The sequence below is a fragment of the Morus notabilis genome, unplaced genomic scaffold (genome assembly GCF_000414095.1).
Source record: "Morus notabilis unplaced genomic scaffold, ASM41409v2 Scaffold89, whole genome shotgun sequence".
Taxonomy (NCBI): Eukaryota; Viridiplantae; Streptophyta; class Magnoliopsida; order Rosales; family Moraceae; genus Morus; species Morus notabilis.
This window is the reverse complement of record NW_010357100.1, coordinates 312,365-382,921: the sequence shown is the minus strand read 5'-3', so window position 1 is coordinate 382,921 and position 70,557 is coordinate 312,365. Positions and strand designations below refer to the sequence as shown.

Genomic DNA, 70,557 nt, shown 5'->3' with positions numbered 1-70,557 from the left:
AAACTAAAATTCAAAAAGCTCATTAATTGGCTGCTCTCTTCATTAATTGGCTACGACTTTCGAATGTTAGGTGAAAGGTACCGACACAAAGATATGACTGTAATTTAGACTTACCCTTTATGGATGAAGGTAAAGAAATATAGGACCATTCTTAAGAAGACTCATATAGTGACTATGCAATAATTTCTAGAACAATCTATCATGTGGCGTCCTATTTTCATTATTTATTTATTTTTGGGTAGATTTTTCATTACTTTAGTTAAATGTCGGTGGAGCCGGGTACTACGTCATATGACAAATATTCTAGAACCCTAGTTTCCAAGGGAGCTCTACTTTTGAAAAACTACAACATGGAGACGCACGTAGCTCTCTCAGACAACATTTTAAAATTTTAAAATTTATTTAATTCGTTAATTTAAATTGAGATATAATTTTATATAAAAAAAATTTATTATAATAAAAAAAATTAAATATAACTATTTATAAAAATTTTTTACTGTAATAAAATTTAAATTTTAAAATAAAATGAATGAAGCCTTAATAAAAGCTGCTGACTTTACGGATCCCCCTTCAAGATGGAGGCTAGCTGGAGTGTCACTGCTTAGGTAATTTCAATGCTGTATACTTTTAACGCTTTGATCAGAATTTAATATTCCCTTTTAAAGATAAAAGTAATAAAATATGAGATTTTTTTTTTTTGCGATAAACCTCCCTATCCATAGCATTAGTTTTCCAATTAAAATTATATTAAATTAAAAAAATATGCAGCATAATATATAAATTTAACAGTTAAAAAATAAATAATTACAGTTAATTTATTTTTTTTATTTTACGAGAGAAATTTCCATAAAATATATTAATAGTTTTTTTTTTTGGGTTTTCTTTCCATTTTTTTAAAAACATTCTGCCAAAAAAGCTTTAAACATTTTTTACTGTTGGACTCGGCTTTTATTTTGTTTTTCATTAATTAAGCATGTATGATGTATACACCAAGAAACCCGTACGTAGAGACTTTTATTTATTTAGGGCTTATTTTGTTTTTTATTTTATTTTCACCAATAAAGCATGAATACATGAAAGAACCATTCCAAGAATTTTTTTTATTAATTGGAATTTATTTTTTATTTTCTTAACTATTTTATACACCCCTATCATTCCAAAAAAAAACCCCCCCTTAACTTAAAGCATGAATACATAAAAGAACCATTCCAATAATTTATTTTCTTAATTGGAATTTATTTTTTATTTTCTTAACTATATTTTTTTTTAGTATATAGGACTCATTTGAATAAATACATACTACTTCAATAAGGTTAAATTAGAGAAACTGTGTTTGTGAGAAAATAATAATTGAGAGGGTTGTTTGAAAAAAAAAAATCTTAATTAGGGACAAATTTGAGAAAAAAGATTTTAATCAGTCACTTTTGACATAGCTTTGATTATATTCAAAAAAGGGACTAATTTGAAAGAAAAATTATTTTCACAAGAATAAAAATAATTAGAGAAAAAAATTAATTAGGTATATTTAAAAGTACAACATTTAATAGGAAAATATCAAAATAATAAGAGAAAAAGAGACAAATACTCTTTAATAGTGCATTGGTTAAAATTTCTACACCTTTATTCTTGATAATAACCTTTTTAATTAAATAACTATACCAATAAAAGAGTATTAATTTAGAATGAAGAGTAAACATATAGATCTATGTACTTTTAAGGATAAATTTTGTAATTTTCTTTAAAAAAAATAATAAGAAAAAAGTAATTTGAGATTGAATTTAGTGGGGATATATTTAAAGAAAGTGATGGTCCAAAATAAGACAGAGCGAACATGTGATGCAAAACCGGTTGGATAGTCATAGAACCTTTGTAATACCATTAGTTCCGTGGTGTACTCGGATACTTCGAATTTGTTTTCTAGTTTTCAGCTTGTTTAACAAGGAAGAGAAGTGACACCTCGGACATCATCTTTCTGGATGCTAATTTGAATGGAATGTATTAGGCCCTGTTGATTGGAGTTTAGAATTTGAGTTTTGTTATAATAAAAAACTCTAAAAAATAATCACATTTAACTTTTTTATTACAGTAAAAAATTCTCAGATAAAATCACATATCAACTTAAATCACATTAAATTAAAAAATATATATAAAATATTTAATTTTTAATAAAAATTTAACAACTAAAAAATAAAAAACTATCAACCCGTTCATTTTTTAAAAAACTTGCCGACCAGCTTATTTCTCACGAGCATGACAGAATGTTAGCGTAATCCATGCTGACGTTGTGGATCCTCGTAAGAAATGACGTCGATAAGTGTTACGTAATCATCACAATATTTAAACAAAAAAACCTATATTAATTTTTGCAATTAAGACTTTCCTACTGTGCATTACTCAACTCATGAAAAGCTATAGTACGCATTAGAAAAATATGCGATAGAAATTTTCTCAAGGCAGAAGAAAAGTTTTGTAATCTGTCAAAAAAGAATGAAGGTTACTGTTCACCAACGATGATTATCCACCAAGCAGAATGTCTCGTTTATTTCAGTTGTTTAAATTAAGAATTTGAATTAAGAAATAAATTTATCTAAAAAAAAATGTTGTAGTAGACAAAATTAAATTTAAATTTATATGAGAGTAAATACTACAATAAAAATTTGAGTAGTAATTTAATAGTTTAGCAGACTATGATTCATAGTTTGTCAAGTTACGACGATTAATGAATCTTCAATTCTTAATTGATCATAATCTGTTAGATTATGACTCATAATTTAATAAGAAATCTGCCGACCGATCATAATTTGTTAGGCTATAATTTATGGTCCTAGTCTATGATAAGATAATTTTCAGTGATGATTAAATGCAGGGATATACCAACGAAAAATAACTGCAATTAAAGTACTACATGGAATTAATTAGCAGCGGTGCTGAGCAGTTATGTTACGTTGGTCCAATAATAGATTAGCTATATAATAATATCCATTACTACTAAAGATTCTTTTTTTGTTTGGGATCGATTTAATTTGTCATTACTTATGTAGTCAATACAACTCACATGGTTTTTAAAAACGAATCTTTATAATTTCGACCTTCCCACGCGTGAGGGGTTCACAGAAAGACGGCGGCCGTGGGCCATATTGGGCTCCAATTTTCAAACTCCTGACCATAAATACACGAGCAACGATTATTATCCATACCCATTTTGGTGTTAATAATCTCCTCCAATGGCAGTCATGATCTTTCAGAAGTCGTTAAAGAAGACGGATGTTGCGAGCAGATTATCATTCCCATCCAAGAGCATCAAGAATTTGCCGGGCTTTGAGGGACGAAATGTCGTTCATCTACGGGTCATGGACAAAAGGGGTTCCCCTTGGAGGTTTTCTTGCTATATTCGGAAGAAAGGCGGCTTCAGAAAACCTGTTCTCTCCGGAGATTGGCACAGATTTGTTGTGAGTAAAGGGCTAAGCATTGGTGATGAAGTCAGGTTGTTTAAGGAGATTGACCAGGCAACTGGAGCACTACTACACTACAGGGTTGAGGTGACCAAGTTTAATCAGATGAGGCTTTTTGGGGTTTCTATTGAACATGCACCAACTATTGTGCGCATGTAGTCAATTAAGTTGGTGGATTATTCTCATCGGCGGCGTTACATATTTTGAGATCATGCTCAGTTTGACTTTTAAATTTTAAAAATTTTAATTTTATCTTTTAAATTTTGAATTAGTCTCACTTAACTTCTTTTTATTACAATTTTTTATAAACTTTCGGAAAAAAATGTGACAGTGTGATCACGTGGTCTTGTTGTTAAAACTTTTGTTAAAAACAAATGGAAAATACATAATTAATCTCATCTTTTCTGTCTGATTTTAACATAAAGTCTAATAAAATGAGTTAAGTGAGACAAATTTAAAATTTAAAAATAGAGTGAGTTCTTAAAATTTATGGGGCAAACTAACCTCAAAATTCAGAGGTGCCGATGAGATTAACCCCGAAATTGGTTTAGGTTGAAGTGAAAGCACTAGGCTTCAAATTCAACTACTTTATAAAAAGTGGTGCATATTATGGATTAATATTTAGTTAAGAAAGAGTCTACATACATCCCAAATTTTTACACCAATATATGGCATACGTGGACTTGTTATCATGATAAAATAACAAGTCAACTGCTCTATACTTGGTTAAAATATTTGTGGTAAACTTTAGAGATCCCCACTAAAATTACTTATTTCTTAATTTTCACTTTTTTTTTTTTTTACTCAATCTACGTACGTAAGATCTTGTGCTGTTTGTATATTTGTTTCAATAAATAGATGTTTTTTTGTGGGGTTAAAAGGCATGTCTGAGTTATTTATCATATGCATGATATAATGTGAACCATCATTAGAATTACTACATATGTTATATGCTCTACCTTTATATATATATATATATATATGTCAATAAATACACATGCATCCTATATTCTAGAACCCAGTCTATTATCATTCCCAATTGATCTACAATAATACACTACCTTGGACAAGTTGGCATATATTTGGATTGCATTTCTTCAAAGGTCAGTCCAAAAAGAGAGAGACTGAAAAAGTACGTGAATTATCCAAAAAAAGAAAAAGAAAAGTACATGGTCAAATTGATTTGATAACATACGTGGAATTTCAAGTTAATGGATATACTGTATATATTCCAACCATCATTTATAATTAAACTTTGAATAAGTTTGACTTTTATGATATAAAAAGTGTTACGCCCACTAGTTCACTAATTTATACGAGTCTTCAGTACATAATCCAAAAACGAACTTATGGTAACATTTTACGTAGGTTAATATTTGTCCACAATCAAAGAGCGAATTATAATATATTGTTAGAACTCAATGCTCATCAAAATCGCAACAGGAAAAAAAAAAAAAAAAAACTCTTTTTTTAATTTTTTTATTAAAAAATAAAATTGTGTAAAAAAAAAAAAAAGTCCCAGGTTCGGTGGCTGCAGATTAGTGCAATGGCCAAGGCCACTTCTCTATCCATAGTCAGTAGAGGCTGAGCTCCAGCAAATATCTAGCTTAAGGAAAAAAAAAATACTACTAATTAATTGAATGTTCCTTTCACACGGAAAGATAGTGGTTTTTATTTTAATTTTTTTTTTATTTTGCTAATCGGAAAAATCATTGGTTAATACAAGGATATATAGTCAAAGTGGAGGACAAATTGCTAAAAGCGGTCGGCCTGGTTTGCTCTGACTGCTGTTGAATGATGTGTGGCTCATTACTGACCAGAAGAAGTATACTAGTTACTCAAAAATTAAAAAAAAAAGGAGGTAAACAAAAATCTAGTTTTGGACCAATAGGATTCGAAAAACACATTTATAATTTTTTGATACAAAAAACACATAATTTATTGGTACCTGGTTCTTATCAGAATTATGTACACATTATTTTATGTGTGGCTCAAAAAACAAAAAAACACAGCGGGTTGGTTTAATAACGTTTTCAAAATGATTTTATTTTTCAATATAAAGGTAAAAATGAGATAATTTTGAGAATTATTCTAAGATTAATTTTAAAATTGTGTTTGGTTAGTTTTTTAAGAGATTATTTTAAGTATAATAAAAAAAATAAAATCGTGTTTAGTTATAATTATTAATTAATATATTATACCTTTATTGATAAGTATTAAGAAATGAAAACAAAAAAAAGAAAATAATTTTCAACCGTTTTTTAATTGTTTTATAAAAATTATTCTCATTATTTTTTATTTTTATCTTTATTTTTAAAATATTTACTAAATAAATATTTTACATACCGTTATTATTTTTATATCTCAAAAGACATAAAAATATTCTAAAAACATAAACCGAACCGACTATATTCGGTTTCCGGTGAGGCCGTTTTTTTTCAGATTTTGTTTAGTCTATTTTCCAGTACTAATAGAAGGCATTAAATAGGATTTGTCAAATTTTCTGACAAGCCAATGAGGTGGGAGACATATGATTCATATGCTAAGACAATTCAGGATCTGGTGGTTTTATTCCGTCAGAATTCTGAAATTGACTGCATGTTTCTCTCTGGCGTCCGCGTTTCTGTGATGCTCATCAATTTTCAATGATTTCTTCTTAATTTGTTGCGGTCGGAAATATAATAAGGAGACTTTTAGTTTATAGATTAAAATTATTTTTAATTTATGTGTATTTTTTATAAAAAAAAATATTATAATAAATTATTAATTTAAATTTAAATTATCTAACCAAATATTCTCTTAATTTGTATAGCCGCCTTTATTTCAAGGGTAGATTCAGCTACAATTAATGTCATGCACTCTTTTTGCTTTTTGGATTTATTTCTTTCTACTAGCTGGGTTTTATCTTTTGTAATTTATAAGGTTTTAACAAGGCCTCTCCCTGGAGTGAAATTTAGCGTTTTTACTAAATTTATTAGAGTCAATTAAGTTGGTGGATTATTCTCATTGGTGTCGTTATATTTTGGGATCATGTTCAGTTTAACTTCTGAATTTTAAATTTTGAAAAGAAGGTTCCCGAGATACATTATTACTATTTTTAATCTACACGAGACAATAGCAAAAGTACAAATATTTATGACATCTTTGATTAAATTATTATGGTTTTTTCTTTACTTCTTTAGTGAAGTTAATAATTAATGGGTGAGTTTTATCTTTCTATTTAACAGAATGTACACAAAAGTAGAAACAAATTCTTCCGGTTCAAATGTTTAGGACTATGTTTAAGTTTTTGTCGTTGATAAATTGTGTATAAGTTTTCTAGCTGTCGACTTTTACCTGTTTGGTGTTTTTAAATTCCGATGTCGTAATTTATATGATTAACCTTTGGTTGTAACTTGTCTTCGTTTTTTCAGTTGTAGTAGTCTCAAATGTTGTTTTCGTTCTTAAATTTTATTGTCGTTTTCTCATTTTCATGTTGGGGTAGCGTCGTTCTATCAAATGCTTAAACAAAGGAAATAAATAAATAAATAACGATGCTGACATTTTTTTTTTTTTGAGGGGAAGTAAATCAGATGCTATGTGTTCATCAAGATGGATGTTATCTTTATGCAACTAGTCCTCTATATGTTTTGGTCTGTTTTGATAATATGTAATGAGACTTGTTTTCAATCGTTTTCATTCGTAATTATTATTAAATATAAAAATTTAATAATATAGTGTGATAAAAATATAATTTCATTAATTATCATTAATTAAGGATACAACTAGCATAAAAACGACATATAAGATGCGTTTACTAAACCGTAAAAGAATGTAATAGAAAAAATAATGAGATTGAAAAGGAAAGTAAAGTAATAAGATTGATGATCATTCATTCCCTTTCATATGTTTACTTGACTATTAGATAGTATAATGAGAAAAAACCCCATCATCTTTCTTATGTTTACTAAAATTAGGAATAACAATTTTATGAAGGTAATCAATAAAATATTTTTTTACACAATTAAATAACCATTGATTGTATAATAATTCATTAAGGGTAAATAAATAAATTTAGTATTCATTTTCTTTGACCGAGAATCAATACTAAGGATTGCAAGGATTAGTATTGCCTTTCCTCAATCCCTATATTATTGTGTTTGACCAATTAAATTTCTATTATTAATTTTACAAGTAAACACATTATCAAGTAACTCCAACCATGCTAACCAATTCACGTTTTTAACTAAAATAGCTAATGATTTAACTTTTTTTGTTTAAAAACTTTTTTCCACTCCAACCATTAGCTAAATGATTAGCTATTTGGCTAAAGTATTTTTCACTAGTTACATATAGCTAGCATGAAGTAACTAGCAATTTATTTATTTTTATTATTTTATTATTATTTTTACATAAAATAAAAGTTAAAAAAGGTTATTTATATTTTAAACTCAAAAAATATTAAATAATATATGTTTAGCTAAAATAGAGAGAATGATTAGAGTAACTCACTAAAAATTAATTAAAATAACTTTTTAGCAATTATAGCTAGAATTTAACTAAAATTTAAAGAGCACCCTTTACGATGCTCTTAAATGAAAAGGAGAATCACTCTTTGCTTTCCCTTTCCCTTTGATGCAAAGTAAACACGCTTTTAGTGTTCCTAAGATTATTCATCCAAAGATAAGGAAGTTGTCACCTTCACCTTGTAGTCATTTTAGTTAGAATAAATTTTGGAAAAAAGAAAGGTAAAAAAAAATTAGTAAAACAGAATATATACAACAACAAAAAAAAATGTTATAAGCGTATTCAAAACTAAAGCCATACTTGTCAGGAAGCATAACGCAATATTATGGCAGTAGTCACCCAGAGTTGGAAAAGACTAAAAGTTAAGAAAAGCATCTAAAACAACCCCCAAGAGATCACAGAGAATGAATATCTCAAAAATAAACCAGAATCCTAAAAAAAAAGGAGGTCCAAGTACTTGAAGTAAAGAATGAAGGGGAAAAAAGATTCATCACCAAAAATAGCTAATCAGCAGACGGAGTTGGGCAGTGTCAAGTCTAGGCCTGGGTGCCGGTCATAGACTTCAGCTGAATATGGTTATGGTCGTGGACAGTAGTGGGCAAGGCTTCATAAGACCCCAATCTCCAAACTCCGACGCTCTTGGAAACAACAATGTAGGTGACCAGCAGAATGAGGAAAGCAAAGAGGACGTGCAGCAAGAAGGCCAAATCCAGAATGGCCACAGCTCTGAGGCTGGACTCCTGCAAGTCACACTTGGTAGAACCTTCAATGCCGCCGACAACATCAAGAAGGCGGTGGCAGCCTTCAGGTATGAAGGCATCCACGTAAAGGGAGAGCCCAGTCTGCAGCTTCCAGAGGCCCTGGAGGCAAAGGGAAGCACCGAGGCCAAGGTCAGCAAGGAAGAGCCTCGGGTGGCAGGCAAGGGCGACAGAGGAGAGGGCGGCGATGGCTGAGACTCGGGCAGAGAGGGAGTCACACTTGGCTTGGAGGTCGGAGGTCTGGAGGGAGGCGGCAGAGGAGGAAATATAGGAGAGGAGGAAGAAGAAAGCAGCACCCAAGGCGAAAAAGAGATCGTTCGGGAGGGGGAGGAGTGAGGGGAAGGAATCGGAAAGAAGGAGGGCAAGTGCGAGCAAGATGAATAGGAAGCACACAGTGGCTGATTGTAAGGAGGTGAATTGGTGGACAGGGGTACGGCCCTTGAGGAGCGGATCGGAGTAGAAAGAGGATAGGCAGTAATGGGCCAGGGCAACGAGGAGGCCAGCAAGGAGGAGATAGAGCTGCAGGTGCTTAAGGCGGGAAGAAGAAGAAGACGAGGAAAAAGGGAAAGGGTGGAATGGTTTAGCAGAGTAGGACTGAGGGAACTTCAGGTAGAGGCGAGTCGACCCTGCCATGTGGTACACTCCTAGGGACACCAATGCTGACGACGAGAATAACTGGTAAACCAGAGCTGCTGCCATTTCTTTTACTTTGTTTGTTTTTACATAAAGGTATCCCGAAGTAAGAAACACTCCTTTTCTATACTATACCCTCTAAATCTCTTAAGGGAAAGCAACAGTCCCAAATCCTGATGGAGAAAATGATTAACCAAGACCTCTGCCGGTGAAGCTCTCACCAGACTGCTTTCTCACAACTGAAGATCTAAAAGTTGAGTTTCTGTAATGTTAACATACTAGGTGTCGACACATGCTCTGCAAGTGCATTGTACGATATGAGCTGATCATAGGAACAATTTCCAATCTCAACCTGCATATGCATAGAGTCTTTTTTAGAACAAATTAACAAAATGCAACTTGAATGTACACTATGGCAGAGGATGAACAAGCTATATGATTATATCCACATGAAGTAGCAAAAGTAAGCCCATAAATAACTCAAATGTCTAATCCTGTTTTCTATTAAGTCGCAAATAATTGAACATGAGATAAAAACATCAAAATAAATTTCCCGAACATACAGCTTGGTGAAATTCTTAGCTCAAGTTACTTTGTTCAGTATATTCAAATAGTTAAATAAATAGAACAGAATACTTCTCACAAAAAACCCACCAAGTTCAATAGTAAGAGAAAGTATGATTCAAATACATAGAGAGGGAAACAAATAAGAAAACTCGAAGCACTCTACATCTAAGTATGTCATCTCAGAGAACTAGAGGTAAGATGAAATTTCATAAGTACTTTCGAGCATCCGAACTTACACAAACAAATAAAACAAGAATCTTGACAATGTTAATAAATCATGGTCTGTCCTTCAATGCAGCAATAGAAAACCAAAATACAAGAACCGTTACTTCAATGTGATTTGATAACAAAGCCTGAAACAAAATTGCCAATGCAAGAACCAAAACGCAACAACAGATGATAGGAACACAACATGAGAATCATCTTCGATAACGCGGAATCCAACACAGCAAAATGACATGACCATGCTTTGCAGTAGGAGTAAATCCAGAGCAATAATGACGAAAATGAGCAAGTACAATGATATACTACAATGTAAAAAATAAAATAACATAAAAAAAAAAAAAAAACTCTAAAAGAAACAGAACATAAATGAATAACTCATTTTCTTTCATTTATGACCGAAGTTGAGTAATCAATATTCAGACTTTACTTCTTTAATCCTTGGTTAATTTCGATTTCGCCATTTCTCATTCATCTTCTTCAGCGGATTTGAATTGAAAAATCAAAGCGTCTAAGAAACTAAAATTTACTACACAAGTGAAGTGATTCATTCACAACAATTAAATTACATGATAATTTCTTCCCTTGAAGATAGTGGTTAAGGCATATGGATCTGATGACACAGATTCATCAACATTCTTCCGAAGTTGCAATCGAGCTCAAACAGAAATGATAAAAAGTCAACCTTGTAGAAGATGATTAAGAATAAAGAAGAAAATCAAGTAAAAAATATGAGTTTAGACCTAGAAATTAAAAATCCCCAAAACAATAGCTATCAGAAGGCGTAGAAGAGAAAAAAGGACAGAAAGAAGAGAGAGAAGCAAACCTCTAGGTCTGAGCAGGAAAATGGCGTCTTGAACAAACCAAAAATCTCCCGAGAAACAATCAACCGGCAAAAAGAGAAAAGAGAGGAATAAAATGCAGAGAAAAAGAGTAGGGGAGAACGTCAACGGTGATGGGGAGCAAATTAAAAAAGAAAAAGAAAAAGAGGCAGGTCACCAAAACGCGCGTTTTGGTGGTAAGAACGCAATACTTTTCAAGGACTTTTTGTAGTAGGTTAACGTATCAAAGTTTTTTATTTATTAAATATAAAATCACGTAAAAATTAAAAAATATACATATTTAATAATTAAAAAAATATAATTTATCGATACACTTTCTTATTTTTATTTTTATTTTTTTAATAATTTTCATATACTTCTCTCTCTTATTTTTTTCGGACTTTTTTTGTTTGAAAAAAAAAAAGAAAAAAGAAGCTGATATGGTATAGATCACGCAAGATACTTAAAAATCAAATTAGCAAGAAGAGAAAAATCTGCAGCTACATTTTGTTGATTTTGCTTCCTCCCTAATTTATCTTCTCCTCTATTTAAGTTCATTTTTGTATACATTTGGCTTATTCTCATAAATGCTGTCCTAAAACAAAATTAACTTTTTTTTTTCTTCATAATAACCATCTGTTGCGGTTTGTACTTTTCAAATTAAAATATTAATATATCATGCAACTGCTCGGTAATGGGTTGCTTACATAGACCATAAATCAATTTTATTAACTTGTTTTCTTCACTCCTAGCCAAAAATAGTGTTACGTTACTTATATTCACTTCTGCTAGCAAGTCAATTCGGCATTATCATATTTTTTTTTTTTAAAGTCAATTAGGCAGTGGAAAATGTGCACTTCCATTAATCGCAAGTACTTTTTTTCTTTTGTTTTGTCTATTCAATAACCAGCTACTGCAGCGCTACTAATTTTGGCATTACATAAAATTCAAATCCCTTTGGTACACTTTTAAGTAGTACTATTCATTAGCATATTATACACATTATATTGGCTAATTAATTAAAATTGCACTCATTTTACGTTCATGCTGAATTAACAACCCTGCAGTTCTTCCGAATCTCTCCAGCAGAGCCAGTAAGGGGACTAATATTTCCCATCTTACGCATAGAATTCACAAAGTCTTCAAGAAAAAGATCCGGATTAGTACTATAGCTCTCGACCAGACTTTTGGTGGTATTAACAGCTGCTGCGCTAGAAAACAGAATTTGGTCGGAGCTTAGAAGACCCTTTCCCACCAGCAAGTTCGTGAAGTAATGGTTGTCAAAGAGATCGGTGGAGTTCCGGTCGAGGGCGGTAGTCTTGTTGCCGTCTTCGTTGAGAGGGCACAAGCTTTGCAAATCATTTAACATGGTCGTCTCCAGCGTAGGGTCCCCGGCGCCTGTCCCGCTGAAGTTGAACAATCTGTTGTTGAAAAATGCACACTTTGCCTGTCCAATTGTATGAGCCCCTGCGTGCATGCAGGCATACACATAACCCGTACAATTAATTCAAGTACTAGGGCTTTTTTTTTTTTTTTTTTTTTTAAAGACACGTGAATGTGTGTATATTATTTTTAAAGGAATTTAAAGGGACAGAAATGTTAGAATAGAGTTTATAATATTTTATAATTTTGATATAAATTGTTAGTTTTTCAGATTCTTTTTAAGAAGTTCTATTTTGTGGCTTGAACTAAAAACTTTTGAAAGAGTAGGCTTTCCAAACACTTTTATAATTAGTTTTCTGGATTTGGAAAGCCATTTAGTTGCTTCTAAATGAAAAGCTACGTCAGAAGGGCCCCCAAAATATGCACCTGATAAAGCCACAACATCTGTGATGTTTAGGCCTGGGTTGAGGAACTTGGTGATAATGGTTTCTAGGCTGTCAAATGGAGAAGGAAGCAAAATATTGGCTCCTGTCTTGTTTGCCACCAGTCCATCTCTTCTTCCCAGTAAAACCCTCCATGAACGTCCTCCACTCTGTCAATATTTTTAAGCAAAACTATTAATAATTATCTCCTTGATTAATTAGTACTATATAATATATATCTGAATATATATATGTATGTATATATATTTAACTTAAGATTCAATATACAATATGTGATAGTATTAAGGCAAATTAACTTACTAAAAGGACAGAGTCTCTAGCAGCCAAGGCCAGTATATCAGCACAAGATACAACTCCACTGCACTCGCTTTCCACAGCGCTTTTGATTGTATCAATTACTTCGAAGCCTCTTGCTGAATTCAGATTTGGACCGGCTAATTTCTCGCTATCTTCTCCGTCCAACAAAAGCGATGCATCGCAACCCTAAATCATATGATCAAAGAGAGACTTATAAATGATTATTTTGTGATAAACTAACGTGATTATAAACAGTGACGTAAAAAAAATAAAAATAAAAATAAAAACTCACATTTACAAAGCAGTCGTGGAAGTGAAGGCGAATCAAAGAGGCAGCCATACGCATTTCGGTCTTGAGTGCGTTAAAGAGGCCTTTCCGGACGATCATGCCTAGTTTTGGGCAGGTTTTGTAGTAGAAATCTGTGGTTAGTTGGGATCTTGCAGTAACAGAACACATCCCAATGATAATGATTATAACTACCAAAGAAGAAAAGTTGTTATTATAAACAAAGCTCTTCTTCATCGTTACTTCGATAGAAATTAATTGCACTCTCTCTCTTTCTCTCTTTATTTAGTCTAATCAAAAGAATGAAACAAGCTTTGATTTGGTATATGAAAACATGAAGAGGGATAACATATTTATAGCCAAACCAAATATACTTTACAGGTTTAGTGCTGGTCATGACGTACGGCGGCTGCCGCCAATAGTGGTGGTGACTTCCTGAGATAAGAAATTAAGATTAAATAGACTCATAGATTGATTAATTATAAAGTCAAAAACATAGATTAGTGCTTTTAATTAATAGTAAAAGATTACGATTAAATATTGATTGACCAAGAGCAATGGTGCGTTCATGGTTATCAGATTTGGGATTGTTGTGATTTTAATTAAAAGAAGCAGAACTACTACTACTTATTAGCAAAAATAGAAAGAAAAGTTAAAAGCTAAAATGTCAGCTTCTTAACCTAATTAACGTAAAAACTGCATTGATATATAGATTTTTATACAGTTTGCAAACACTTTTTTTTTTTTTTTTTTTTGGGTGCAAAATGCTTTTGTGGGGTTCCAAGAAAAATCCTAAATTGGGCCAAAGACGGGTACATATATTAGAGCTTTTCTATTGCAGCTGGTACTCAAGTTCATGAATCAAAACGTATAGAGTTAAATATATCATATTGGTTCTTGCATGTATACATACATCTAAAAGCTAAAATACTTTACTGTATCCACTTGCATGCGTTAATTTTATAAAAAAAAATGGTGAAGGTTATATATTATAATTCCAAAAGCTTTAGGATTAGTGGCCATACATATTATTTATATACAGATGGATGGACGGCTACGGAAGCAATTAAACAGCTTGCAATTTGTTGTGATATTGCTAATCAGTCTGAAACAATTTGTTGTGATATTGTTTAATTTGCTTTACTAAACGTGGTAAAAGTTTTATAGTAGTGCGCAATTAACAGAGTTCTTTGATATAGTACGTGTTGAGATATATATATAAAAAAAAAAAAGGTTTATTTATTTCTTTGATTTGGACAGAAGTTTGAAATTCTTTCCGTTTCTTGTTAGTGATAATCTTTCTTATTGAAGAAGTTTTAAATTTTGATGAAGTGCGATGCATGCATTCATGCATTATGCCCCTAGTTGTTTAAAACAAAAATCATGTTTTCAAGTGGCCATTTACACAAATCAGAATGCCAATTAAGTTCAGAATACAACTTCGTTATAATCAGTTGATATTCACAGTAAATCCCTATAGTTTACTTCTCATATCATAGATTTAGCAAATCAAGACAAATTTATGAAAATGAGTGCAAGTGAAAACAAACAAGAAATATACTTAGGAAACCTCTTCCTCCAAAGAAAACGTCATATCGTTTTTCGTATGTCTATTATCATTACTAGAGTTTTTTCATCATAAAAGCAAGATGTCGTTTCTTCAGGATAAAAATAAAACGACATAGAACCGAAAATGACACCTTGGAAAGGGGTAAGACGTAGGAGGACGATGATAGCAATTCAAGAAACAATATAAGGTAAAAGGAACAACACTAGAAAACGACAACAGAATAATAATATTGTTGTGTCGTCTTCTTAACGTCCAAAGATTGTGCCTTTTTAATCTTTTGAGGGCAACGACAAGTAATTGCAAACTGTTGTTCTTACCAATATAAACAAGTCATTTTATATTGTAAATCTTTTTCCTGAAAGAGACTTGCCATTCTCAACTTCAGACAAACGACAAGTTTTGGTTTTTAGTCGTTTCATCTCTGTGAATAACATGTTTCTTCATTCATATCATATCGCCACATTTTCTTAAACTTCGTATCGTTTAATTCTTATGATTTCACGACATTTATTGTGTAGACATTTTTGTCCTCATACAAATCAAACCCTTTATTTTCCAAACCACATGCTATGCCTCATCTTTTTCTATTTTAAGCAATAAACCACAAATTGTTTTACTTTTGAGCAGAAACTACGTATCGTTTTATTGTGTAAATAGATATGATACGTTTAAAAAAAACTGACGTGTTGTTACTAAAAAAATACAAAAGAAAAACAAAGTGCCAAATATATATATTCACACACACACACACATTTTTTTAAAAAAAAAAACCATTTAAGAGAGAAAAATCCTTGACGATAACACCACTTTCATTATTTTTTTTATTATTCCAATTCTTTTCTTTTTGTACAAAATCAGTTTATATTGAATTAAAAAAGACAAGGAAAAGAAATGACCTCCAAAATGTTATATTTGGATAAACTACAAAGAAAAAAAAAAGAATCCAACATGGTGCCAAGAATTACAATAATAAACTACACCAAAAAAAAAAAAAAAAAAAAGAAAAAACGATTTAATAGATAACAAAGCGTATCTGAATGTGAATTGTGGAGCACCCAAGTGTCACACACACAAATCGCCCTCGCTCACACCAATCACCAATACAATCCACAAGAACAATATTAACATACAACCTCCTCTCTCTCTCTCTCTCCCTCTCTCTCTCTCTCTACTTGTGATTTCTTCAAATTCATCAAGTAATGGCTCTCAGAGTCCACGCCGTCGCAGCTTCAGCTCCCTCCGCCGCCCCCAAGTCGACATTCCTATGTCTCAAGAGACCTTCATTTCTGATGCTCCGACGGCCGAGCAAGCTTCTGACGCGTCGGTGCGCTCTCTTGGACGAGCAACAAGGGCAGGTCTCGTTCACGGAGGAAGAGAATTCGCTCATCGAAGCACTCGTCGGCATCCAAGGCCGAGGCCGCTCCGCTCCCCCTCAGCAACTCACTGTGACTTCTTTAATTTGCTTTTCGAAAATTCATTCATTTTTTTTTCCTTAAAAAAATCTTTTTTTTTTTTTTTTAGTGATGTAAGAAACGCTTTCTTACTTTGATTACAGGATGTTGAACAAGCAGTTCAGGCTCTAGAAGGTTTACAAGGTGTGCCTGATCCGGTGCGTTTATCTTATATATCATCTCTACACAACATGTACTTTTACCATACGATAGTTGTACTAGGAGTCTTACTTAACTTTTTAACCAAGTAAATTGCAATTTAGTTTCAAAAAATAATAATAATAATAATTGCAATTTCTCATTCTAAGTTAGTATTAAAAAGTTACATTTATTTTACATATTAAATACAAACTCATCTATCACGCGAGTTGACGTCAAAAATATTTTAAGTACAATTAGCACTACACCTTAAATATTTTTACACATTAAGTAACTAAAAAATATTTTCAGTGGACAAAGGTTAAAAAACTTTGTAGTGTGTATATACATATATATTTATATATTTTCTCCAAAGTCTTTATGAGTTTTAATGGCGTCTTTAGCGTTATTTTAACTAATTGAGAATAGTTAGTGGAAGTACATTCATAATTTCTTTTACTGAGGAAGGGTACAACTATCAACTTTTTCATAGAGTGGGGCACAATTTTAATTTTACAAAAATGTTACACATAAAAATCAAAATTTTGAAATCTCATTGTATTATACATAGCTCCACCACCAATGCATTCAAATATACAAATAGATAGAGGTAATTGAAGTCTTTACATATATGTCCGTTTTATGTTGAGCAATTGCAGACGAGCTCTAGTTTAATTGAAGGACGCTGGCAATTGATGTTCACCACTAGACCCGGATCAGCGTCTCCAATACAAGTAAGACCTGGAATCATGAATGTCTCATGAATATCATTTTTCACTTCCTTAGAATGGACATTTCAGAAGAAAATGTTATCATGGAAGATATACATATGTATATATATCTATATTTTTCTTTTCTCCAATTAGTGCTAAATGTTTATATGGCAATTTTGTAGAGAACGTTTGTGGGGGTAGACAACTTCAGCGTATTTCAAGAGGTATACCTTAGAACAAATGACCCCCGTGTAACCAATATTGTAAAGTTCTCTGAAGCAATCGGTGAGCTCAAAGTTGAGGTATGTTGTCTTTCTCTCCCAACTGTTAGCAAATACTTGTTTTTATCACCTTATATAATATATCTATATGTCTAACAATGTCATTACTTTGCATAAGGAAAGTAATGAGAGGATGTACTAAAACAGACAGTATAGTCTAACAATGTCATTACTTTGCATAAGGAAAAGATTAAAAGATGACTCACTAAAAAGGAAGAACACTTGCGGTAGCTCTTAAGTTTATTGAGTATGATGGTATTTCCTATATTCATATTGGACAAGATCACAAAGCCAACGGTCTTCCCATACCAAACTCCTCAAGTTTTAGGAATTCAAAAGGTGATGATTAGCGGGTGAATGTTTCCAAAAATTTTGTTAAGTGCTCGTTAACTTCTTTCAACCGTAAAAGTTGCCATTTTCCCCCCACTTAATCTGGTTTTTCTCTCTCAATGTGGTCTTTGGTTCAAAACAGGCTGCAGCATTGATCAAAGATGGAAAACGGATACTTTTTCAGTTTGACAGAGCAGCCTTTTCTTTTAAGTTTTTGCCGTTTAAGGTTCCGTATCCTGTCCCATTCAGACTTCTAGGAGATGAGGCAAAGGGTTGGTTGGATACCACATATTTGTCCCAGTCTGGAAACCTCCGAATCTCAAGAGGAAACAAGGTGAACAGACGCTTTATTCTCTCCGAGCAGATTAACTAACCTCTTATTCTAATGATTTACTTGTGGCTCAAACTCCAGCAAAATCTCTGTAGTGCAGGGAACCACATTTGTTCTACAAAAGAAAACAGAACCCAGGCAAAAACTGCTCTCAGCAATATCAACAGATACAGGAGTTCTAGAGGTAAATAGTGCCGTCATAAATTGCTTTCCGAATAATGGAAGGAAGATAATTTTATTAGTTTCTTTCTCTCTGCCAATCATCATGTGAATGATTTCTACTTTTGAAGGCAATCGAAGAGTTTCTCTCCTCGTATCAGAAAAAAGGGAAAGGAGAAGCAGAACTTGAGGAGGGGGAATGGCAAATGTTATGGAGTTCACAGGTAATCACCGGATGATAAATAGCAACTAATTTGTATCTCCATCCTTTAAGATAGAGAATACTAGTGGCTTCATTGGTGAGTTTTGTGAAATACGCTGAAACAGTCCTGGTGCCTTGTGAGAGAGAAGCCAAGGATTTCTGGATCTGATAGATTGTTGGTGCATTTTTTTTGTGAGAATTGGTCTTTGAAATCTTCCCAAACTTGACGGGCAGTCTTGGTATGAACGACTCCTTTGGCTAGATCGGGCTGTACCGAGTGAGTGAGCCATGATAAAATCATGCTGTTGCATTGATTCCAAAGAGCAAATTCTGTTGGTTGTTCTGTTTCAGAAGGTGGCGCAATAGATCCGTCAACGAAGCTGATTTTGTTCTTGGCTGTAAGAGCATGAATCACGGATTTACTCCATGATGGATAATTGGCGCCATTCAATTTTGTTGGGACGAGCATGTGACCGGCATGATCTGAATGATGAATAAAGTTGGGGTTTGATGGATCCATAATGGAATTGTCGTTGTTGGTGTTTGAATGTTTTGAATGGGATTTTTCTGATGGAGTTTGGTTTGCATCTGTCATAGTGTTTGCAGACGTGTTATGGCTTTGAAAAGATAAAGTAATCAAGCACTAGGAAGGCTCTGATACCATCTAAAATAATAAAAGGCTTAGAGAATGAACAATGGAGAATTTGGTGAAATCTGTTTTCTTATCAATTTCATTAACAGTGCACGATATATATACAAAAATAATCAATTCTACCTATTTCTACGACTTAGAAGCCGTGATCTCCTTTTAGTGTGATTTTGATTTACACTTAACTTAGGAAAGTAAATATACAGAGAATATGGTAATATATTACAACGATATTTTTTAATATGCTAGTACGATGAAAAAGTACACTTGAGGCGGTCAATTTTTGTGTCGTTTCACCAAAATTAATCGCTTTGCATAATGCAGACAGAGACCGATAGTTGGTTGGAGAATGCTGCCAATGGTCTTATGGGCAAGCAGGTATATTAACTACAGATGGCACTTCTATCTCCCACATATCATAATACTAGTTCGTGCACTTAAAGAAATTTTCTTAAATGCCTAATTTGCCTCTAAATCTTTTGTTGCAACGATTAGATTGTGAAGAATGGTCAGATCAAGTATGTGGTTGACATCTTGCTTGGGCTCAAGTTTTCCATGGTTGGCACATTTGTGTAAGTTTCCTTTTATTTACGTAATCAGTAGATCTTACTTCTAGATCCTCTATTTAAGGATTTGTTTTTGCTTGACTATGGTACATTGTGTAATGTGTTGGTTGGCTCTGATTTTCATGTTTTCATTTTTTTTTTTTTGTCAACAGGAAATCAAGCGCAAACACATACGACGTCACTATGGATGATGCTGCCATAATTGGCGGAGGATTTGGCTATCCTTTGGAGCTTGAAAGCAAGTTCAATCTCGAACTGCTGTGAGAGCCCCTCGATCTTAAATTACCATTTTTCATGATATTTACTAATTTTTGTTTATTTTTCTAATCGTGTTGACATATTATTTGTTGCAGATATAGCGATGACAAGATCAGAATTACCAGAGGGTACAATAAAATCGTTTTTGTTCATTTAAGGACCGATGGATCGAAGAAGAAATGAGGTAAAATGATAAAGAAACATATTGAGCTGAAGATTTAGTATCATTGAAACCTACATTATACTTAAATAAGTGTACATGGAGAGAAATTCGTGTAGTAATAGGCTTGTATCAACTTGTAATATTCAAACGTTTTTTTTTTTTTTTTTCCAGTACACCTTATTCGAAAAGATCTAGACTAGTCTTGGGGAAGTGATCATCACAAACACAAAACCCTCACCAATTAGTTGTTATATCATTGCCACTTAATGCTAGGTCAAGTGGTAACGATGGTTTCATTTTTAAGTAAAATAGAGTCATAAACCCTCACCCTGTATATATAATATATTAATATATAATAAAAATAAAAATAAAAAAGTTGTTTATATGACTTTGAAGTCCAAGGAGTCATTGGGGGTGCTAAGGTTTCTTTTCATGATCTTGCGTAAGGCCAAGACGAGACAAGGTAATATTTCTCATTCGGACATTGACTAGACTACCGCTAATAGCAGAATGCAAATAGCATAGTCTACAGTTGCAAAAAGAGGTCAACTTTTCGCCCTAAAGATCTGTCCTTTCTTTTTGGCGGATGCGATTTTATCTTTTTGAGGAGAAGCCCTTATTTAAAATTAAAAAAAAAAAAAAAAAGAAAGAAAGTTGGAAGGAATTTGATTATGCTTCTGGCATGCGGACCAGAACGCATACCTGGAACATTTTTCATTTTTATCCTAAAAGAAGGTATTCAGAGATGAAGAAGTTGATGAGATTCTGATCAATGAGTGACTCAACGTCTGCTGTTAAGGTCAATATGTTCTAATTTTTAGTTCTCTAGCCCCACTCCTTCTGCTACTTGCACACATGGCCAGTTTGTTATTGCTTTAAATTCGGTAAATATATTAATAATACACGCATTCACAATTATTTTACGAAGCTGAATTATTTTCTGACTAATTACTTATTCGACTTTTATTCTTGTTATTTCTTCTAAAAGTGATTGGATATAGAGTAAGCCGTCCATCGAATATAAACAATCTCGCCTAAAGCAAAAGATGACTCGTTCAATTTGCGATAAATACTATAATGAATCATGAAGTAATTGACACAGATAAGGGTAAACCCAACCCTGAACGCGACAACTCACCAAAGAATAACTTAAATCAGAATCTAATCTTCATTTTTACAAGCTTCGTCTGTACATGGCGATTGATGGGTCCACAGTAAGCAAATGACGGTTGAAAATGGATGAATTCCTCCATCAGCCTTCCAACTTTTCAACCACTACCTACTTTTGTTGTTTTCAGCTATCACCATCAAAACCAAATTAACTTTAGTCTGGTGTAAAGAAATAAAAGTCCTCTGCAATGGCAGGTGATCTAGAAATCTAAAAAAATAACATTTTTCACTAGGGCGTTTCCTGCGGCTGTTTCCTTTGGAATTTTGGTTAGTCGTCGTGGTTTCACAACAATTGAGCATAAAATGAAGCTCATGATGCCTACGAACACCCATCCCATGAGAAGGAAAATACAAGTTACACTTGTTCCTTTTCTTCAACCTTCTTACCCGAATTTCTCAACAGCTCCATCAGCTAACGATCTAGTACTTCCCATGGTAGCCACCCATAGAAACCTTATTGCTTCCATATGTTCAATTTTCCACTCCAAGGCGCTGATCACCAACACTTGGGCATGAGTACAAAGCACGCACTTAGTGATGGAAATCTCGAGCACCACGCTTAAAACCGTCCTCAGATGATGAGAGACAAGGATATCCCCAAAGTAGACGCCGAGATCCCGCATACAGCTAAAAATACAAATGAAAATTACGAGGGAACATTTCTAAATCGTGTGTTAAACTCAAATTCAAAATGGGCGACTAAAATTCATAAGGCAATATCAAAACGGTCCAACATACTTTAGTTCGTGTAATCCTCAATCCTCATCTTATCCAAAGAGTCGACTCTACCAACTCTATCCATATTGCCATGTTATCCAAGTAGCAACAAGAGTATCTCTCACCAAGTTACTAGCAAGGGCCAAAATTTTATTTTAGCTCAGCTAGACTCTGTCAACAACGCCAGAAAAAAACAAAAAAAAACAAAACAAAACAATTGCATACTTACCCGTCTTACCTAGATCTTCAAAAGAGCTTCTCTTCTTGCTCAGACCATCAATCACACTAGGGGAAAAAAAAAAACGACACAAGAAAGATTAAGATATTACGTAAATTGATGCATGGTAGATAAAGCCAAACCAATAGAAGAGTACATTTATCGGATCAGGGTTATCGCACCTGTAAAATTCAAAACATAAATATTAAATACAGTGTTCAAATGCAGATCAAGTACTTGGCCTCAATTACAATAATACATAATGAAAAAGTGCAAATTGTTAACAAGGAAACACATTAAAAAGAAGTTAGACTGACATTAGGCAAAAAAGGGAGAAATCCGTACATCATGGCTATTAGATATACATTACAATTTTCACAGGTTCGTTAGAAGTTCATAGCAAGAAAATGAACACCACATACAGATATATGAACCTTAACAATAGCCATACCCAACCCCACAAAAAAAAAAAGACCCTAATACAAAATAAAACCTAGAATGTTTATTCCCCTAGCATTATTGTCATAGCAGAGCGAGGCTAACGAGTGATGAACAAGGCCAGTTCAGTTCTTCAACTAGTTTCCCAAACGGACAAGGGGACATAAAGAGAAAAACAGAAAGAAAATGTGATCCTCATCTAGCTAAAAGGCATATGTCCAGTTCGAAACGAAAATATTCCCAAGGGTTATCTGTTCAGTGAAGCGACTTACGCTAATGTGGGAAATCTTAATCATTGTCACCAATGCTCTTTTCTGACCAAGAAATCCTCATTTCCTCATTCTTCTCTTCACCCACTTCCCACTTTTAAGAGCTTGTTCTCGGTTCTTCACTATTGGAAGAATCCTCATTGCCCGTTATTACTTCATCTGCTTTCTTCTCGATCTTTACTTCCTCCTCTTTGATCTCATCTTTCACAACATTCATCTCATTCCTCAATTCCTCACCCTTAACGTCCTCCTTTTCCTGAGCATTCACTTCATGGTGTTCCAAATTAATGTCCTCCTTTTCCTGAGCATTCACTTCATAATGTTTCAAATTGAAATCCTCCTTTTCCTGACCATTCACTTCATGGTGTTCCAAATAAATGTCCTCCTTTTGCTGAGCATTCACTTCATGATGTTCCAAATCTTCCATACAAACGTCCCCTGTGCATTCAATCTCCGGCGCACCGTTATCATCCTGCTCCTTCTTAGACTCCACCTCAGCATCCTTACTTCCTTCTTGTCCAGACATACACTCAACCACCTCCTCATGGTTCTTACCACTCAGACACATATCAGGAGCACCTGATCCACCCTCACTGTCGTTTTCAGACTCATTCTCTACCACCTCCTCATGAACATCTCCCACCATGTGGTTCTGCCTCTCAAGAAACTGCAACCTCCTCCTTAAATCCCCCAACTCCCTCTCCATCAAGAAAAGCCTCTCCTTCAAAGTTAAGTTTTCCTCCTCCAATTGAGCTATATGGGTGTCCTGATCATCCACTCTATTCTCCAAAACATTGTTGTATTCCATCCCGCTGTAATTTGGGTATATCATCTCAAAGCGGCTCAAATCATGGTCCAACCTCCTCTCCACCTCAACATGCTCTTCCACATCACTTTCACTCGAACCGCCACCGCCTTCCTCTTCCTCCTCGTCCTCATTCCCTGGCGAACGCAGCCTAATCAACCCTTTCATCGACCCGTAGCCATCGACACCCCACTCCTCTTTTGCCATATCTCCCAACACCTCCCTAGAGGGAGAGAATATGGGCGTAGGAAGCACTGCCGGTGTCACAGGGCAAGGCGAAACCAGAGAAGCAATACCGCCTGATTTCTTCGCCCGGATTATAAACGACGTTGTGTTCCTAGGCGCATAAGGCGCAAACCTATTGTTAAACTTCTTCTTGGGGTAAAATTTACGCGCTTTTAATCGGTTTTGTGACTGCAATTCGTGAAGAGTCGGGGGTATATACCCTCCTCCACTACTGGTCGTACCGCTCATGGATGGATTAGGAGCGAGATTTTCAATCCTCCTAAGGTCTTGTCGCTTGTCGGTACCCTTTTTCCCCTTCCAATTGTTCCTTCCGGGCTTGGAGGCCGCAAAGTTAGGCTTCATCGAGCCCTGGAACTTCTTGTTAGGGTCCATGGAAGGCTGTTGCGGCTGCAACCACGCTTTGTAGCCCCTGTTCATCATCGGCGGCTGAGACTGGCTCGTCATCATCATCAACTGAGGCTGCTGCGGCTGAGGCGCCATGGCCTGCGACTGGCTCATCATCATCTGCGGCTGAGACGACTGAGCAATCGAGCCAATCATCTGAGGCTGGCTCATAATCTGCGGCGGCTGGCTCATCATCGGCGGCTGATTCATCATCGGCGGCTGGCTCATCACCTGAGCATTGCTCATCCCCATCATCTGCGCTTGATTCATCATCTGCGACTGATCGTTCATGGTTTCCCCCAAATCCAAACCCTAAAACCTAAAATTTCGACGCGTCTCTATCTCTAAAATCAGAATCAAAAGTCGCACGCGAGATCAAGAATCGTAATCTTAGATCCTAAATTAACCCTAATTCGAACAACTAAAAGATCAGAACCCCCAACTTTCGTTTATCCAGGGTTAATCTTAAACCTCCGTGATTATAACTTCTCGAATTTTCTAGGAAAACAGCAAAGAAAACCTGACTTCTCTCTCTAGAAATCTGGAAAGCGCGAATCGAAAACGAATCTTGATTTTTTCCTTGTTGCCGTTAAAATGGTGCGCAGATGTCCTTACGGATCGTTTTATAGGAGCCGAGGGATTCGATAGGCGGTTGGATTTACAACCGAGTAATGGACGGCTCGGATTAAAGATGCCTATCTTGTCTAGGGATCCGAGTCGGACTTGAAAAGCATATTGGGGAGCTTTTCACTTTTGACCTTGATGAGGGTGGCTTCTCTCATTTACACCCAAACTCAAAAGAAAATTTAAATTTAAATTATAATTTTATTTAAATTCATATTTTTTTTTTATAATTTAAGTTTAAATTTAAGTTTTAATTTGAATTTATAATTAAAATCGAGTTTAAATTATCTATTCAACTCAAGTTTTTAAACTCAAATTAAATTAATAAATAATATATTTTTTCTATTTTTAAAAACGTCATAACTTTTTCATTTTAATTTCAATTGAGATGATTTTTTTTCTATGCGCTCACATCGAAGGGACGAATAAAATTTTACGCATATATCCTATTAAATTTTTTCATCACCATTGACTTATTATTAAAATATCATTCAAACACAAACTCAAATAGATTCTCTATTCAAACCATAACTCAAAATGTGGACATTTAAACACAAACTCAAATTAGAATTCAAACTCAAACCATAATCAAATACACCTTAACTCAAATTAAGATATGAACTTAAATCACTTTAACTCAAAAAATGCAAATGAACAAGTCCTAAGCTAACATATCAGGTGCGTTTGGAATTGGTTTTAAAATGATTTTATTTTTAATAGAAAGTAAAAATGATATTGTTTTGAAAATCATTTTGAGACCGATTCTGAAATTATGTTTAGTTGATTTTTTAAAAGATTGTTTTGAGTATAATAAAAAAGTAAAATCTTATTTATTAATTAATATATTATAATATTATTAATAAGTACTAAAAAATAAAAATAACTTTCAATTGTTTTATAACTCCTTCACAAAAAATATTTTCACTATTTTTATTTTTAAAATATTTGTTAAACAAACGTCGTTTTATTTTCATTTTTATTTTTTATTTTTGAAATACGTGCAATCCGTTTTTAAAACGATTCCAAACATGATACGCGCAATTTGCAAGCCCTTGTCTTTATGAAATTTGAGAAAAAGTCCCAAGAAACGATCCTCAACAAATTGATCCCTTTCCATTAGGCTCTTAAGAAGGATCCTTAGTTCCGTAACATGCCCCCTTCCTTTCCATAGGCGGTTGGATTTACAACCGAGTAATGGACGGCTCGGATTAAAGATGCCTATCTTGTCTAGGGATCCGAGTCGGACTTGAAAAGCATATTGGGGAGCTTTTCACTTTTGACCTTGATGAGGGTGGCTTCTCTCATTTACACCCAAACTCAAAAGAAAATTTAAATTTAAATTATAATTTTATTTAAATTCATATTTTTTTTTTATAATTTAAGTTTAAATTTAAGTTTTAATTTGAATTTATAATTAAAATCGAGTTTAAATTATCTATTCAACTCAAGTTTTTAAACTCAAATTAAATTAATAAATAATATATTTTTTCTATTTTTAAAAACGTCATAACTTTTTCATTTTAATTTCAATTGAGATGATTTTTTTTCTATGCGCTCACATCGAAGGGACGAATAAAATTTTACGCATATATCCTATTAAATTTTTTCATCACCATTGACTTATTATTAAAATATCATTCAAACACAAACTCAAATAGATTCTCTATTCAAACCATAACTCAAAATGTGGACATTTAAACACAAACTCAAATTAGAATTCAAACTCAAACCATAATCAAATACACCTTAACTCAAATTAAGATATGAACTTAAATCACTTTAACTCAAAAAATGCAAATGAACAAGTCCTAAGCTAACATATCAGGTGCGTTTGGAATTGGTTTTAAAATGATTTTATTTTTAATAGAAAGTAAAAATGATATTGTTTTGAAAATCATTTTGAGACCGATTCTGAAATTATGTTTAGTTGATTTTTTAAAAGATTGTTTTGAGTATAATAAAAAAGTAAAATCTTATTTATTAATTAATATATTATAATATTATTAATAAGTACTAAAAAATAAAAATAACTTTCAATTGTTTTATAACTCCTTCACAAAAAATATTTTCACTATTTTTATTTTTAAAATATTTGTTAAACAAACGTCGTTTTATTTTCATTTTTATTTTTTATTTTTGAAATACGTGCAATCCGTTTTTAAAACGATTCCAAACATGATACGCGCAATTTGCAAGCCCTTGTCTTTATGAAATTTGAGAAAAAGTCCCAAGAAACGATCCTCAACAAATTGATCCCTTTCCATTAGGCTCTTAAGAAGGATCCTTAGTTCCGTAACATGCACCCTTCCTTTCCTTTTTTTTTTTTTTCAAATATAATTCTTACCTTGCACTTTGTGTTATTAATATATATATATATATATATATATATTAAATATCAACATAATTAAGATTTCATTTATGGTGTTGTGGCGCATTTGATGATATCAGAAGTATCATATTCTGCAATTACATTGAGTTGTGTGTATGGTGCACAAATAACATGCTGAAAGTAATATTTTTTGTATTCTATGTCCAATCTTTTCGTGTTGTATCGGACGGTGAAAATTGGCTCCCTACTAAAAGCTTTGTAGTTGTTTTCCCCCCTTTTCTCTTTACGTGCCTTGGCTAGTGAGCTCAAAGAGGCAGAGCTAGAGCAAAGCAATATTAATTGGCATACAGCCATCTCTCACCTCTAGCTACCCTGCTCTATAAAGGCATCACCTCTTTATAGTCAACTTCTTCAGGCAATTCAGTTTGTCTGTGCATTTGTCATGTGTTTGGTTAGTGTGTTCATTATGCTTTTTTTTGTCAATTTTTTGGGTGTGACCTTGGTGCTACAAGATTCTGGACATTAATTGATGGATTAATAAAAGTGATGTGGTCTCCTGATCTACCATTAGCAAAAAGAAAAAGTACCTTAATCTACAACCTAGATAAGATAATATGTTAAATGAGACATCTCTTTTTCTTTTCTTTTTTCTTTTGCGCCCACAATACATAATTGTCCCTTCCTGAACTCAAAAGTTCCAATGGCATATTGTCCCTTCCTAAACTCAAGTTCTAATCCCCATACCATTTGACGAAATAGTTTTTGGCTCTTTTGCACAAGTTTGATAATAAGAACCCAATATTTTGTTCCATGAAAATTACTACTTTTAATTTTAGTGTGTGCGTGTTTTAGTATAGGTCGAAAAGTAACTCGTAGCCTGTCTTCTGGCGTTAAGTTGATGATAACAAACCCAAGCCAACAGAGTTGAAACAAAGCAGTTTTGCCATCGGGGATGCTCAAAATTAGGTAGAAAGCGTCCCACATGTGAATATTTACAAATAGAAACCCAACACCAATGCATTTTTTTTTTCTTTTTTAAAGGTTCACATATTTATGGAGGGACGCATCTCTAATAGATATAGAAATATATTACACTAACTTGCAGGGACTTGTGAACCACCCGTATTTATTAGTAACATCACATAAAACCACATCTAGATACGTACCATGTCTCATTAGCCAGAGAATCGAATAAGGCAGACGATCACTTTAAACTTTTTTTTAGAAGATGACAATTACTCGTACAATGTAGCCCGCATTGACTATATTTTAAGGGACGAAAACTTTATTTACAAAAAAATAAATAAATAAATAAAATAAAACTTGTCGTATAACCATACTAAATTGTGTCCTCAAAACAGCCGAAAGAAAAGAACACTAAAACGAGGACAAACAAAAAGAGGTCTTGTACAAATAATGACACTGACCCACAACATCTTCTCAAAGAGAGCGGATTATCCTTGAAACTTTCATTAGGCATTTTCATCACAGAAATTTCAGTTGGTTTATAGAGCGGATCGATTTGCCACAAAAATAATTATACAACAATAACATGAGAATACCTATTTACCTACGTGAGCAAATTATCGGATAAGTGTAATAAAATGACACCTAGCTATTCACAATGGTCAACGGGTGTCACTTCTCGGTCCCAAATAGATTTGGATTTGCTACAACAAAAATTTACAGTCCTGAGAGTTCAGGTTGAGCTCCAAGAGAATAAGACGACTCTACTTCCAACAATATAAGAAATATGGTAATTTTTCTCATATCCCAGAATTGGCATTGTTCCCAGCAAGGATAAGAGAGATCTCCAACCCCCGGCTGAAAGCTTGATTATACATGAGTCGGGTTTGGAACGTTGAGACGAATGGGAACCACGAGAGCAATGCGACGGGTACAAATATAAGCATCCCCATGCCAGCATCATATAAGCGAGCGATGGATCGGATGGATTTCCATAGCCCCATTTTCTTCAGCAGAGGCTTCCAAGCGACAGCAATCTGGAAATCATTGGAGAAAAACGTGAATACTAAGGCGGAAGAGAAGTTCCTTGCAATGTACAACGACAACGCATGGGAACAATGTTCAAATCTTAAGCAAGACGCAACGCATGATTAACTGTCAGATGTGCGCATTTTGCCCAAATGAACAAATACCCGGAATGCAAGTTGATATCCTAAATGCAGCTAATCACCAAAATTAATCCGGCAATAAAGCAGGTTTGCAGGACACTTGCTAAAGGAGCATAAGCAGAAATAGTAAGAATTCAGAGAAAAAGAGAGAATGATTAAAGAAGAGAAAACTCACAGAAAGAATTCCCCATCCAGTAGGTACAAATGCTAAGATGCAAGCAAATATGTCTGAAACCGTCAAGTCTGTAAGTATAATTGCAACAGCTAGGCCAGCAAGCGCCATCAAGAAGGAAACACCTTGGACGAAACGCAGCACCAGCTGGAAATTAACAGATATTTTCTGGCTAAAGGTGAACACCTGGGAAATCAAAGCAAAGGAAGATTCAAATTGGAATGAAGCATATATCTTAAACTATAAATGAATATTTTGTACTTTTTAAGTCCAAATTGCACCTTGAAAAGAATTATTAGAACTGCTAACACAATCCAAGAGAGGCCGTAGACCTACAGACATACAACGAACAGTGAGACAACTGTGTGCGCACTGAAATTAGTATGAAACCAATTGAAGACCGTCCCACAGAAAGCCGTAGATAATGTGGCATTTTGGCCATAGCATAACTTACCTTTCAAAATCCCTTGTGCAAGTAGAAATATATTTTTGGAGTATTGAACACAAAATGACTTGAAATTTTGCAAGAGTTTATGAGTCTCTAGTTTGAGAAAAAAAAAAGAAAAGAAAAAGAAATGCTCAATAAACTTTCACATTTTGCAAAGCTTGAGTGGGGTAATGGTGGCTTGAAGAACCTAATCAAGTTACGAAGAGAGAGCAAACAATTGAATGAAGATGCATACAGATGGACGATAGAAGAGTATGCGAAGAACTAAAAGTTATAAGATTTACAGTACACATTAGCAATTACTGGCAGTCTGGCAAAAATAAACGGGATGCCATGATAAAGCAAGAAACATTTATACTCATAAAGAGAGGTGCTACCGTCAATGATTTATCTGATCCTTGCACATCTAGTTTGTACACAACACCATATTGGAAGATAAAAAATCTTAGGCTCAAAATAGTCTCAACAATCCTTCCTTCCAGGGTCCGAATATGTGACTGCAAATCAACATGTCAATTCATTAGCCAAAAAAAAAAAAAAAAAAATCAATACGTTAACACTGGCAAGTAGGCATAATCAAAACAAGATAATAAAGCCAAACTCACAGCAAAAGGAAAGCCAGGAAGGTGAATTCATTTAGTATAATCAGAACAGGGTGTATGCCCACAACATCGAATAAATAGAACGTTCACTAAATCATAGTAAAGAGATCCCTAGATTTCTCAAATTCAAATTATTTCCCCATAAAAAATTCTTGTTCCCTTAACTGAAATTTTCATAAACGTTCTTTTTAATGAAATCTCAAAATGATGATCTATAATCAGAATATCAAATTTCTGATTTTCCAAGAAAGCTCCACCAGTTGCCGCTCAGAAAAAAATTGATCATTGGAAGTTCACTATTAAACAAAGGAAAAATCAATCATTGAGAGATCAATGTTCGGAGAGGAATGGCACTAATAAAGAGATAACGTCGACAAAGTTAAGTAACAATTAATAGTTCTAAATAATAACTGAAGAGAAACAAGGACTACTACATGCAACGACAAATTTCAAAACGAAAATGTCCAGATAAATATTCAATGGGAAAAATTGGTCTGGGATCAAAATTAGTACCAGTTCTTCATCCCACCAAGCTTCCCAGCTTTCTGCTCCCTTAACTCCAATTCCACCTCTATAAAGAAGCCAGTTTGTCCAATCACGGAAATCCTCCACCGTCCTACAAGGTCAGAATGAAGGGTTATTGAGGTAATCTGGCACCGCCATTTGGAGAACAAACAAATTAAAGCAATTGCTTACTTCTGCCACTCAAACCCAGATGGATTGAACAAATAAGGAGCAAAAAGCCAAGAAAGAGACATAAACCAACTGCTGATAGAAAGAAGAATGTATCCAATTGCACCGCTTTCATTATATCCATATGCAAGGTATACCACCAATAAAAGCACCACTTCCAATCTGATGACAAGGATGAAGCAAAATGATTATTTCATCTTTTAGCATGTTAAAAAATAAAAAATAAAAATCACTGGAAATTGCTCCAAAAGGATTATTTTGGAAAATAATTTAAAAAAAAAAGATTACATAACCCTTGGGTATTTAAGGTTTACTGCTTTCCCTTCTCCTCCAATCATGAAAATGCTACTTTCACAAAACAATATCAAAGAATAATTCTGCCTAAAATAAGATCATTTAGGGACCTTGACATCCTCAGATAGACAGATAGTACGCACATTTATGCATATGTATTCATATAGATAGATAGAGATATCAATACCCTTTGACAAAATGACTGCGTGAGTAAAGCCTGTAATTCTCTGAAAATTTGATGTGCCTGACCACAAATCCCCTCCCAGTTGCTTGATACTGTCAAAGAGTAAAAAGAATTAATGTCAATAACCAAAGAAAGTCATTATGCAGGAATGTGAAGATGACCAAAAAAGCAAGAAAACGAACCCGTGCACCACCATGAAGAATAGTGCGACCGAAATAATGTGTTCGTGTGCCCAGAGAGAATGTGAAGAAGACAGAACAAAGCTGCAACTGCATAGTTACAAAACTGACTACAGCCTGCAGCAGGAAACAAAAAGAAAGTGTGACAGGTAACACAGAAATTTTCCATTAATAACCAAAGAAGAATATAGAGAAGAAAAAACTAAACCGCTCCAAACTTGAAAATAAGAACTTATTCTCACACACCCATATTGAATAGCATATAGCCATACACCATCAACATTGATTGAACCTCGACATAATAACCAAAGATAAGATACATATTTTATTCAGGAACAACAATATATCAATGGAGAGAAAAAAAGGATGTTGAAACACAATGGAGAGCAGATATTTACCCTCAAGAAACCCTGTTCCAAGATGAAACCTAAAACCATCGGCACAGCAGTGAAGATACCAATTTGAAAGAGAAATTGCGTATTCAGGGCTGTAGTAAGTGCAGTGTTGTCCAAAATCCTAGCTCTAATTTGAATGGTTTCACCAACTCCAGACAACGCCTGAAATAAGAACATGTCTCATTGTCACGTGCACAAAAATATGATAGCATCAAAACATAACACACCGCTAAAATCTACACCGATATAAGTTTCATGTTTTTCATTTTGCGACACGAGATATTAGCTTAAAGGTAGCACTTCATACATGTACATATGTATAATCCCACCGCTACCATCAAAGAACTTTCACAGTGCTAGTTAGACCATTTTGCAAAATAAAACACCACATGGACACATATAATCCCACGTAAAATGAAAGACCCACAAGTTACACTTGATTCTTTCCTGCAATTCCTGGTAGACGAGGAAACTGCCATATAACATTGACACTTTTAAACTCCTCTGGTGTACAGTAAATACACTTGAATGAACGTAAATAAGGATTATACCCAACAGACTAAATGGATTCCACGGATGGAGATATTCTTATCCATTGACGACATAGTAAATAGCATATAGAACTAGTGCAATCTAACTTACCAAATATGTTTTCCCATAGAGGAAAATGTAAACAGTCAGCACTGTCAACTGCACAAGAATGAAAGGTTCATATCAGTAGATAATGGCATGAAGATCCAGAGGTCAATCAGAAGTACAAACAAAACAGGTTCTGTTACATCATGGTCATTCAAAAATGATTTAACTTGTGAAAATATTAGACATTGGTAGCATAATCTAAAGCATCTTGCTATATGTTATTCAAAAAAGAACAAAATAATGAACATGATCCTTTTTTGATTATCTCTAAACCAGAAGAGAAATATTATTAAACAACAAAGAACGGAACAAAAGATTCAGGGAAAGCTCATATCCTCCTAAATACAAAATCTTTGGGAGCGGAAGCTCACAAATATGGCAGAAGTTTATTTCATAACATTAGAGAGAAACCTCCAGAAACTTATCCTGAAATATTCTAGCGTGGCTTCCAACCTAAAATTACCCAAAAGATGTCCAGCACAACTTGAAACAACACTACTTGTTTCCTCAACCAAAGAAAAAAAAAATTGAGCAATTCGTAGACACAGAATCCACTGAGTATTAGCCCTTTAAAAAGCCGAGACTTCAATAGCTTGTGACATGGAACCATCATATAACCACAATCAATCACCAAAAAAAAAGAAAAAAAAAATGTTAACGTAACATAAAATTCCTACCATGGTACAAAAGTAGTAGCCAACAGTGGTAAAGTAGAATGACATCATCCGAAAGAAATCAAACAGCTGACCAAGCCTGTACACATCACGACTAAGAACTTGTTCACCATTTCCACCAGCAACTTTTCCTTCAAATAGAGCAATCTGATTGAGCCCAACATCTCGTCCCTTGCCAACCTGTAAATCATTATTAGAAACTCACGTCCCATATATGTGTCTGACGAAATGAACAACCTTACCTGAATATACTCATGATGGGTTATGTTTCCTTGGCGCAAGGTTGAATTAAATCCTTCATTTCAACATCAAAATTGTAAGAAGAAAGAAAAAAAAAAAAAAAAAAAAAAAAAAAAAAAAAAAAAAAAAAACTTAAGTCGACTTGCATTTTACTCCAAATAAATAATTTTATTTAGATTAAAGTCGCAAAGTTGTTAATGAATGCAAATAGTGCAGACTTGTTAATGCATTAAAGACCTCCTAACTTGAACACCTTTGACAACTCCTTTCGTTCCCAACAAGCTACCACACCACCATTTTAGCAACTATCCATAAGATGCAAATCATAGACACCAGACCAATACATCTAAACTGAAAACCATCATCCTATTGGCATAAAATGTAGAAAGATGCTATAATACTAATAACATCAACTCACAATCTTTCTTTCTTTCTTTCTTTTTCTTTCTTCTTTTAAATAAACAACCTTTCAATGAACAAATCAATTACACGCACGGAATGCGGATGATGAAGTTCACAACAGAAGGATAAACAGAACAGCAACTGGCAATCTTACAAATAAAAAACCATTACCAGCAAATATATCTTCACTGATGTTGATAATACGAGATGCCTTGCTGATACCACCCCGTGTGATATGGAATACTCTATCAAAAACATCTGGATGGCCATAATGCATACGGACCCTGAACGTTATGTAGAACATCATTTCTAAATGAACAGAGTTTCAAAGACCCAGAGAGAAGATGAAAGAAGGGCATGATCAAAATAAACTTACTTCAAAGGAGTTGCTAAAACGCGTTGACCTAGTGTTACAAAGCTTGTTTCCTGATTTGACATGAATGAGGCTAAAGAAGAGACACTGAAGATGATACATGATCATTATAATCAGTATGAAGAAGCAGTGTGTCAGATCAGAGAACGGAAACTCATAATGATGAAACGAAAATTACCTTCCAGTAAATACATGTTCCCGAACACCAAGAATTGTTGGAGGGCGAATGCCATGATCACGATGGAATTCCTCGAGAAGATTTCTCATTTTCAAAGCTTCCTCAAAATAGTTATCCTGATGGATAAAAATCAATCATAAGTGCAGCCAGAAAAAAAAAAAAAAAAACCAAAACAAAAGAGTACTCAAAACTTTTACAACGCATTTTCCTACAGCAGCTATGATATTGCACCCTAAAGAAATAATGCATGGAAAAGAAATCAAATTATCTAAATGAAATTTCCTTCAGCCACGGTTATTTCTAACCCTAAAAGAAACATTTGAAGCTAAGCAAATAAGATTAGTTCTTAGGAATTGATGTTTCAGCTAAGGAAGTTTGCTATTCATCTACTCTACAAATTGTTTTAGAATCATACTTTTAATAAGAAAACTTTTCCCATCATCGGAAAACACAAGGTATGATTCTAAAACAATAAGCAAAGTAGAATGTAGATGCATAGCAAACTGTTAGCTGAAACATCAATTAATAGGAATAATTAAGCCTGCTCATGGTCTACAAATAATATCACACTCCAGAAAAGACTTTTAGAAGCAGAGTACATCTCCCGTTCCCTCGATCACTTTTAACTCGTGTAAGAACAACGTGAACCCAAGGGATATGGTGGTCACCTGATTCATGTCAATTGTCTGAATTGCATTTCCACGAGTAAATATAATTGCATGGTTTTGATTCTCGGGTTTTCCTTCTCCAAGTTTTGGATTTCCAGGTAATTTTATGGAATAGATTTCCTGTAACACAACAAATCGTCAACAGAAAATAAGTAAGCATCAATGAACACAAAGTACAAATTAAAAATAATATATTATAAAGCAAAAGGGAAAAAAAATAATGCAAAACTAGATAAAGCTACAAATAGAATTATCAACACTTCAAACATGATCCATAAGACATTCTAATGTACGAAAAAATTTACTCAAAAAGCTGCCATTTATAAGGTAAGGGAAAAAGAAGAGAGAAAAAGAACACAAAAAAGAATAAAAATAAAAAAGAAAACGCAACTACTCAATAGTAATTGCATTATAGGAGATACAAAACTAACGACAGCATAACACACTGCGCCATACAGGCACTGAGAGTAATTTTATCTATGTAACATCTAGTACTATATGGAAAACTAGTTTTTTTTTGAGACTAAGATATATGTTTTAATGGGATTGTAGATTAAAAAAACACATATTCAGTGGTAGCCATTGAATCAAATGAGAAAATTGCAAGTTATAATCTAACAAACAATCCAGTGGGTGCACAGATATCAACGCACAAAAGTAAAAACGACCCACCTTGTCTTTCCCATTGATATCACCCTTAACGAGCTTTGAGTAGTATTCAGTGTGCACTTTACCCTCCGTAAGACTTTCAACATCATCAATAAATGCGACACGAAGTGCTTCATTTCTGTCAGTAGATTAGATATAGAACGGTTACCACAATCTTTTAGCATATAGAACTACTATGACCATATAGGTGTCAAGCTATTAAGTAATATACGAATTTGATAACAGGATGATGAAGGGGGGAAGGAATTTACCTTTGCATAAGCAAGGCAATGTCAGCAGCCTCAGGTTTTTTATCCTCTTTCTGTTTACCATATATTTGACAAGTTACAACATATGTAAACTTTAGATCTGCCTGAGCCCGCGCTTGAGGAGATAACTCAAAACCTTGGGTATCAGTTGCATCACTACTGGAAATTGCAGCCTCCAAATCTGAAGTTGCCACTACAGGATGACATAAATGACAATGCAAAATCCCTTTAAAAAAAAAAAAAGTGACAATGCAAAATAATATATTCAAAAAAAAAAAAACGTTACTAACCTCCAGAATTTAGTCTCTCCAAATAGGTCTGAAGCATAAGAGCTTTCCTATAGTACATCATCCCACGAACTGCAAAAATCACACTCGATTATTTAGGACCCAAAACTAAAATAATGAAATGTATTCACTCGTGCCATATTAAATGGTTAACAGCAGCAGCAACAAGAAAAATAATAGTAAATATAAATGAAAAATGATGACAAATATGTCATAACCAACTATAAAAGCAGCATCTAGATGGGAAAACAAGAAAAGACAGTAGGGGAAAAAAAAAATGCTTCCACTAGAAAGCATTTTCAGAGAGAGGAAATAACCTTGTTATATAAGAAATATTTTTCAAAATATGTTACAACGGTTGCCTGATGATATGATTATATAAACACGGAAGTAATTTACAGAAATTCAAATATAAAATAAAATAAACAAAAAGGTGACAGCACTACCAAGAAATTCAATTTTTCTAAGATAAAATATAAATACAAATAAGAACATACAGAAATGGTCAATATACGAAATAAAAATAGAATATGGAGACTATTAAGAACAAAGAAAACTGGTTAACATAATAAAACGTTCAAGTGTAAACAAAGAAATTGACATGGTGAAAACATCTACCAGTTCTGGCCAAGGTTTGAGCCCTGTAAGAGGCCCAAAACCGAAGCTCCAAAATATCACTAGGACTATCAGCAAGTTCTGATTCATGTGCATTTTCATGACGGCCAATTCGAGCAAGAAAATTTTTCCACTCATCTGCATGCATAATAGCATCATGATTAGTACCATAACGCAAGAAGCCCTTTGAGCAACTACATTCTATCTGCACAAGATGTATAAATCTAAGAGACATGGATAAGGAAGGATTCCGCAAAATGACAACTAAAAATGATAAGCTCCATCAACATATGAAACAGGAAAAGACAATATGGCTAGATCACTAACAGAAATGAAGCTGACCAGCTTTTCAACCATCTTTTTAAGCTAAGGATAAACCTCTAAAGATCACCATAGGCAGCAACACAACTAAGGAAACAAAAAACATAAATATACTGCTTGTTGGTTTCCTGAATAAATGTACCTGGGAATATTTTTTGGAGGTAAAACAATATGGATATTCCATCCTCATTTTTCTTCAGAAGTTCATTCATACTATAAAGCACAATCTCCGAATAATACGGCGTAAATACACTGCATAAGGATGGGCATAAAAGAGGATGAGCACAAGATTCAATGACCAATACAATCATGATGAAATAGATATGAAGCAAGTGCTACCTGAAGGAGAGCATCTCATTAACAGGCTTTGCCATAGGTATGTCCATGAAAAGGGAATTTGTAAAAAATTGCAGCCTACGTCTAGCCTCCAGATTTTTTGGAACATTTGCAGCTGAATCTTTGATGGTTAGCAATGAATGGAGTCTTTTCACCTGTGATCTCTGCACGTCTTCCTTAATTACTACATCTCGTGGAGAAATGACGAGTAAATATATAGAGAAACAAGAAAAACTGCCTGAACATACCAGCTCAGTGTCTTTGGGCCACTTTATCTTCGTAAAGAGACGACCTTCTGTCCTTGCTTTTGACAACAAATTCCATGTTTCATAGTTTTTACTGGAAAATATAAGAGAGCCGTGTAATAAGGGTTTAAAGACATTTTTTCATGAATAATCAGTACATACAAGCTTGACATATACCTCATATCAATAGATAGAAAATCATGACGGATAACATCATATAGATCTTGAACAGCCTTAACTGCACCTTTTTCCATATCTGATGATTCACCTTCTTTCTGTACATGTAAAATAAGTACAAGACTAAGTTCCCATATTAGAATGCCACTTGCATGTATACCATAGCACCGGCAGATTATTCCCAAAATGGTTTAGAAACAGAAAAGGAAAAGAAAAACTGAAAGAAGCAACATCATTTTCTGTTAATCAGGGTTTGAATTGTGTATACAGACAAAGATGCAATTGTACAAACACTCGCACAGGACACAAAATCACAGATCCATTATGGGAGAAGCAGTACTTTTTTTATATAAGAGTAAAAGCAGTACTTTTAAGTTTCCTCTTTCCTTCTTTTTTTCCTAAAGCTACCACTTGCCTTTCTGTTTAATTTTGTTCTCCCAATAAAAATGTCTGGTCCTTTTCCAAAAAACAAATAAACAGATGGCTTCTAGAATGATTGGAACGAAAAATAGGAATTGGTGTCTAGTTCTATGAAATAAATTTCCAGCATGTTTTAAAAACTCTTATTATAAAAACTGTACTAAGATTGTTAATTGCACTACCAACCTTCAAAATACTTCACTGGTAATAGTATCAAGTGCTAAGCAATCAAAATATTGGAACAGAATACTAAATTTAAAGGACCTTGGACTCCGGTCCGATAAAAGAAAGGCATGCAAAGTCAACATGTCTAACCGGTAGAAACACAAAAGAGAGAGACAACATAGAGTAACCACAACTACCACACATATGAACAATAGTGTTTTAAAAATTAAAAGTACCAGAATTCCCATCAATGCAAATACTCTTGATATCACAAGTGCTAGCTTATTTAGTTGAAAATCAACATGGATACTCCTTTTTGCTATGCTTGCATATATATCTTCATATATCCTTTCAACCCTGGAAGAAAAAAATAATAATATAATAATAATTTCTTCAGCAGTAAATCAAATTTTCAAAGGCCAATACAACTGAAAGGTTTAATTCTTCTAATATATTATCAGTCATAGCAGCCATAATAAAGCCTACAAAGTTTGTATCTTCTATTGGGAACTTACCACATCTTTCCTTCATCATCCAAAATGTTTGTCAGAATAAGCCGAACTGTATGAAAGCACTCCTGGACAGCATATTTCATGTAGTCATCTCTTGAAATTCTTTCCCAAAGTTCCTCTTGTGAGTCTCTACTCTCCACAGCTATGTCCTTAGCGAGAAATATCTATATAAAAATAATTGATCACAACATTAATCTAAGTAATTTAATAAAATATGCAATGGTACTGAAAACAGTCATTCTCTATCCAAAATAAAAATACGTAGAAAGATTCAAAACTAATGCAAGCAACTAGTGACCTTGCTAGCGAGAAGAAAGAGGGGCCACTGAACCAAAGGAAGAGTTCCAGAATTTTTAGGCATTTCGAGCAATTCCATTTCACTGAAACAAAATTTAGGGTAAAAAAGAATAGCACCAAAATTAATATTCCTGCAGAACTTCAAAGCGCCAATGAAATGAATGTAGATCCTAGTGCTCACTGGGTTGTGATATAATCTTCTTCCCTAAGATTTTTTATGATCTCATTCCAAAATGGAGAGAAGCGAGCAGCATCAACCTTCTTCTTCTCCACAACCTACAAATGCAAAATTTTGTCAGGTCATTAAAATTATCTACCGAACTTTTAAATGACGATAGTAAAGTAAACACGGGCAAGGTCTCTCAAAGAACCCTAGTAGCAAGTTCTCATTAATCCACTCAAATTGTTGACGATGATTTGGATCAGCCATGAGGAACTAGAACAGAAAAAATTTAACCGATAAAAAAAAACAGTGATTATTAACAACAGCCTATTTGTAGTAATCGCTCATTTTTATAATAGCATGTCTATGCAATATTGCGACTATAGTACTTGTTTTATCCCCCTGGGTTTTAAGAAATTTTTTAGCGTTCTTTATTGCTATTGAGGCTTACACCTCAAGGATGCTTTTCACTGGACCAACGTTATAAACTGTTCATTTAGAAACTAGAAACTAAAATCGTATCAGCAAGTATGGTTCTTTTTGGTACAACTCACCTCACTGGAAGACTGGTGGGAAGTCCTGCAAAAGAAAAACTACACTTAAATTGCCAGTGAAAGGAGAACATTCACTTGAAAGAGAAAGCAACAATGGAAGTTCTTAATTTTCCATCCATAGAGAAAGGTATCGATATTGAAATGTGAAAAAACAAAAACCAAAACTCTAATAGAATGTTGATTCGCCAGTAATGGGAATTATATAAACAGGAAAACCACAAATGGCACTGCTACTTGCCAGAAATGCCAACTTTAGGAATGATTCACACTCCATATGAATTTCTTTTTTTCTTGCACTAGTACGGAAAAAGGGGAAGGAATTACATTATGGTGGGGGAAGGGTGGATTGAGATTTCCTTTTCCCAACAATGGGAGAAACTTTTCTTCATTTTTAAATAACATTCATTCTTTTTTTTAGAAAAGCTAAACAAAATATAAATGAATTCAATTAACCTGCAGTGTTTTGAACAATGCTCCATTCAACATCCTAAACCAACAAAACTGATTCAACCCTTAACAAACAAGATAGTTAAAACTTGGTTCATAAAACATATAAAATTGCAAATTCCCTTTTAAGTGACCAATCCATGTCATCTAGAGGTCCTGAACTTTTATGTTGCTGGGGTACATGAAAACTCTTACTCTAGACACATTTCGCTAATCAAGATTCAAACTCCTCATTTTTTTTAATTTCCAATTAGATGTAAACTAACATTAGAAAAATCTCATTTTTGATTCCTAATAATGTTTCCCATTATGGATTAGCAAAAGGTAGGCTAAAAGAATAAAAAATAATTGCCTGTTACTGAGAGAAGCATGAAGAGTGTTCATAAAAGCTCCAGGAAACTGCTCAAAAAGCTTGTGAAGTGCTTCCAAGGACCTAATCTGGAAACACAACAAAATATATTATGGGGAAGCGCAAGGTTGCAAATACACAAAACGAGAAAAAGGATTCATCTTAAACGTAATGGATAGAAAGAAATCCATCCAATCAGATAAAATTACTCACTTCTCCTAAACGATCTCTGGCCCCAAGCAGAAAGCCACAAATAGCTGATGTAACAGTGTAAAATACATGGATATCTAAGATATAGATCTGCAACATAAAGAGAGAGGTCAGGAGAGAGGGGAAACAGTACCAAGAAAGCATGCAATCACAGATTGATTGCCACTGCAACAAATTAGCCATCAATTTTCAACGTAAAAATTTCAAATAAATCAGTAGTAAACAACCTAAAAAAAGGTCATCACAAGTAACTGGGTCGGATTCCCCAAAAAGAATACGAAAAGCATTTGAGATATGCCTAATTTAAATTTGGTACACATTGGATTTGTGTCCAAGAATCATGATTCATATAGTAATCTTTGCATTGGGTCTGATGGAAATAGTTGTCTGTGTGGTAAGGAGGAAGTTGCAACTTACAGCTACTACTGGAGCCCATAAGCTAACAACAGTCCAGAAATTATAGTTATCTGCAAATACAGGCACTAGGACTTTAATAAAATGGTCAAAAAGTATAATTTCCTGCATTCAACATATAAAACAAAAGCAAAAGGCACGCGTACTATAATATGCAATGACACAATAAACCAAATTAGATTATTTAAACGCTTAACATTTCAAGAGGAAAACAATCAGCGGCTTACTTTTAGATACTATACTGTGCCAAGAATATTCTATGCTATCCATTTTCACTATTGTCTGAGTTGGTCCTACAAGCGGCTTGATCTGCAAAAAACAAACATAGAAACATACTTACACTATTAAAAATAAATATAGCCAGAGGAAAATTCCATTCATGACTAACCTGGAGAAAATAGGCAAATGAAAACTTTGCACCCAAAACGACAAGCCAAAACAGCATGTACCTGCAAGATTGCAAAACAATTTTCTAACAACTTCCAGTCACCTCTAACACGTGCCAATATAACACAACTTTTTAAATCATTTCAAACAAATTAGTCGCCACCACATTTTCTTTGTTCTGACGAACAGAGCATAATTAAGAATACTTTTCTTCTATTAAAAAAGGGAATAGAAAACACACACACACACACCCCTTTCTCACCACCAAGTATGATAAATTCGAGATATCATAAGTATAGGGAGAGATAGATAGAGAGAGAGAGAATAAGAGATTACTTGATGAAATCAGTGGTCCTCTCATACATACCACGTCCAACATAATAGTGTTCCTTCAAAAATGAACACACTAGTCAATAAACCAAGAATTAAGTATATGCAAATCAACATAACAATAGGAAACATGAAAGTCACATAAACAGACCTGGCGCATCCATTTGACAAAGCGAATTATGGACCAGCGATCACATTGATTAGTCAACTGGTGGCAGGCAGGAATCCGCAAGAGGAAACTAATGAAAAATTGGATGCCAGCATATATGCCTACGAGAATCACATACAATCTGAAAATAACAGGGTTTCCATTTCGTTTACTTTCTTCTTGGAGTGCTTTCCTGAATTTAACAGAGGAAACGTTAACTTTGACACAAAATTAGACAGAAACAACCCAAAGACACCCAGGCAGAAACAAACTGATATAAGAAACGTAGAGAAAAGAAAAAATACGTACACATAAAGAAAAGTTATGACAACTGAAGCAATACTAAACCAAAGGAAACGAAGAAAAATACGAGCAATTGCTAGGCTCCGTGTTGTAGAATATGCCCCATACATCATAATAACATCTAGGACACCTGGATGAACGAAATATAACAATAAAATCGGCCAGAAAACATTAATTAGAAAGTTAGTTAGGAGTTCAAAGGACAAGTTAATATAATACCCAAACCATGAAACACGAGATAAATACATACTCTCAAAAAACTTCATGACAGCAAATGTTGGACCAAGACTGAGAACTTCCCGAAAGGTCTTCGCATTAAGATTTCCTTTATTGAATGCAATAATGGCGAGTCCCTGAAAATAGAAGAGAAGTTGAATCAATTGACAACATAATAGCTTGCAGTCTTGGAGGCAACGACTCTTAAATCTTAAAAGTAAAATGGGTATCAAAAAGCTAAAACAGAATAAAAGCACAATTGCCAGAGAGAGAGAGAGAGAGCAAAAAGAATGAAAAATATTCAACTATGAATTTTGACAGAACCATGTCAAAGATCAGAATACATAAGATATATTTGACATACTCAGATTCAAGCAAACATGCAAACCTGGAACATCATCGCAAGGAATATCCATAGACGATGGAAACTATGATAAAGGTGAAGAAAAGTTCGGTGCTCAACAAAAGATGTTTTTCCCTGATGTTTACTTCCACCGGATTTAAGCATCCCCTGTTTCAGAAAAGGAAAATATAATCAGCAACACATTTGCAAGAGTGAAGCCCATATGGACCACCATACAAGCAGTAGCGAAGTACCATAGACCGTGTTTGGTCGGCAGAGGATATCTGTGTTACTGTGTGTACGTGTGTGTTATATTTACGGGAATACATGCATGCATGCATGTATCTATGCAAAGTATAATATTCATCAAGAGAAAGTAGCTAACCTTCTTGGGTATTGGCTTTTGAAAAAAAGGTGAATTTTTGCGCCATGGCCAGCCAAGTTCAAAACAATTAAGTGACCTGAGCAGAAAATTGTTAGCCTTTAAAATATAATATTTGCTAAGTGCACATACTCCTACAAAAATCTCACCAGAAATACTCGTTAAAATCATCATAATTGCGCCATGCAGAATGAGGTGCTCGTCCATTTTTATTGTTTGCAGCTTCCTGTGCATTTTGATAGACGAGGGAAAAAAAAAGAAGTGAAGGATGTCAGAAACACTTATCTAAATTGGAAAACCTTCATACGACATTTACACAAATACTCCTCCAAAAGATAACGTAAGCAAATTCATTACAGTATTTTTTTTAATAAAAAAAAACCTTTATTGATAATTATCAATAGCGGTTACAAGAGGATAAGGTATCCTCAAAATACAAGTAAAGCAAAACAAAAACAAAAATTCAATCAGATATATTATATATAAATATAACATAAGCAAATTCGTCAGTATATATGTGTGCGTGTTTTTTTTAATAAGAAACAACTTCATTAATAGCCAAAAAAAGTACAGCAAAGAGCGGACAAAGAATCCTCCTATATCTTTGTTTTTATATATAAAAAAAATGAAAAATTCTATTGACTAAAGTGAAAATTACAAAGAAAAGCAGAGATGGATGGAGAATCCATCAAGAGTAGAGCAACAAAGATAAAACTTCAACATAAACAAAATGCATCAAAAAGCCCTAACATGAAATAACTCCTACACTAAATCATCTCCCCAGCTTAACATGATCAGAGAAAGTGAAAAATTCTTAAAAGAAAGATCTATCGATGCCCAAAGCCAAACCAAGAATCTTGCTTTCTCAAAAAGGTCTACTGGATCCTGTTCTAACCAAAGGACCCAAAGTATCAAAAACCATATTTTCAAAAATTTGATTAAGAGCAGCAAAGCTTAACAAAACAAACACAAAAGAAAAAAATACAAGATCAAAAACCATTAGCTCCCAATAACATCTCAATCACCAAAATGACATAAACAAATCAATAGCTATCAACGTCAAAAGTGAATTTAAAGAAATAAATTCTTTCATTCAATATGTCAAGTAAAAGATGGTTAGAGAGACATACTGCAGCCACAACATCATATAGAGGAAAGATAACTTGATCAAGGAACGAAACACCATTCTCAGAATTGCAGCTATTCGCAGGCTGTGCAATCTGCTGCCTCAAAATCTCATCCATTTCCCTGGCCATCTGCCATTAATTATGATTCAAAGAGAGAAGGAATTATGCATGGTAAAGGATAAGACAAATAATTAGAAAGAATATAAAACTAGCTTTCACAAAAATTCACATAAAAAAAGAAGAGAAATAATTTAGCCATGGACTAAAGTGAGAGAAAACGGAAAAGGATACTGAAAATGATTTCAATGAGACCATAGAAGGGGAACAATGAAAAAAGACTGACAGACATGCACCTCACAGAATAGGCATGGGAAGTAATTAAGTTAACAATTATGAAGTAATTGACTTCAATAAATTCTTTATAAGAAACCAAGCAAAAAAAAAGAAAAAAGAATGAAAAAAGAAAAAAAACCTTCAACGATTTAAACAAGGAGCTTCAAATAGGTTGACGTTAGCTTGACCTCAAAAGAAGAATCCACCTCAAAGGAATATATTTTTTTATAGGAAGAAGAAAAATATTTTTTATAAGGAATAAAAAGTTATAGAACCACCTAAGGAGATATTTTGTCATTATATGGGTTAGTAACTGCATCTAAGTGACAATCGTGGTAATATATTCCAGCATAAGCAATATGAAACAGAACCAAGCACAAGAATTAGAGAGGATATGAAAAATAGAATCTTTAATAATGTTTTATCACAACCAAGAGAAAACTGGGCAGGTGCCAGGTATTAAGAGATAAAACAAAATTCAATTTCCACAGAAATTCTGAAGAACAGCTGATTGTCGACTTACATGATGGAATATGTAGCACAAGCATTCTGGAAGAAACCTGATGTTGGCTGCTTCACCCCATATCAGAAAGTACAAGGAAACAAAGAGTAGTTTCTTTTCCTTGCTAACAACTTCAAAACTGAACTCCATTAAAACATCCCAAAAGTCTCAATCACCATAAACCAATAATAAAATAAGGAGCAGCAAGAAAGAGTATAGAAAGAGATTTAGATATCCATACTTGCTCCAAACTGGCTGAATACCCAAGTAACTACACCATTTAATATAGTTCTCAAGGGACTTGAGGAATACGCTTTGCACTGCAGCCTCATCCAATTCCTGAGGCAATGTAGGAACACATCCGGACATTAAAAATGATCAACCTAAATCAGTCTCAACAAGGATTTGTTGCATAACATATTTCTAGTACAAGAAAACCTATTTCCAGGGCAAAGAAAATATATAGACCTCCAAACGTAGATAACAGCATCGATCTTGCAATGTTGTCTAAGACTCTGAGTCATACCTTTCTACGTGAAAAATCCTTATACAATCCAGACTCTAAACTAGGACTCAATCCAAACTCTATAGTTATGTCTGCGTTATAACAATGGTGCGTCTCCATAATATGGGGAACTCAAAAGCAGTTCCATTTAAGTGTGCGAAATAAAATACCAAACCCACGAATCAATGAAATTGAGTATAAACTAAACCTACAACTACAACATGACGGGAAATGCAACGCCAGATGAGCAACAGAGTCAGCTGCCTTAGGTGTATCGATGCCAATGAGAGCAGGAATAAATCACACATTTAAAGATGCTTTAGTAGTTATTACTCATCATGTTTCTTTTGGGAAAGAAGTTTTGAACAAGCCTAAAGAAGAGCAATGAGGAAAATTTTTCAAGGGAGAAACATTCCAGAACCCAGAGAACAAGACATCCCCTAGAGACTACAGAAAATAACATAAACAGCAACTAAAAACTCAAAGAAAACTCTTCCTACTGAGCATAATCAAGTTTAGAGCAAGCACTCACTATATCTTTCCTTCTTTGATATAAAAAAACTTGGAACTTCACTGATTTTAAAAAGAAGCAAGTCGCATACTATATCATAATTGACGAAACCCAAAACTTAATAGTAACACCATATAAATTTGAAAGAAGACGTAAAAGTTGAGACAACTAGTTGTAAAATTAAAGCAACACGATTTCCAGCAAATATTTCTTCAGAAACCTAGATTTCAAATGCAACCTGAAGAATAGAAGAGTAAAAAAAATATATACAAAAAAAAAGGTGACGAACATATAGAAATAACCATCCCAAATTCCCAATATTTTGCAATACCAAACATAAATCAACAGTTATATTTGTAGACTTACAGGCTCACTTTCTTCAAGAATATGTAGTCGTGACTGTTCATTTGCAAGAAGCTGAACAATATGTTCACGCTGGTTGGAGACACTGTCTTTCTGGCATCATAAACTTTAAGAATTAGAAGCAAGAAGCATACATGCTCAGAAAAATGATTTTGATCAGTACAAAGGTTCAATTTCCTAAGCCATCAAAAACAGGCAAGAAAAACATACAAATGGAAGGAATAAGCTAAATATACCATGTCATTAAGAAGCAACAAACCTGAAATCCAAACATGTAATGCAGAAAATCAAGCATATCAGCTTTCCTTGTAGCAGGAATGGAAAAATCAGTGGGCAATGTCGGTAGGCCTCTGAAATATTTTAATGCTAATATTGCTGCTCGAACCTGGCCATAAACTCATTGGGTTAAGACGTGTCACAAACAACAAAATATGGACTGGAAAATAAATAAAGTTAAACTAATTAACCTCCGGCAAAGAAACAATGGCATTTGTTGTGCTAGGAGCATCGAGTGGAATAATGTTGTAAGCAATTAGGTCCTCCGTCATAGCTGCATCAGATTCCATTACCCGTTTCAGCTGCAAAAATTAGATAGTGTATGCTTAGTAATATTGTTCCAATGTATATAAGCTAAAGAAGAAGAGAGAAACAAGATTCTCTTGTCTTTTTTCCCCTTTGAAACAGAAACAAGGTTCTCTTATTGATAATAAGAACTTGTGTAATTAGAGAGGATGACCTATCCTCCGATAATCAACAAAAAACGTACTGCACTGAAGAAGCCAAATTCCTAACAAAAAAAATTCTAAATTCCTTCTCTCCATGGACCCAAAGAGCCAGCCAAAATTTTACCCTATCCCATACAAAATAACACACTCCTCGCACCCCTAGAAAATTCTATAATTTCTCTCCAACAGAACCCCCAAGAAAGTCGCTAAAACAACAACCTGGACCAAGTATTTTCTCTTTTTATCAGCCCTTCCCAGAGGATGACTCACAAACTCAAGTTCAGTTTTTACACATGCACAAGCACAAAGCGCCCATAGACGCACAAAAATGTGGATGGTAGTATTCACAACTACATTAATGACAATGACAAGTTGACAACAATAGCAAAAAAGCATGTGCCACAAAAAAGATTAAGTGCTTCGACTCAAGTTCTTAACCAATTTCAAGAGAACAACACAACGAACCTCATCAGGAATTTCTGGAGATAACTGCTCAAGAACAGCCCCTAAAACTTTTAGAGTTGCAAAGACTCTTTTCCTCTTTACTCTCTTTCTCTCCAACCTGGGTTCAAGAAATAATAATACACAAAGAGATGAATTATGCAGGCCAAGGAAGACAAAAACTATGAAATAACTTTCAATCCTGAGGTTAAGGTTGAGCATGGAAAATATAAAAGGGTCAAGAGAAATCTTTAGTTACCACACAAAAATAAATGAATAAATAAATAAATAAAAGGGAAAATGAAAAGAAAAGGAAATAAAATGGACTTAGCTCCAGTTTGTTTCATAAGTTCAAATTACTGTTCAAACATTTTTGCTACAGCGTTTTATCTCACGAACCGAACGGGTTATTAAATAATTTTCCAAAGCGCGCTAACAAAATAGAAAAAAATAGTTAAAATGCATTACTTACATGCGTTGTTCTTCATTTCTTTTTCCTTTTTGCTTACAAGTAAACATATTTTTTACGTTTACACTAATACATATACAGCAAATAAAAAGCACGTCTAGTTAGGTTCAAATAGTGGGTTACATACTCGCCCAAGTTTCCACTGAAAGCACCAGATTCCTTCAGCTTCATTTCTTCTTCTCGTAACTTGTCCACATCATTCTTTTCTCTGTAGAGTTTGTAAAACTCTTGCAGACGAGCTATGTCCTGGCTTCTATCTATTAGTCCACCCTCCCTCTTTGCTAGTTTTTGCTGAAAATATGGATCCGGAGGAAAAAAAAATGAAGACAAGTACATATGTCCATATGCAAACATGAAATTCTAGTACAAGTGTAAGCATTGCACAATGTAACAGACTGAGATTTTAGAACAGAATTTACTGATGTCAAACTAAGCGTATACCTTAATAACAGACATCAATCCAGTTTTGAATTGTAACACTCCCCTTCCTTCACTGTTAGGATCCAGATTTTGAGCAAGCGAATATGCATGCTCACACACTGTGGGAGAACAAAAAATGTGATAGCTATAAAACTTTACAAAGTCTTTAACTCTCTCAGATATAGTAGCCCCCGTTTATTTCACTGGTTTAATTCAATTCAACTCAGTTTGAACGGTGAGTATAGTTTGAACTCGTATTTGGTAAGCATGCAGTTCAAATTATATTCTCCACTTGAACTAAGTTGAACTGGCTAACTTAGAGTTTAGCTTCTCCTTAAGTTCAATAGTTCATGAACATTAAAAAGGTGCCTACTATATATGCTTTTCACACCTACCAAACACACATTTGAATTTTATTTCCTATTCAAATTAAAATTTTTACTGCACATCCAAACACCAATTCGAACTACAATTTAAACCATACAGTTTGATTTTTTTGTTAAAAAAAGGATTCAAATCAACAAAATTTGAACCAACAAACCAAATGGGGACGTAATTAATTTCTTTCAACTCAAGAGATTCAAAATGAAAAATGCATAACATACAGATTCTGGACACATTGGGATCCTCATCCTGGATTTCATCTGCAGCTCTCAGAATTTCATCTATATCCCTATTGTTTGCAAGTGAAGATGGAACGTATCCAGCAATCCCCTCAACTGGCCGCCCATACGCGTCTTTTCCAGTCCTTTCTCTCCTCAAAACGGAACGAACTAAACGCTCCCACAGATCCTCAACGTGCGACATTTTCTATAAAACATAGCAACTGAATTTTAATACGCAAAAAAGAAAAAAGGACAAACAAACAAACAAATAGCAATAACAAATAAACTAAATCTCCGCATAAAAGTTCATTTGATGAATATCTTGATGACACACAAAGAAGATAGGCCGCCATTGCACTACTCCAGTAGGTACAGATCGAAAGAATTCAACAGCCATTCTTACAAATACAATCCATAGAATTTGAGCAATTTAAAAAATAACTAGACAGTAATACCACAATCATCACCTCAACCCTTCTGAAAAGCCAAATTTTGGAAAACTAAATAACCAAATTATCGCGTGAGGTTTGAGAAACTTACATCTTGCTAAATTCTACTTCCTAACTTTAAATCTCAGTGAATCAACTTCTCTGGTAAGAAAACAACCTTAAGATGCTCAATGGCAGACGCATAAGCTCAAAATAACGGAATCTCAATTCGCGTTGAAGTATAATTCCGTGTTATGCTCCGTTTGGCCACAGAGAAAATGAAGGAAACGCCAACAAAAACCACTATATCCTGGGGGAAAAGATTGAAAGAAAGATAAAAGGATCCGAAAATCGAGCTCCATTTTCCCTCAGCTCCGACCGATTCCGCACAGGATTTTCTCGGCGAACAAAAGAAGATGAAGAAGCGAGAGAAAAATGTAAGAAAATCAGAAATGGCGTACCTAAATCTGAGACGAAATTGTACGTGAGACGATAAACCCTAGAGACCGAGTTGAGTTGAGGACGAGTTGAATCGGTCTCCACGAGCTCAGAACAGAAAAAGCGGGTATCTCTTTCAAAAGTAACTCTCTCTCCTGTTTAATAAGCTTTTTAAGAAGAAGATGACGATGAAGAGAGAAAATGAAGGTTGCTTTCTTTGGATGTTTAAAAATGGGAAAGCAAAAAAGACAAAATGAAAAATGAAGAGAAAAAAGCAAGGATTAAGGAATCGCCTAACTTTTTATTTTTTTCAGACGTAGCTTTATATTTTCAAATATTACATTTAATGCTGTGTAATTTAAAATTTCATTCAAATTTCTCCTTCATTATTCATTAATGGTGAGATTGAAAAAAATATACTTAGGGTAAACAATAGCTTGTACTTGTACTTTTAAGTAGTAGAAAAATATAAGTATAAATTGAGACTTTTTAATTAGTGTTTAGATAGTATCTTAAAAAATATTTTTATATTTAAGAAGAGTTTTTGAACATGTTTCAGTAAACAAATCAAAAGCAGTTATTGTTATAAAAAGTAATGTAATAAAAGGATATAGATGGGGTATTGAATTTGTTGTTCACAAATAAAAGGTTAAAAATGTAAATAAAAAAGCTTTTCATAAACACTTTTTTCATAAGCACTAAAGAGATGACTTGTTCTAAAAGTGTTTAAAAAAGTCCAAAACATTTTAAGGTTGTCCATCTAAACAGGTTTAAAAGTGATTTTTGGACTAAATAAGCCAAAAATAGTGTTTTTGAAGCCAATCTAAACGAGCACTCAAATCAATACCTGTCTTCTGACAAATTTGTGTTGTGTTTGGAGTAAGAATTCGTGTCATGGTTCGGATTATAGTTCGTGATTTGCTACAGTATTTTTTCTTACAAAAAACACACATAAACCGAAAATGATTATGAATTTTGACACAAGGATGTTTAGATTTGTTATAATACTAAAAAGTTAGTTTTAATTAAAATTTGTTAGTTGTTTTTTTTTATAGATTGATCACGTAACCCCCACTTAAAAACTGAGTGCCACTAAATTAAGAGGTTTTAGGCTATTTGTTAGTTGTTTTATTTTGAGGTAAAATTGAAATTTGACTTCTTAATTTTTAACCATGAATTGTATAAAAGCATTTTTTTCCTTTTCAAAAAGAATTGTATAAAGCATTTTTTTTTTAAATAATTAGAAACGAAAAGGAATTTTTCTAATTAATTCTAAAATAAGAAACTAAAAAAAGAAACGAAAATAGTAGAAAATATGCCAATATGAAAAGCTTAAGAAAATATATAGGCTAATTTTTAGTTATAGAAATTAATAGGTCATAACTTGTCGAGTTATGGTTCATAATCAGATAAATTATTGATAAATTTGTCAAGTTATGGTTCATAGCCAGACAAGTTATGGACAAAAACCGTGAATTATGGATAATAACTTGTCAAGTTATGGTTCATAACCAGATAAGTTATGGACAAAAATAGTAATTTAGCCAATTTATTAACTTATGTAAACTATTAACTTATTAATTTTAATTCATCTCAAGTCTTCCTCTATTTTCCTATTTCTTTCCAAAAGAAATGGGAAATGAAACGGAGGAGAGTGATGGGTTTTACCGGCTACAGCCGGTAGTGATCGCACACGGTAACGGATAATGGGATCAGATTCAAGACGGTGACCGTTTAGAAAAGTCAATCATGCTTTCCTTATTCGCGAAGTTTTATTAATTTCTCCGCGTCTTACACTATTGACTAATACTGCAGATGTTGGTCGCCGTGTTTGGGATGCTGATTGGTGGGCTGGATCCAACATTATGACCCAGTATGTGGATTGGGCTTTCAGATTACCTTCGTACGGGCTTGTAGGTGGGCTTCTCCAAAACAGAGTCCAATTCGTGAAGGTAATTGGGCTTTTAGACAAACAGCAAAATCTCGAAGTTGAAAGATGACAAAATTTTCGGAATATTTTCAGAATAACAAAAACGAATATCATTAAAATAATTGCTTTATGAGTATATATTATAAAAATAGGATATTAATTATGATTATGATAATTACTATTTGATTTTTTTATATTTTTAAATATTCCGAAAGTTTTGTTAAATTTCAATTCTTTCATAGTAATTTTGCAATTAGTTATAGGGTAATTTTTACAAGGTAATTAGGCAGCGTGCTACTACAAGTGGTTGTGGATTAACTTATGCCACAAGGACCATAGGCAGTAAAAAGGAGGGAAATAGGACCTAGCTATTGTGCTTTCAAATTTCAATGTTGCTGAGAAAATTAGAGTACTAATATAATTAACTAAATGTTTCATTTAGAAAGTCATTACAATTTCAATTATCATTTATAAAGATTGCAATTTTATAACAATGTTCACCATCGTAATTAACAAATTCAAGCAACAAAACTTTGATAATTAACGAACATGAGCATAAAGATTGTAACTTTATGATGATGAGATAAGAATAATATTTGAAAAAAGATAGGCTATATGTGTACAATATGCAAATGTTGTCATATGATTATAAAAGATTGCGGTTATATCAGAATGGAAGGTGGAAGCAAACATTGTGTAACCAACATTATCGTTCATGTTACTGTTCCCAACAAAGAAGGAGATTTCTGAGAAACTTTGGATTATCATGCATGTTTTTTTTTTTTCCGGATTTTTGTGTGTTTTTGAACCCTGTTTTTTTACATGGATAAATTTTACGCCATTTGTACTTGTATTTTCGAATACTATTGTTATGTGCGAGCTTCCAGAAAACTCCGTACCAAAAGCTCTTCATTGCTCTTTATTTATTATTTTTTTCCTTTTTTGTTCTTCTCAGTAGTCTTTTTGTTCGTTAGAAGTAATAAAATTGATAGTGTGGTTTGTAGTTATTTGTTTTAAAATCAATAATCTGTTATTTACTTCAATTATTTAGTGTAAATCTTCGATTTACTTCATTACAGCTACAAATGTACCACATGTCGTCCACCGTTCCAACAAGAAAAAACCCAGAATTAAAAACGCGATGCCGTTTTTCATTGAGACGTAAAATTAAAGTTGGAAGGTGGTGTACGCTGGTCGGGATGAGAAGCAATAACGCAAAAATAAGTGATCGTTTAAAAACAACGACAGAACAAGCTTACACAGGAAACTGAATAAAATCCCTCCAATCGTTTGAATTAGAAAAGATGGTGGGGGCGCTCGTCAATCACCAGACGGAATTAACAAAATTGCAGCCCCAACCTCAAAGTTCATAATTTACATTAGATATGAACATTTCAATAACAATAAACAGTTTTCTTTTGTGTGTTCTTGCTTGTCGGTAAGTTGGCTCACTCTTTGTTTCGGGACGATCGATCTTTCCTTTGCCCGCCAAGAATACGAGAAATCTGCAAACCTCTGCTAAACGCTTGGTTGAAGAGCATACGGGTCTGGAATTCCGACACAAATGGGAACCAAGCCAAGAATGCAACTGGAGTAAAGAGAAGCAAACCCATCACAATCTCGTAGCCTCTAGCAAGTGTCCGAATAGATCCCCAGAACCCAGCTCTATGGACAACAGGCTTCAAGGCTTGTGCAATCTGGTTGGACATGAATAGGAAACAACATATTAGGCGATTGCAGCATATTCATATCAGAGAAGCTAATCGAAGTGGATGATGCAAAGAGCTATATTATCTGCAATCAGCGATGCCAGGCACCACTACTCATGGGTCCCACATGCATCAGGCGGTGCCCAGACACCATTGATGCCCTTAACCATTGTTACATTCTAATTAACCAGAAATAAAATGGCAATTTACTAAATAAGAAATCTTTTAAGACAGCAGATGACAGATAAATGTAAAAGCAGAAAATCAAAAATTTCCAAATTAACAGATCTACCTTCATTAGAGTTCAAAAGAAACGGAATATGAATATAGAAGTATTTAGAGAAACTTATAACTGACCAAAAGAATTCCCCAGCCAGTCGGCATGAAAGCAAGAATACACACAATAATGTCCTGCACTGTCATGTGTGGAAGGGCGATCAAAGTGACCAGAATGGACACAAAAGTTAAGAATATCAATCCCTTGATCAGCCGGAACATGAGTTGGAAATTTGCACTGAATTTTCGCCTCCCAACTGACACGGTCTTCAAAAAGGAAGGAAAAACACAGAACTCAGTCAAAGTTCATGGAATAAATAAATTAAAAACAGCCCACATCTGAATAGGCGTCAGTAAACAACAACATTGCTGTATGTAATTCATTTAGGAAACAACTCGGAATATATACTGAACACAATAAGGAAGAACCTAAACAATAAAAATTAAATAGCCCAACGAATAGAACTGCATCAATTTGTTGTTTGAGGAACAAATAATGCCTTTAGGAAGAAATCACTTTATACCCAAAACTGGGGTGTGGGGGTTGGGGCGCGAATTGAAACTCACCTTCATCACAAACAATATTACAAAAATGACCAGCCACGAGATGCCATAAACCTGAAAATAATTGAAAACCCATGATGTTAGCTATTCAGAATAAAACAAGTCACGAGAAGATAAAGACTCCAAAACTAGCATAATATGGCTTGTTAGGCTACTCTGCATTGCCACCATGTATTTATATCATCAAGCTAAGCAAAAATAAAATACTGTTAAAGAATCAGAACAAAATAATTGACACTCTTAACAAATTGGAAAAAAAAAATGAGAATGATTTTCTACTACTACTATTTCTTGTTAAGCAGAGAGAGTGAGAACAAAGAAGGATTACTGAGTCAGGATTTACCAGAAAACTTTTGGTCTTCCTTGAAATGGTCAAGTGATATACAAGCCCATACTGATAAATAAAGAATCGAATAGCCAACAATATCTCAACTATTATACCACGCTTCCCAGAATGACGGAGATGCTCTTGTTCCTCTTCCCACCATGATTCCCAACTCTTTTCAGGAGGAACACCAATACCCCCTCGATTGCTTATCCACTTGTTCCAATCAGTCCAATCATCAACAATCTTTTGCCACTCAAAACCCGAAGGATTGAAAAGGAAAGGTGCGAAAAGCCAGGTGCCAACCATAAACCACATGGATATAGTGATCAAAACATAGGCAACAGCACTTCTATAAGGTTGGCCAAAAATTTGGTATACAATCAATAAGATCATGAGCTCAAGGCCCTTCACAAAGTGGCTGCGCGAGTAAAGCCTATAGTTATCAGCAAATTTGGCATGGAACACAACAAAACCTCGACCTGTGGGCCTATATTTTGCACCTCCATGAAGTAACGTCCTTCCATAATAGTGGGTTTTTGTTCCAAGTGAGAATGTGAAAAACACTGGGGCTAGTTGCAATTGCATCAGTATGAATTCGCTCAGTGCTGTCCGGAAACCCCTTTCCAGGCCAATTTCCATCAACATAGGCAGGGCCATCAAAAATCCTATCTGGACAAAAGATTGAGAAACGAGAGCGACTTGAAGAGACTGATTATCCCGTATACCTTTTTGAGTACTTAAACCTTCTTCAAGTCCACTAAGAACGAGATAAAGGCGACCATATAGAAACACATATACAGTAAGCACGGTTATCTGCAAGAGGGAGACAGGTTATATTGTTCAGTGCCTTCAAATACTATAAAGCAGTTTAAACCTGAATTATACAGCAAAAAGTTAGTAATAATACCAAATTACTAAAGTAGAAACCAATTGTGGTGAAATAACATGACAACATCCGGAAAAAATCAAAACGATGTCCAAGACGATATATATCTCGACTCATTGTCTGCTCTCCATTTCCGTTGGCTATTTTCGCCTCAAACATAGAAATCTGGTTGAGGCCCACATCTCTCCCCTTCCCAACTTGTATGTACTCGTGATGAGTTACATTGCCTTCACGCAATGTAGAATTGAATCCTGCAAAACAATCGTGTTATTCATTGGTAACACCAAAATCATGTATAAAATACAAGAAAGAGTTTTCTTCACTCAAAAAAGTCCTTTTTTACCAGCAAATATGTCTTCACTCAGATTGATAACCTTGGACGCTTTGCTGACGCCTCCTCTAGTAAGGTGAAAGAGCCTATCAAACACATCGGGATGACCATAGTGGAAGCGAACCCTGAAAGAGCAGTAACAAAGAACCAAGAGCTTAAGTTAGCAACGATAAACAACAAACTTGTAAAGAAAAGGAACAAAAGGAAACAAAATTTTCAGTTACAATAACCCATTGGACTTGGGCCTATTTTTCCTTTTTACACGAATCTTTGAAAGAGATTTAGAAGTTTTAACTTACTTCAGTGGGTTGGCCAACAATCTCTGTCCAATAGTCACAAAACTAGTCTCTTGATTTGACATGAACCAAGCTAGAGAAGAAACACTACACCACATAGCGGATCAGTCAGAAATACAGTAATTATAAACATATTTCTATCTAATTCACAATTACCAGCAAATCTACCTTCCAGTAAATATATGCTCCCTCAGTCCAAGAATCGAAGGATTTCTCACACCATGCTTCTTTAGAAATTCTTGCAGCAAGTTTCTCATCTTTAAGGCTTCTTCCATGTAATTATCCTGTAAAAGTTTCAGAAACATTAGAAGATTGACAATAGGCCACAAGATGAACTTTTGCAATAGTGTAAAATGTCTTACCTGGTTCATATCTATTGTCTGCAAACCCTCCCCACGTGTGAAAATAATGGCATGGTTCTGGTTTTCTGGCTTTCCCTCGCCCAAAATGGCAGGTCCTGGAAGCCTTATTCTATAGATAATCTGTGTACAGAAAATGGCACGATTTAGTGAAAAATATTATGTAGTCATTAAGTCAGACTCAAACGAAAACCCAACAAGAATTGTAAACAGTTTACTTGCTTGGAAACTATTTACTCATGATGGGCATTTATACGTTTAAGGCTTTAAATATTTAATAATCCATATTGAGAGACTAGTCTAGAATTAATTAACATATCTTGATATGCGTCTAAGGTTCAACCAATAGATTAACCCAAATGTCATGCTTATTTTGCAACACAATTTAGCCATTGCTAGTGTTTCAAACTATGAGTTTGAAATGGAGAGCAATTGCATATTTGAATCTAATGTAATGAGTGTGACATGGACCAAATTGATACCTACGAAGCTCAAGGAACTTGATAGCTAGGTCATGCAATCATCAATATTATACAAGAAAAGAAAGCATTACTAAATGTCTGGCATTGCACCATCCATTTGAACACACTGTCGTAATGATGTGTACCTGGTCCAGATTTTGAAACGGTTCCTGAGAATCAATGGATTTTGTTGGCAAAGCCTTGACCAGAGTTGAATAATAAAGTTTCGGGTTGTTTCTTGTACTTGATCTGTCTATGCTTGTTTGCTCAACCTCATCAATATACGCCACACGAAGTGATGGATATCTGCCATATTGAAAGACTTGTCAATTAAATTTTTTGACAGAAAACAGTTCAAGAATATACTATATGCCTGGTGGACACGTACGTTGTCATGAGCTTCAAGGTGTCCAGTGCACGAGGATCACCAGATCGCTTGTGAATACCATAAAGTTGGCAAGATACGACATATGTGAATTTCATATCAGCTACTGCTTGGCATTGTGCCCAAAGTGATCTTTCCCCTTTCTGTTGATCCTCTGAATTCAATTCCACAGCCTTGTAGCCCTCCATCAAATCTAAAGCCGTGAAAATTCCGAATAAGACTGCATTCTTAGGTCTTAGCATCATACATAAAAGAAGACATGACTTTTTTCCATGAGATAAAAAAAATACCCTCGTCTCTAGCCATATCAAGAAAAGCCTGAAGCTCCAATGCTTTCCGATAGTACATCATACCCCTTACTGAAATTCATACACAAACTTTAGTAACTGTAAGGAAAAACATGAAAAACAATATGCAAAAGGCAATCTCTTCGCGAAAGATTATCCAGTAGAAATTACCAGTTCTAGTCAAAGTCTGGCCTCTATATGAGGCCCAAAGACGTAGTTCTTCTTCCAATTCATCAGATTTTTTTAGTTCCTCCTCATTACTGCAATTCACTCGCTGAAGGAAGTTTTCCCATTCATCTGGATGTTTTAATCCAACAGTTGATTAACAAAACAATCATATTTTCTTCACGCGAAAGACTATACAATGCCAGACAATTAATGGTGTAGTGAGAAATAAACCTGGAAAAATCTTTTGCAGGTAGAACAATATTGAGACACCATCCTCATTTGGTTCTTCCAAATCACGCAAGGAGAAAAGAACCTCCTCTGTGTAGTAAGGAGTCAAAACACTACAGGTAAAAAGTTTTTTATTTTGGTCAGGAAAGAGCCATAGAAAAAGAAAAGAGACACAAGCCTACAACATCCAACTAACCGGCAATATTGCAGATAAATGCAAGACACAGTGAGTTGCAATAGAAGGAAGATGCAATGAGTAGAACAGTTATTAACATTCTGACAAAAAACTTACGAGAAAGAAAGCATATTGCGAACTTTTGGGGCATCAGGCATGTCCATAAACAACGAGTTTGAGAAAAAAGAAATTCTCCTTCTAGCCTCTAAATTGGATGGCACGTCCATGGCAGATTCCTTTGTGGTAAGCAACAGATAAAGTCGTTTTATCTGAAATAGAGACATGTGATCTTAGGAACTTCAACGACTTCAATATTATGTCATAACTCAAATCTAAATTGATGGAACACCTTCTCTTTCCATGCTTCTGTTAGTGGCTTGATAGGAAAATTGATAGCTCCAGCAGATGCAAATAACTGATATTGTTGATCAAGTGGAATCATCCCCTCAAGCCCAGATCCAGCGTGGCTTGAATCCATCAAACTACTCAACAAAATAATGACACATTATTACTAGGATATAGCATAATGCACATCTGAGGAGGAATGCACATCTGAGGAGGAATCAAGTAACAATTCAACACCTCGATATATGATCCTCCATCATTATGTCTCTAGTCACAGTTTCCAACATGTCCTGGAAAGTAAGCACAACTTGATTGCTGTCCTCCTGCTTGTTCTCTAACTGCAAAATTATGGTTATGTTATTGATCGAAATAAAACCTGATTAACATGACTGAGCTCGAGACTATATTTCTAGGGAATATTCGAATCTTACCAAGAGCTTGATAAGCTTAACAAAGTGCTCATAGAGATTAGGAAGAGCACTCATCTTGAACTCAACAAGTAGATCGCCACTTTCTATGTGCTTTTCAACCTCAGAGAATGTGTATTCTACAACCCTGGAAAGCCAATAAGATAAATTACCACTTGCAGGCAAAAAAAAAAAAAAAAAAAGGACAACAGACTCGGAGATTAAATGAAGCTATGACGAGTCCACTAAGACTTCTTAAACTGTACTGAAACTCACTCTTTTTCACGTTCACCTTGAACCAGGCACTTAATAATGTTCCTAAATGAAGCATAACATTCACGAACAGCACAAGACATGTAACTGTCAGCCTCAATTCTCTTTTTTAGCTCTTTATCCTTTCCGTTGCTGTCCTTGGCCATGTCTAATGCTATAGGGATCTAAAGGGCAGACACACAATAAAGAATGTACATCAGAAATTGAACATTATAGAATCTCTCTCTATGCATAATAAAACAAACCTTGCTAGCAAGTAAAAACGGAGGCCATTGTATAAGATCCAAATCACGATCTGCCCAGTAAGGAACAAGCAAAAGGTCCATTTCCCTGATAATCACAAGAAAGCTCAACCAAGTGCAACAAGGGGGAAAAGGAAAATGAAAGAAAAATGCTACTCGTATGGAACTACTATAATGTTCAGTTACCACTTAGAATGAAGATTACAGCATGCAGAATATAATCTTTTTAGATTACCTAATGCTTATGAGATCTTCTTCTCTAAAACTACTGATGATTTTGTTCCATAGCTGAGCAAACCTTGCTGCTCCCTTCTCTTTGTTGGATGGGATCTTCAATATAAAAAATATATACATAACTCATAACAATGGTCTTATTATTTTTAATCATAGCAAATGCACTAGACAAAAATCCCAAAACTCAAAAGGTACAGTATGTAAAACCAACCTCGTCAAAGTTACGAGAGAAGGTTGCCCTCAGCCCTTTCTTCTTTGGCTCATTCTTTTCCTCAGGAACCAAACGAGAATTAAACGCACCTGGAAGAGACTCGAACCGAGATCTTAACATTCCCAATGTTCGAATCTGGTACAAATTTTGAAGCAACAATAAGTCACATGATTTCATAACTCATCAAGACAAGTCCTAATACACAAATTCTCTCAAAGGCTTAAGCTGTTAAGTCGTGTCAATAAATGTTAATTAGAAGGCCCAACACATGAATACTTAATTACAAGCTCGAAACATATTAAAGACCCAACATGTGATGACAATTTTGAAAAGTATAATGCTACTATTTTAGTTTACCAATTCCTCCAAAAGCTTAAGTTGTTAGGAGGTGGGCCAACAATAGTTTTATATTCTAAAAGGTCATTCATTCATTTATCCTTTAGATTTCCAAATTGGAAAAGGCAAATATATATCCAATTAAAGAATGAGAGAAACTCTACCTCTCCGAGGCGTCGAAATGCTCCATAGATACCCCCAAATAATGTGGAGAATATTGCATACCAAATCTGGGTATCCATAAAATAGACCTACAAAACGTTGCTTTATTAGAATATTCATTAAGGTCTGCCAAATATAACGAGAAACATTGGTTATAACGTAAGCTGACAAAGTCCATACAAGAATAATCGGAGCCCAAAGTGCAATTACAACACCAATATTGTTTTTTGCTGCACAAAGAGAGCAATAAGTGAATTATTGATGAGAAAATAAAACATACATACAAAACATAAATATGAATATGTGCCATATGTTATGTACCACGAGGAAAGAACTCATGCCATTGAAAAGTCGTAACATGTGCTTCCATGATTGCTTTAGTTGGACCGATTAGAGGCTTTATCTGCAACAAGAATGGAAGGTTATAAAAAATAATGTGCAGTGGCGCAAACCAAGAATTGAGATCAAACACAATGAACCTCAAGAGATGTTAATACAGATTAAAAATACCCAAGGGGACACTATCGTCTACGACTATATCAATTTGTTCATTGAAAGAAGGAGGATTAACAACTAAAAGTTTCCAGGCTAAATAGAATGTGGAAAAAATACCTCAATATAGTAGCTGAAAGCCAACTTCGTGATTAAAAGGAGAACCCAAAACATAGTATACCTAGAAGTTTAAATCAAAGAAATAGCAGACATCAGATTGAAGCATAATGACAATATCTAAAGAAGCAATCCAGCAATCAATTGAACGACGGAATCTTACTTAAAAAGGGACATTGTACTCTCATGCATTCCCCTGCCGACGTAAAGGCGAGGCTGCAAATGGCCAGAAATCAAAAAATTGAACGGCAAGATCACGACACCAAAACAATGCACAACTAACAAAACTTTGCTAACCTGTGACCACCACATCATTAGCATTACGATCCTATAGTTCGATCTCTCAAGGAAACGACGAATGAATGGAAAAAGAAACAACACTGCAGCCACCATATTTGGAGACAAGTAGATGACAACAGCCAGAATAAACAAGGAAGGCGAATTGGAGCTGTTCCCAAACCAGCCTTTGATAATATGAGCAAATCCAGGAGGATTCTTCCAAGAATAAGCATAAGTAACCGGTAGGATTATCACCCAAGCAGCAGCTGAAACAACCTTCAAAATGTATCGTAATTTCACATGAAATGACATACTCCATTGGGCTTTCCAACTAAGAATTACATCAAGGACAGCTGCAGAAGTCAAAATAAACCATCAAATAATTACTAGCACTTGGTAAAATATACATGGCCATTTAATATAGTTTTCCAACTCGCCATAAATACTCCCCAGCCGAAAGGAAGAATACAAAATAAATTTAAAATTCCACAAAATCCAATGAAATGATTAAAAACCCTAACTGCTACAATATTACTCGAGCAAAATGCATAAAGAAATAAAAAAGCATGCACTTAAAATCCATATGCAGAAGAATGGAAAATATAAAATACATGCGCATGAGATTAAACTTTACTTACCTTGCCCAAGCTTCAATATTGCAGCAGTTATGAACACACTCAATACTTTCTTGAAAACATCGTCAGTGAAGATAGAACCAGGTGTCCCAGAACCATTCCAAGCGATGATAATCATGGCCTTCAAGAAAACACCCACATTCAGCGCCAAGTCATAAAGTTAGAGACGAGAAAACACGATCACATTAGGTGGAAGTTAAATACCTGTAAACATAGAATAAAAAAACCCCACAAACGATCAAAGCTTCTAAAAACATGCCAAAATGACCGTATCTCAACAAAGTTAGCTTTTCCGACCCAACGATCTCTGCTAAGTGGCTTTCCATCCTACAGACAATAACCAGAAATTATGGCTCCATTAAGTGAATTATATCTTTCGTTTTGAACAGGGACTATTAACCCAAGATTACATCTTTCAGATGAACATGACAAAAAAAAGAATTGAGTGCTTACAAGCTTGATCTAGTAAGTAAAAAAAAAAAAAAAAAAAAAAAAAAAAAAAGAAAAGAAAAGAAAAGAAAAAGAAAGAAGAAGCAACAAACATGCAAAAACACCACCAAGAAACAAATGAAATATGTGAACAAATAGGAAATCTTTTACTTTCCATCATTTATGGGCTTATTATACTCACTAAGGCATCATCAAAGACGTGGTCACAATACTATATTATAGTACTTTCCATCATAAGTACCTCATTACATTCGAATCTCAATAAAGACGCAGTCAAATCAAGAGAGAACTTAATGTCAAATTTTATCACCTATTCCCATCTTAAAGCACCAGTGCACGTGAGAGATCCATTTCTTGGTCTAACTATTCTTCTTTTATTCTCATTGTATGTAAAAGAGACGGAAAAATGAAAAGCATGGCTTACCCCACTTCTTTCACGACGAAGTTGTTCGAGGGGCAAGCAAAAGAAATCAGCATCTGCACGCATTGGCCAACCTAACCGGAAACAATCAACTGACCTATAATCCATTGAAAGGAATTAATCACGGCTTCATACCCAACTAAGAAAAATCCAAAACAACCAAATATAATACCAGAAATATTCGTTTAAATCATCGTAATTCCTCCATTGTGAATGTTTTGATCTTCCTTTTTTACTTCTTTCAGCTTCCTGTCAAGGCAAGCAACCAGAAGATTTATAACTCATAAAAAGATCATCCTATGTCCAAAATTTCAAATACATTTAACCTTCAGAAAAAGACATGACAAAGAAGGTGCATAAAGAACCTTTGCAATCACTTCATAGATGGGAGTAACAACTTTTTTCAAGAAAGCCTCCTCTTCACCTCCATAGGCTGGCTTCACATTTTCACCTGTCATGGGACTGACATTCCCGGCTAGCATACCATACAATTCAAATGCCATCTAAAACATAACAGAGGAAGTTAGAATCAAATCTACGATGCACTAACTTGAAAAAGCACCATCATAGGAGCTGCTACAGACAACATATTATTAAGTATTAATGAACGGTGATATCTCAAGCAACTTACATGATGATATATATAACAAAGGCATTCAGGCATGAATCTTAAATTTGCAGCCTCTCCCCATATTAAAAGATACAGGCCCATGTATAGAAGTTTGCGCTGTTGAACTTCCTGCTGTATGGTTGGTAGCCTGCAGTTAGACACACAAAACATGTAAAAGCATTCATAAACATCAAATTAGACATTGGACTTCTTTTTACAGAATAATAACTTGGGATGTACAAAAGTAAGCAGAAGACCGCTCTATAAACTCACAAAGATATATCAGAGCGATGACCTCGCAGATTAGATTATTACAAATAGAAAAAGTAACATATTGTATGCGTTCGAGACTGTATTTGTATGCGTTCGAGAATGTATCTCAGCATCTAATTCACTTAAATATATATAGCAAGAAAATCTCACTAAAAACTTAAAGAAAAAGGAACTCACCAAAGGCTACTTTTCCGACCCAAGTACTTGCACCATTTTTTATAGTTCTTGAAAAGCTTCTTCATCACTTCCGTCAAAGCACGATCATCCAACTAACAACATGAACGTACACGCCAAAAAAGCAAATAAAAAACTCAGCTGCTTATACATTATTAAATAGCCATTTGTTTGTTCTTTCTTCTAAAATTTCTAGACAACACTTTAACCCAGGACCTTTAGATTACAAAAACAATGACGTAACTACTGAGCTGTCCTATCAGGGACATGTTCTTACTTCCACCATTTTCAAATGAGAAGAGAGTAAAGTACTAATCATTTGAGAAGTTCATTCAGTTAGTAAGTATTACATTAACTACACTAACCTTGGGTTGCTGATCAGGCTTTGGAAACTGCCGTATGTGCACATTTGCAAGTAATAAAATCAGGTGCTCTCTTTGGTTTGCAACATTATCCTTCTGCAAATTGATTAAAGTAGCCAATGAATATGAAAATACCAAACAAATGATTGTTTATAATACAGCCAATGAAACTTTAGGTATTGCAATGTAAAAGAAGGTTTAAGTTTTGCATAATTAATTACCTGAAACCCAAACATTGCCTGAAGCCAATCCAGAATGTCTTCCTCTTTTCTCTTATTATATTCCTTGGTCCAGGGAAGACCCCTGGTGTTACGAAGAGCAACAACTGCAGCTTGAATCTACAATTAAGATACGGATTCATGTAAAATCATAACAAGGACACAATGCCAAAGCTAAAATGACTAATAAAATCATACCTCTGGATATTTCATAATTGCCTGGTTTGCACTATCAGGATCTAAAGGAAGAATATTGTAGGGTACCAAAATCTGCGTCTTCTCTGCAACTTTATCTTGGGCTTCCAAAATCTAGATTCATCAACCATAAGGAGTTACATATGGGCCATATGGCATCCAAAAGAAGTCCTTAAAATGATAGAGCCATATTAAAGCTAAAACAGATGATGACAGCATTAGAGATCTCTGGTCTATATCTGTCATATAGCCTCACCTCACGATCAACTTCCATAGATTGAGTCATATTAACAGCCTTTAAGACTTCAAAGAGAACATTAGCAGTCTGGTAAGCCTTGGTAAGCTGTGCACTGCAGAACAATAGGAAATGGATCATCAAGCAACGCAAAAACTGAAGCAACTCACCCAACACCATTCACCTAAAACAAGACCTACCGGTCAGCTTTATCTGCAGCATTTTGCAAAGCTTGGATATATTTTTTGTAGTAGTGCTGATAAAAAACCTGCATTTCACGTGCATCACTTTTTTTCACCCTACCCATTAGGGTCGGATCATTTTCCTGTCATTTAGTCAGATCAGCCAATGCTACAGCATGAACTACCAAGGTGGTTTTGGAGCACCACTACATATTGTATAGGACATCCATCAACATAGAAAATTTACCCTTTCAAGACGTTGAAGGAGGGCAGTTTTAAATTGCCGTACACCACGCCCACTTGATGTAGGATCCAATCTGTGAGCTTTCTCAAAGGCATAAAATCGACCTACAACAGATATCCATGCATGCATTGAATTTCTCATTATTGGGAATGAATTAATGAAATGGATATAACAAGGGAAGGACAAACTTTTCTATCAGAGAAAGTAACAAGTGAAAGACCAGCACAAAATGGAAACAAGAAACAGAAGGATGAAGTACGCTGAAAAAGGAATATCAAAAGATAGACGAATTGAAGCGCCATAAAGTAGACACCAGGGAGCATTTAACTTCTTTATGATACCCACAAAGTGAAAAAGAAATAGATTCATCACCTATTATACATAAAATCACAAAATGCAGATCAAACATACAAAAGATTAAGAGGAAAATCCACACCTCAAGATAAATGAATCCCATAAACAGTAACCTATAACGAAGACTAATCAGAATAAACAAATTATTTACTGTATTTTGTATCAGCGCGCAGTTTATCCATTGAAGGCCAAACTTCGCACCTTTAAAAAATGATTAAATTCAGAAATCATGCAATTAAAGTTTTTTGCGCCACTCCTAGACACAAATCATAAACTTAATACAGTGCATTGGAGCAAAAACAGAAGGTATTGCTTTTACATATCAGACGCTTTTTTTTTAGAATCTTAACTGTGGCAATGTAAGCGTAATAAGTAGAAACAAGACCGTCTACGTAAACAAAGAGGTACATTGCCAGTAGGATATTATATTAATATCCAGAAATGCCGTCCTTAATTCAAACGGAAACCAAAAATGGAAAATAAAAATATCAAATATCCACATTTCCACGTATCTAGTGATGCATTTCTATTTTCTAACTTGAATCCAAAGATACATTTTTAGCAAAAATCTGAAGCAAGCACTTACAGAGATAAGCGACCCTGGGGTTGCTCGACTCGACCTCATTGGCAACACGGAGAATCGGCGCAATCTCGACGAGCGACGACGGCACGACCTCACTGTCGAAGATGGATTCCCCAAGGTTCCCGGCGGTTTGCGTCCGCTGGATCCGCCTCTGCGGCTGCGGTGACTGATCGGACCTCCCTCTCGACGACATTTTTCCCTCTTAAGCTCCGATCAAAACTTCAGAGGAGCCAAAACCACTTCTTCGCCCTTAACACCAAATAAAAGAGGAAAAAATGGTTCAAGAAAATAAAAATAAAAAAAGCAAGATTTCCAAACAAAGGAGAAGATAAACCCTAGCGATGTACCAGGCACAGAGCCAAAGGAACAAACGAAGAGGAGAGAGAGAGAGAGAGTGATCACCAGCTGATTTAGGAGAACCTGAAAGGCTTAGAATCAGGCATCGAGCAGCGAGAAGAGAGCTTTTCTCCGGGAGGTAGTAATAGCAGCTTCCACTGCTCCGACGAACAGAAACCCTAGGAGAGAGAAAGTGCAGAGCAGAGCAGAACAGAGAGATAGAGAGATGAGGAAGGGAGAGAGAGAGAGAGAGAGAAGGCAAAGACAAATGGGCGTCTGCAGCAGAAAAAAACACTGCTGCAACTTTAAGCTACTTAGGTGCAAAGGAAGAGCTTTGTGAAAGTTATAAGTTTAAGCTACTAATCTGCTTGGATAGATGGCGCTTCTTGAGTGGCATACCATTTTGCCCAAAAGGACCCAGAAAAGACTGGTGGGACCAGATTCTTGAACTTCGGTTCAACAAGAGGCTTGCTTTTCTCAAAAATCACAGTACTGCCACTGTGAGAATAATTAATTGTGGGAGTGACCAGATGACCATTCTGACCTAACATTATATTCGATTAAAGATCGGTGTCAGAAAAATGTCGGATGTTGGCGGGGGTACTTTTGTAAATTAACTCCTTCCCGCTTGTAACTACTTACAGTGTTTATTTCGTAATAAAATGGAAAAGCAAAGGCATATTGGGAAAGTGACTCGAAATTCAAAAAAGTGATTCGCAAAGATCCAAGCCTTAAAACCGGATGAAAAGGTAGCCGTTTATGAATTACGAACGGACATTTCTACCCTTTTGTTAAAGTCGAATACCAGTTGGTACTGACGCTCACCAAAACACCAGTGAGGGTAAAATATTCATTATCAACGGCCGAGAAGAGGTGAGGGCAATTTAGGGATTGCGTTAATATAGACGGTCAATTTAGTCATTTAAGGAGGTAAGTAATTATCATGGGATACAAACTTAGGAGGGAAGATGATGGTCGGTTTGCTTTGCCTCAGGCCGATAACTTTTTTTCGCTTTTGGGGGGGGACCCACTGACCCGGGTTTTGGACTGACAAGGCATGGGAACATGGACGAGCGAGGACTCCACTTTCCGCAGTAAGTTCGCATATTCGAATTTTTAAAAGAAATTAGGCCTCATTCATTTCGTTATTCAAATTTAAAATTTAAATTTTATTACAGTAAAAAGTTTTCATAAACAGTCACATTTAATTTTTTTACTACAGTAAAAAACTCTTACATAAAATCATATCTCAACTCAAATTCTAAACTCGAATTAACAAAATGAACGAGGTCTTAAGAGATGTTTGGTTCATAAATTATAATCATAATATTAGAATTATTTTTTATTTATGTGTATTTTTTATGAGAAAAATTACTATAATTAATTATAAATCATTATTCAAATCATGGTATGAATCTTTTTATTAAACGTCTCTTTAGTTCATAGATTTAAAATTATGATTTAAAAATATTTTTAATTTATGTATATTTTTTATGAAAAAAAATATTATATTATGAATTATGATATGAATTATGACACAGATCTTTACTATAAATATAAACTTAATTTAAATTAAGATATTTTTTAAGAGTTTTTATTTAATAATAAAAAAATTATATATGACATTTTTTATAAGTTTTTAATTATAGAACGATGTCATAATTATTGTGATTAATTGGAAAAAATGATGATTATGATTTATGTGCACATAGACGCACAGTAATTCAAATACCTGCAGATGAAATAAAAGGGTTGTTCTTTTACATTTTTTAGTTAGGATAATTTGAGTGATGATCTTGAGTTAAGTTTAAGTTATAATTTGAGTTGAAGTTGTAACTTGAGTTTGTGTTTAGACATGCACATTTGAGTTATGATTTTAATTGAGAATCTTTTGAGCTTGTGTTTAGGTGGGTCAAAACTTAAATTTTTATTTAGATAGTATTTTAATAAAAACTCAATGGTGATGAAAATTTTTAATTACTATGGGTGAGGTTTTATTCGTCTTTTCGTTGTGAATGCATAGAAAAAATCATCTCAATCATAATTAAAACAAAAAAGTTATGACATTTTTAAGAATATAAAAAATATTGTCCATTAACTTGAGTTTGAGTTTATGAACTCGAATTGAAAGGAAAACTTGAACCCGAGTTTAGCCCCAAACTTTCTACTATAACATTTTTTTAATTTTTTTTCACCGTAGTAGAGTGAGACTATTTTGTTCACATAGATATCGCTTTGTTTGTTTCACAATTTAAATCACAGTTTAAATTTTTTACTATAATATTTTTTTCTCATAAACATTTAAACTTAACGTTTTTTACTATAACATTTCTCTCATATAAGTTTTCAATTCAAATTTTTAATTTGAACCCACAAAATAAACGAGCTATTGATATTACATTATTCTCACCTAACACTAGTAGACTATCTTAATCACTTCATAATAATATTACAATTGTATGTCGACAGAGTTAACTTTTTATTTTATATAATTCAGTTCACGCCCGCATTAGTCTAGTAAATATAACATTTTTTTCCCGTCAATAAAATATGGTTTGTACATTTGTATAACACTTATGGCTCATTCGAAAATGAGCTTAAAGCCTTAAACCATGTAGTTTAAATAAGAATTCAAATTTTGTAAGATAACTTGTTGACGGAGCTTTTTAAATTTAATTTAAAAAAAAAAACACTATAACAAATTATGAGTTGGAACCCATATTCCAAACAACTTCTTAATAAAAT

The 70,557-nt window shown here is 34.3% G+C and overlaps 6 protein-coding genes across 11 annotated transcripts; 1 reads left to right on the top strand and 5 right to left on the bottom strand.

Moving 5' to 3' along the window:
• Positions 1-8,258: 8,258 nt before the first annotated feature.
• LOC21401401 lies at positions 8,259-11,077 on the bottom strand. Its single transcript, XM_010089103.2, has 2 exons — positions 10,965-11,077; positions 8,259-9,701 (listed from the first exon to the last, which is right to left on the bottom strand). The coding sequence occupies exon 2, from the start codon at positions 9,413-9,415 to the stop codon at positions 8,495-8,497; it is 921 nt and encodes a 306-aa protein (XP_010087405.1). The 5' UTR covers positions 9,416-9,701; positions 10,965-11,077; the 3' UTR covers positions 8,259-8,494.
• Positions 11,078-12,001: 924 nt separating this feature from the next.
• LOC21401400 (peroxidase 59) lies at positions 12,002-13,605 on the bottom strand. The gene is made up of 4 exons (XM_010089102.1): positions 13,375-13,605; positions 13,086-13,268; positions 12,769-12,934; positions 12,002-12,426 (listed from the first exon to the last, which is right to left on the bottom strand). The coding sequence occupies exons 1-4, from the start codon at positions 13,603-13,605 to the stop codon at positions 12,002-12,004; spliced, it is 1,005 nt and encodes a 334-aa protein (XP_010087404.1).
• Positions 13,606-15,996: 2,391 nt separating this feature from the next.
• Positions 15,997-20,503, top strand: LOC21401399 (probable plastid-lipid-associated protein 12, chloroplastic). 2 transcript variants are annotated; one of them, XM_024164894.1, is made up of 13 exons: positions 15,997-16,383; positions 16,494-16,547; positions 17,187-17,261; positions 17,423-17,542; positions 17,804-17,860; positions 17,994-18,185; positions 18,283-18,366; positions 18,473-18,565; positions 19,517-19,570; positions 19,688-19,764; positions 19,911-20,018; positions 20,112-20,200; positions 20,351-20,503. In XM_024164894.1, the coding sequence occupies exons 1-12, from the start codon at positions 16,138-16,140 to the stop codon at positions 20,197-20,199; spliced, it is 1,248 nt and encodes a 415-aa protein (XP_024020662.1). In that variant the 5' UTR covers positions 15,997-16,137; the 3' UTR covers position 20,200; positions 20,351-20,503. The 2 variants fall into 2 exon arrangements, with proteins under 2 accessions (XP_024020662.1, XP_010087403.1); XM_010089101.2 differs by lacking the exon at positions 17,804-17,860 and having other exon boundaries at positions 20,112-20,503.
• Positions 20,504-21,221: 718 nt separating this feature from the next.
• Positions 21,222-24,999, bottom strand: LOC21401397. Of its 2 annotated transcripts, XM_024164815.1 has the most exons (4): positions 22,994-24,999; positions 22,296-22,351; positions 22,088-22,198; positions 21,222-21,976 (listed from the first exon to the last, which is right to left on the bottom strand). In XM_024164815.1, the coding sequence occupies exon 1, from the start codon at positions 24,714-24,716 to the stop codon at positions 23,088-23,090; it is 1,629 nt and encodes a 542-aa protein (XP_024020583.1). In that variant the 5' UTR covers positions 24,717-24,999; the 3' UTR covers positions 21,222-21,976; positions 22,088-22,198; positions 22,296-22,351; positions 22,994-23,087. The 2 variants fall into 2 exon arrangements, with proteins under 2 accessions (XP_024020583.1, XP_010087401.1); XM_010089099.2 differs by lacking the exons at positions 21,222-21,976; positions 22,088-22,198 and having other exon boundaries at positions 22,258-22,351.
• Positions 25,000-28,823: 3,824 nt separating this feature from the next.
• LOC21401396 (callose synthase 9) lies at positions 28,824-51,272 on the bottom strand. Of its 4 annotated transcripts, none has more exons than XM_024164949.1 (53): positions 51,083-51,272; positions 50,734-50,931; positions 50,194-50,398; positions 49,610-49,707; positions 49,296-49,459; positions 48,724-48,820; positions 48,001-48,111; positions 47,793-47,918; positions 47,537-47,626; positions 46,396-46,493; positions 46,176-46,293; positions 45,323-45,448; positions 44,342-44,418; positions 44,196-44,271; positions 43,856-43,978; positions 43,502-43,604; positions 43,258-43,381; positions 42,952-43,141; positions 42,807-42,859; positions 42,472-42,532; positions 42,311-42,392; positions 42,087-42,136; positions 41,673-41,759; positions 41,463-41,548; positions 40,664-40,688; positions 40,128-40,222; positions 39,948-40,029; positions 39,653-39,813; positions 39,374-39,494; positions 38,553-38,650; positions 38,379-38,469; positions 38,134-38,294; positions 37,937-38,046; positions 37,477-37,611; positions 36,862-36,930; positions 36,575-36,764; positions 36,327-36,441; positions 35,655-35,774; positions 34,987-35,102; positions 34,812-34,895; positions 34,607-34,719; positions 34,036-34,088; positions 33,797-33,973; positions 33,123-33,170; positions 32,484-32,642; positions 32,089-32,202; positions 31,910-31,998; positions 31,432-31,590; positions 31,249-31,351; positions 30,511-30,630; positions 29,967-30,017; positions 29,689-29,871; positions 28,824-29,381 (listed from the first exon to the last, which is right to left on the bottom strand). In XM_024164949.1, the coding sequence occupies exons 3-53, from the start codon at positions 50,393-50,395 to the stop codon at positions 29,145-29,147; spliced, it is 5,721 nt and encodes a 1,906-aa protein (XP_024020717.1). In that variant the 5' UTR covers positions 50,396-50,398; positions 50,734-50,931; positions 51,083-51,272; the 3' UTR covers positions 28,824-29,144. The 4 variants fall into 4 exon arrangements, with proteins under 4 accessions (XP_024020717.1, XP_024020738.1, XP_024020725.1 ...); XM_024164970.1 differs by having other exon boundaries at positions 36,575-36,752; XM_024164957.1 differs by having other exon boundaries at positions 50,800-50,931.
• Positions 51,273-54,257: 2,985 nt separating this feature from the next.
• On the bottom strand, positions 54,258-68,131 carry LOC21401394 (callose synthase 3). Its single transcript, XM_010089096.2, has 43 exons — positions 67,879-68,131; positions 67,480-67,725; positions 66,543-66,643; positions 66,314-66,438; positions 66,135-66,228; positions 65,882-65,992; positions 65,687-65,803; positions 65,469-65,561; positions 65,107-65,198; positions 64,678-64,804; positions 64,412-64,549; positions 64,219-64,295; positions 64,050-64,143; positions 63,380-63,502; positions 63,179-63,296; positions 62,559-62,893; positions 62,425-62,477; positions 62,265-62,325; positions 61,974-62,055; positions 61,833-61,882; positions 61,655-61,741; positions 61,155-61,289; positions 60,945-61,039; positions 60,713-60,797; positions 60,471-60,631; positions 60,219-60,342; positions 60,025-60,125; positions 59,792-59,924; positions 59,560-59,711; positions 59,271-59,380; positions 59,043-59,168; positions 58,875-58,943; positions 58,588-58,777; positions 58,346-58,505; positions 57,742-57,861; positions 57,548-57,663; positions 57,383-57,466; positions 57,096-57,208; positions 56,774-57,003; positions 55,882-56,679; positions 55,542-55,592; positions 55,056-55,241; positions 54,258-54,686 (listed from the first exon to the last, which is right to left on the bottom strand). Exons 2-43 carry the CDS (start codon positions 67,667-67,669, stop codon positions 54,438-54,440), a joined length of 5,856 nt encoding a protein of 1,951 aa, XP_010087398.1. The 5' UTR covers positions 67,670-67,725; positions 67,879-68,131; the 3' UTR covers positions 54,258-54,437.
• Between the last annotated feature and the right edge of the window lie 2,426 nt (positions 68,132-70,557).

What these genes read in the sequence shown, in the direction of transcription:
- LOC21401401 (XM_010089103.2), bottom strand. Translation starts at nt 9,415, where the DNA reads ATGGCAGCAGCTCTGGTTTACCAGTTATTCTCGTCGTCAGCATTGGTG.
- LOC21401397 (XM_024164815.1), bottom strand. Translation starts at nt 24,716, where the DNA reads ATGAACGATCAGTCGCAGATGATGAATCAAGCGCAGATGATGGGGATG.
- LOC21401396 (XM_024164949.1), bottom strand. Translation starts at nt 50,395, where the DNA reads ATGTCGCACGTTGAGGATCTGTGGGAGCGTTTAGTTCGTTCCGTTTTG. An exon ending in GATTGATGTCTGTTATTAAG is followed by an intron (nt 49,460 to 49,609) that starts GTATACGCTTAG and finishes CCATATTTTCAG; the next exon opens with CAAAAACTAGCAAAGAGGGA. An exon ending in TCTATGGGAAAACATATTTG is followed by an intron (nt 32,643 to 33,122) that starts GTAAGTTAGATT and finishes TTCTTATTTCAG; the next exon opens with GCGTTGTCTGGAGTTGGTGA.
- LOC21401400 (XM_010089102.1), bottom strand. Translation starts at nt 13,605, where the DNA reads ATGAAGAAGAGCTTTGTTTATAATAACAACTTTTCTTCTTTGGTAGTT. An exon ending in TCCACGACTGCTTTGTAAAT is followed by an intron (nt 13,269 to 13,374) that starts GTGAGTTTTTAT and finishes CATATGATTTAG; the next exon opens with GGTTGCGATGCATCGCTTTT. An exon ending in CTAGAGACTCTGTCCTTTTA is followed by an intron (nt 12,935 to 13,085) that starts GTAAGTTAATTT and finishes AAATATTGACAG; the next exon opens with AGTGGAGGACGTTCATGGAG.
- LOC21401399 (XM_024164894.1), top strand. Translation starts at nt 16,138, where the DNA reads ATGGCTCTCAGAGTCCACGCCGTCGCAGCTTCAGCTCCCTCCGCCGCC. An exon ending in TACAAGGTGTGCCTGATCCG is followed by an intron (nt 16,548 to 17,186) that starts GTGCGTTTATCT and finishes GAGCAATTGCAG; the next exon opens with ACGAGCTCTAGTTTAATTGA. An exon ending in TCGGTGAGCTCAAAGTTGAG is followed by an intron (nt 17,543 to 17,803) that starts GTATGTTGTCTT and finishes ATATTGGACAAG; the next exon opens with ATCACAAAGCCAACGGTCTT.
- LOC21401394 (XM_010089096.2), bottom strand. Translation starts at nt 67,669, where the DNA reads ATGTCGTCGAGAGGGAGGTCCGATCAGTCACCGCAGCCGCAGAGGCGG. An exon ending in TCCTTCAACGTCTTGAAAGG is followed by an intron (nt 66,439 to 66,542) that starts GTAAATTTTCTA and finishes ACTAAATGACAG; the next exon opens with GAAAATGATCCGACCCTAAT. An exon ending in GGAAGACCAAAAGTTTTCTG is followed by an intron (nt 55,593 to 55,881) that starts GTAAATCCTGAC and finishes AATTATTTTCAG; the next exon opens with GTTTATGGCATCTCGTGGCT.